The following is a 72,089-nucleotide window of genomic DNA, read 5'->3' as shown; positions in this document are numbered from 1 at the left end:
AGAAACAGACCTAAGAAAAACGATCGCCCGGCACAATTGGATGTTAGGGTTGATGGTACAAAAGTTCCAGAAGTACAAACCTTGTGAATCCTGGGAATGCACATTCAAAACAACGGTACAAACACAACTACATTAAACAAACTAGTCGCATGCGTTGGACAAACCAACAGGGTCATAAGACGAATAGCTACCAAACACCAGGGAATGAAAGAAACAGATTTGAGGAGGCTAGTGCAGGCTTTCGTGCTCAGCCGTATAGTATATTCTCTCCCCTATCTCAAACTTCAGGCAGCGGAAAAGAACAAGGTTGAATGCCTCATAAGACAATCGTACAAGGCAGCCCTTCATATCCCTAAGTATACATCAACAGAAAGGCTGCTAATGTTAGGCATGCACAACACGCTTCCCGAGCTAGTCGACGGACCCAGAATCGCACAGTATGACAGGCTAACAAAAACACCCACGGGAAGACACATTCTAAGGACCTTGGATATCAGGCAAGAATGCATAGGGACGGATGCCGTGCAAATGCCTAGAGACATACACAAGTATCTGAGAATAGATCCAATCCCGAAAAACATGCATCCCAAACACCACGCAGAAAGGAGGAAAGCGAGAGCCAAAGCCCTCCGCAGGCAATATCAATATTCAAACCATAAGGAGGCAGTCTGTACGGACGTTGCAGAGCTCTGTGATCACGATGCCTTTTCGATAGGCGTCGTGAGCATGGACCTAAAACCAATCTCAGCCGCCTCTGTGCGGAGGAAAATGGCGTACGAGGCGGAGGAAGCGGCCATCGCCGTAGCCATTGTAAGCACTGAAGCCAACGCGATTTTTAGCGGCTCGAAGACAGCCGTTCCAAACTTTGCAAAAGGGGGGGGGGGTCCACAAACCCGCCAAACAAATCCTAAAACCGCAAAATTTCAACGCCAGACCCATTAGAATCGTATGGGTTCCGGCCCACGGGTCGCATCCTGGGAAAAAGGCGGCCCACAACTTAGCCCGAGGTTCCGTCAACCGCGCAGTGGGCGAGCCGGTCCCTAGGTCGGCCAGAGAGACCTTGACCACCTAGTACGAGATAGCATTATATTACTGAAACAACAGAAGGACGCTCCCGCCGCTGAACAAAAGCCTTAATAAACACCAAGAAGTGGCCTGGCGGAAGCTACAAACTAACACCTTCCCCAACCCCTATTTATACTCCAAGGCCTACCCAGGAGTCGACACCCCCGAATGTAAGCTCTGCGGGGTCACAAAGGCAGATATAAAACACATTTTATTCGACTGCGACTATCTAAAATTGAAAAGAGAATGGGATCTCTCTTACGAGCAAGAGTGCGTGGTTGCGGTGTACAGCTCGGACTCAGAAGTTCAACTGCAGGCCGTCAGCTGGGCTTTGGAAGTCGCCGACAGACAGGGCCTCACGACCATCTCAGATGGCACTAGAGGAACTGATCGGACGGCCACCTCACGCACACTGGAAACCCACTAAAGTACGAAATCCTTTCTGTTGACGAAATAAAGTTGTTACCACCACCACCTTAGAACGAATAGCTATAAAGCGGGGTACACAAAGGAAGAAAAAGTATGTGCTTGTTGCGTAAAAACTACGGTAAAGGTGGAACTGCTTGAATAGACGGTGAAAATATCTACCCAGCTTTCGGTTCAGGCTCTTCGGGCCTGCTTTAAACCCTTGGGTTGAGGCATAACAGTGCGAAAGTAAACACGGGTGCTTGTGTTTGCGTGTGTGTGCATCTGTTAAATCCTTTAGTCTTAATTTTCTTCCCTTGGGTTTCATAAGTATGAGGCACACCATATTGAAATAATTTTGAATTCCTGATGCTCCTTAACATTGGCAGAATGCACGGTACACAAGAATTTTTTCGATCATGCCCCCATCGAACTGTTACCGCCTCGGCCGCCATTGAACCCGCATACTCGAGCTCAAGATCGGGGTGCCATAGCTGCGGGCTACCGCGGCTGGTATATTTATTTTTATTGAAATCACACTTCGATGTTTTATTTGTACGAATGTACTTTTCGCAGTTGTTCTACTTTTGCATGATGCCGAATGGTGTTTTGTCGTTTGCGGGGTTAAACGAACGAAGTTTAATACACAAGAAAGGGGCTGTCAGCACGTTCTTCATCATTGCTCTGATATTTTAGTATTAACAAAGTCATGAGTTCCTGACGAGTTGTGTGACTTTAAAATTTCCCGACACAGCTATGTTAGTATATGAGGTATAGTTCATATGGAACAGGAGACTAGAACTGAACGTAGCAGTGCACACACGCAAAGCACTATTGTGTGAAGCAACACCTGCAAAATTTTTCCAAGCAACCTATAAATTATGCGTGTGAGAGTAAAGAATGTGAAAAACTGGCACGCTGTCGCTATCTTAAGCAGCTTTCTTGCTGTGCGGCGTGACGCATGCGAAATAAAAAGAAAAGGTTGCCTGTTATTCGCGTATTCTTGCGATTGTGACCTGACGCAACCTGGCGCGGGCGCACGTATTCTCCCTGTTCTTAACAAATTGTTGCTGTGCGACATGACGTCCGCGCCAATCGTCTGCAAGTACTGCACGGCGTTGGCATGACAGAAATATGCTTGCCACTGGGGCAGAACAAAACCTTTTTTTTCGTGAACTTTCATTTTTATATTGTTCGAGCACACCAGAGATCTGGTATTTGCGATCATCGAATACATACACACATACATGTGGCCCGTTATATCATTAAACGTGTTTGACGTAGCTCTTGCAAGGTCGACCCCATCGAAGTAGATTAAGCTGCTTCATTTAATAAATGAGACATATATATATTTTTGAAGCTGCTCTGCCGTTCAAATGTTGGGCATATCCTGTTTAATGAGATGAAGATTTGGTTTAGTGGTGGAGCAGCCGATTAAATCTACACGGTACCCTTCCAGCTGTCATTCGTGTTGTCACGTTGTAATGATGGTGAAAAACATAGTAGCAAAAACTGAATTAGGAAACTAACTTTTTACTGGGTGAACCTGTGCCCAGAAAACAGGTTAAACTCCAAGCACAACGATAGCGGCGAGCACAGTCGGCGATCGTCGAAAATCTCATCTGCGGTTCAAGGGTGTGGTCTTCTATGCTTGAGTCGTCGAAAGTTCCGGCGTAATTGCTGGTGCCCGCGTGCCGTCCACAAAGCACTACAGATGTCGAGTTGCACATATAAACAGGGGTTCATTACGTAAAACAATGCCTAAATTTTGTTATTCCGATCCTGCAATCAGCACTCCTCGATTGGTCAAAAACTTTTTTGGATCACCCCCACCTAACGTGTCTGTCATCGACGTCACGAAAACCACGATAACTCCCCATCTGATATGATATGCCGTGTAGACACTGAATATGCATGATTTGACCAAATAAAAGAAAACTTATTTCTGATTGGACGCCTTTCGCCATTAGCCCTCGGCTATGGATGAAAAGTTTTCTGGCTGCACCCACTTCAGCTGCTTTGACGCGACATCACAAAAGCGCAAAAATCACCACGTCAAAGTGACGTGTACGCGTTAAAGATACATTTATGTGCCGCACAATACTGAATTTTCTTTTGAATACCAGCAGGCTGCCCCGTTTCGCAAGGAATAAAAGATGACTGCAGCCGATCGCTCAGGCACTGGCTACTCGCACCTGCCGGAGCGCATGAGTTTATTTGCCTATAATAAAACTTCTTGCGCGGCAGTGTAACGTTTTCGAGCACTTTTGGCACGTTGATGACCTCGTTCTACCAACTATTCTTTGCTGAGAATCCATTTGAGCGTCATTCTTAAGCTTCCGTTGCACGCCGCCGCGATTTTCGATGAGCCACCGCAAGCTAAGTAAGGGAAAGCAGACCAATCGCAGACGCTGGCACCACCCTCTTCATCCGGTTCTCGATTATCAGTGCAGTTGCTCGGCCCCAGCGAATTCTCTCCACTTGAGCGTACTCCTCGCCTCTTATCAGCCAACTAGATAACACAAGCCGCTTTGTGTAGGCAATGTTATTCGTTGTTCAAGCAAACAAGAGTGACCTCCTATGAACGAGCAGTGTTCAATTTTTCTGTTCAGACAACCGTGCGGGTGCCCGCCCGATGCTTGCGTCGGCGGCTACGCAAATTTGACGTCAGGAGATTCGATTAAAACATATTGGAATAGTTTTACGTTATAGGGGAGCTATAGCGTAAAAATATTCCAAACTTTTCTATTCCAATCCTGCAAGCGGCCCTCCGCGATTGGCCAAATGCTTTTTTTGACCATCCCCACTTCACTTGTCTGCCACGCGAGGTCACGAAAACCGCGATAGCTCCTCATCTGATATGACGTGTACACACGCATTATTCATGATTTCTCCAAGGAAAAGAAAAATATTTACTTCTGATTCGACGCCTTTCCGTCATTAGCCCTCGGCTATTGGTGAAATGTTTTCCGGCTGCACCCCCTTCACCTGCCTGTCACGCGACGTCACAAAACCGCTAAAACTCACAGCGTCAAAGTGACGTGTACGCGTTAAAGATGCATTAATATGCAGCAGAAAACCGAAAGCCCCGTTCCGAAAGGAATAAAAGATGGCTGCCGCCGATTGCTCAGGCACGGTCTACTCGCACCTGCCGGAGACCATAGGTTTATTTCTCTATAATAAAAATTTTGCGTGGCCGTGTAACGTTTTCAAGCACTTTTGGCACGTTTACAACCTCGCTCTGCCAACTCTTGCTGAGGATCCGTTTTAGCGATATTGCCTTTCGCTGCACGCTGCCGCAATTTGCAGAAGCAGCCGCCACCTAAGAAAGGGAAAGCGGACCAATCACAGGTGCCGGCACCACCCTCTTCATCCGGTTATCTATGTTCAGTGCGCTGGCTCGGCCCCGTTGAAACCCTCTCCACTTGAGCGTGCTCCTCGCCTCATGGCAGCCAATTACAAACGAAAAACACTCATTGTAGGCAATGTTATTCGTTTTGAAAGCAAAGGAAAGTGACCTCCCATAAACTAAGAGAGTGTTTAATTGGGCTGTTGGGGCAACGCTGCGGGTCACTGACCCATGCTTTCGTCGGCGGTTGCGCAAGTTTGACGTCAGAAGATTGGAATATATTGGAATAGCTTTAGGTTATAGGGCCCAGGCCGCCAGATTACAGACGGTTCAGTGACAACGGACAATGGATAGTGTGATATTGCATTAGTGACGTCGTGCGGTGACGCACCAGCGAAGCCGTGAAGCTTGTGCCGTTATCGTATCGACCAGCTTGAGCGCAGATAAGGGCGCCACTTCACCTCCTTAAAGAAAGCACGCTCGAAACAATCTGTTCTTTTCTTACTGGCTTATCTGCTGTCCTGGCGTGAGTTAGAACCATCGATAATATTCGAGAAGCTTCCGATACATGTAGGGACGTCGTGCGCCGGGCGATAACGTTTGGTAGCGGGTGAAAGGCGGTGAGAGAGAGACAAAAGGGAAGGAAAGACAGGGAGGTTAGCCAGTGTAAATATCGGCTGGCTACCCTGTGCTGGAGAAAGGGGTTAAGGAAATAAAAGGAGAAGGAAGAGAAAAAAAGCAAGAAAAATGCACACAGTAACGCGATGTTACGCGCAACAATAGTCAAAGGCGTTCGCACAATTCACATGTCCTTAAGAACTTGAGCAAAGCCCTTAAGGCCTTGAGTGCCGAAACCCGTCTGGACCAGTGTCCTAGAACTTTCTCTTCTGTGAAGGGGCGATTGTCCAGTTTTTCGAGCATGGTAACGAGCACTTTTCTTTGCAAATTGTAACGTGGACAGTTACAGAGGAGGTGCGCGATCGTCTCTTCGCAGCCACAGGTGTAGCAAGTAGGGCTGTCGGCCATTCCAATGCGGAAGGAATAGGAGTTCGTGAATGCCTCGCCGAGCCATAGGCGGCACAGAAGTGTTGCTTTCGCTCGTGGCAACCCTGGTGGAAGACGGAGTTGCAAACTTGGATCGAATCTGTGAAGACGTGTGTTCGTGAATTCACTAGCTTGCGTTCGAGGGAGCGAAGACTTTTGGCTGCATCTGTTCTTGACAGTGGTATGGGTACAATCTGGGCACCATCATGGGCCGACCGGGCAGCGTCATCCGCACTGTCATATTCCGAAATTCCGCAGTGACCCGGTATCCACTGGTAGATGATGTTGTGTTCCTTATCGATTGCGTAACGGTGGAGTAGTCAGATGTCTGCGACTAATTGAACATTTGGTCCGTTGTTGAAAGGGGACAGCCGGCACTGGAGAGCTGCCTTTGAATCACAAAAGATGGACCATGAATGTGGTGATTTGGGACCTATAAGCTCATGAGCAGTACGGATAGCTGCAAGTTCTGCAGCCGTCCATGATGTAACGTGAGACGTCTTGAATTTGATAGTGACAGATTGAGCGCGTAGTACCACTGCTCCAGCTAACTTTTACAGGAGACAGAACCGTCCGTGTAAACGTGGGTGCGTTCGTTGTGCTTTTCATGTAAGAATGAAAGGACGGTTTCTTTGAGGGCGAAAGATGACATCTCCGTTTTCTTTTTGATGCCGGGAATAACAAGAAGGGCCTGGAGCTGATGCAAGCACCACAGCGGCAGAGATGGTCGTGCTGCAGGTGTGAAGTTTGACGGTAAACTTCCGTGGTTGGCGGCAATAATTCTGCTAAATGCTGAACGAGGTCGAGCGGCAGGAAGGGAAGCGCGATGATGCGATGGAAGTCGGGCGAAGTGCCTGATGTGCACCCTTAAGGAGTCGACATGAATATAAGTATTGATAGGGTGGTCATGCGCTATGGCTATTGTTGCTGCCATTGATGCACACCTGGGAAGGCCAAGACAAATACGCAGAGCTTGAGCTTTTACAGATTGGAGGGCCCGGAGATTGGTCTTACCGGTCCCACCTAGTGCAGGTAAGCTGTAGCGTAGAAGACCCAAGAACAGTGCGTTATAGAGTTGGAGCATTGCACTCACGGACGCACCCCATGACTTTCCTGCAAGAAATCTGATCACGTCTGTTATGATCACTAGTTTCCTTTTCAGATAAGAGACGTGAGGACTGCAGGAGACGTTTCGATCTATTATTACTCCTAGAAAACGGTGTGTCTTCTCGTAGGCAATAGGCTGTCCATTAATTCTTACAACGTATTGTCTTATTGCTTTGCGCGTGAAAGCGACCATAGAGCACTTCTGGGAGGACACCTCCAAACCTCGTGCTCGAAGATAGCTGGATGTTAGTGTGGCCGCTTTTTGCAGTCTGGCGAGCACCTGTGGACGCGTCGCTCCTGATGACCAAATGCATATATCGTCTGCATAGATGGACACATGGACGGATTGTGGAAGGGTGTGAACCATGTCGATCAGCACGAGGTTAAATAGCGTGGGGCTCAAGACTCCGCCTTGTGGTACTCCGCGGTAGGTGTTGTGTTGTGTTGTGACGATGCGCCATCCTCTGTTTGCACGAAGAATGACCTGTCTGTCAAGTAGCTGAATATCCATCGAAACACAAGTCCCCCTAGGCCGACATCGCCCAAGGCGTCCAGGACGGCTCGATGTGTTACGTTGTCATAGGCGCCTTTAACGTCCAGGAACATCGCCACTGACAGTCTCCTTAGGCTGTTTTATGTTGAACAGACGAGCCAAGATCTATGACGTAATCTACTGAAGAGCGTCCGTGTCGGAAGCCTGCCATAGCGTCAGGGTATATCTTGTAGTGTTCTAGATAGCACTCTAGACGTTTCAGCACCATCATTTCCATCACTTTTCCTAGACAACTGGCCAGAGCAATGGGATGGTAAGACGCCACATCTAGGGATGATTTACCTGGTTTGAGCAGAGGCACAAGGCGGCTGGACTTCCATGCAGCCGGAAGCACTCCTTCCCGCCATGAATTGTTTTACACCTCTAGAAGAGCATGCCGGGCTGTTTGACCGAGCTTGCCAAGAGCTGCGTAAGTCACCCCGTCAGGCCCAGGCGATGAGGAACGTCTACACGCTGCCAACGCCGCTTGTAACTCATCGATGGAAAACAGATTGTCCATACGAGAATCCTGCGAGATCGGAACGTCAAGGGGGTCATGTACGGGAAACGAGGATGGTAGACCCGCTACCCTTAAACAGGAATCTTCCGCTACGTCGATCTCTCGGCGACCTTGACAGAGAGCCAGGCATTTGAAGGGGTGGCGTTGTTGTGGTGATGTTCGAAGACCGCGCACCGTTCTCGATATATGTGATAGGGGTGTATGTCGATCAAGGGAATCACAAAAAGTCTTCCATCTTAGAGACTGCAGGGAGTTGATCCGACGCTGGATCTTCTTCTATATGCGTCTCGCTTCCCTTAGGTCGTAGATGGACTTGGTGCGCCTGTACCTTCGTTCCGCGCGACGGCGAAATGCTCGAAGCCGCTCCAATTCTGCTTGGAATTCAGAAAATTTAGGAATAGGCCTAAACACTCTTGTGGCTTCTCGAGCAGCGTCGTTAATGAGCTCCTCGATGTTGCCAGGTGGACATTGTTGGATCTTTTGGCAATTCTTCTCCATGAGCAACGTGTATTTAGGCCAGCCGATGCGTTGAAGGACTGTGGTAGTGTGTGACTTGCGTATGCCATCGATCTTAACGTACGTTGGAACGTGGTCACTACCATGTGTTTCGTTGTCCGGAAACCATTTCACACTGGCACTGAGGCTTCTTGAAACAAAAGTTAAGTCCAGGCAGCTACTGTATGTCAATCCCCGCAGAAACGTGGCACTGCCATCATTTAGGCAGTAGAGTTCATGGTCCGACGCGAAGCATAGTACATATTTTCCTCGGCAATCCATCTTCAAGCTTCGTCATAGCGGGTGATGCGCATTGAAATTGCCGGTAAGAATCCATGGTCCAGGTGTCGCTGTTAAAATTGTACTTAGTCTTGAGTTGTCAAATCAACTCAAGGGTGAAATGTAGGAACCTGCCAGCTTGAGTGAAACGTTCTTGCATTTTATAGCCAAACATACGTACTGATTGTCGTCATCAAGTGCCACTGGGTGTAAAAGATAAGTGAAATCGCATCTGACGTAGACGATGACTTTGCTGCGGTGGGTGTAGGTGGCAGACATGAAAGCTTCATATCCTGTTAGGCGGAAGGCGCTCTCAATGTTTGGCTCACAAATGAGAATGATTGGAAATTTGTGCTTGATAACAAACGGACGAAAGTCCGAAATGCGGGATTTAGGGCCTCTGGCATTCCACTGGAAGATGAACGCTTCCTTGACTTCTTTAAGGAAGGAGTGCTGAGGAGCAGCCATGGTGCTTCTCAAGACCGGACAGTACCGGATTCAGAGCATTCAGTATTTCAAGTGCACCTCGAGCCGCCGGGGTGTGTATGGCAGTCAGTAGTACTCGTAGCGTGTTCATAAGGGCCTCTGTCATGATGACGACTTGTTTGTCGTCGTCTGGGCTGCTACCAGAAGGTGAAGCATAATTCGGTGTGCATGGTACATCTTGCTGCTCCGCTGGTTCGTCTAGCCTTGGCAATGGTTGCCACTCCTCGCATGAGGCAATGTTATTCGAGACTTTCTGCTTAGGAACCTCGTGCTAGTATTCCCAGTTGTCTGTGGAAGTTTGTGGACTGTCAGTGGACGCGGCGCATCTTCAGCAATAGCAGTGCGTTTCCTAGATCCCCGATGATGTGAACGCCGACGTCGCACTTTAGCGGCAGCCTCCCTGTGTGACGAACCATCTCTGACCATTTGCCTCAAGACTTTAAGCTCATTTTTCACACGTGGGCAATTCTTTGAATATGCATCATGAGAGCCTTGACAATTGGCGCACTTTTGGTTTTCTGCACGACATGCATGGGAGCTGTGCGACCCAGAGGATCGTGAGCACACGGCACCATTTGTGCAAACAGCACTAAGGTGCCCTAACTTTTGACACTTCCGGCACTGAAGCTGTCTTGGAACAAAAGGCCGTACTACCCGTCGGAAGTGCCCGACTATGACATGTGACGGTAGGCTGTGTCCTTTAAGTGTTAGCTTCACACAGTGCGAATTCCCCAGGCGTCGGGCTTGCAATATGGCAATTCCCTCTGTTGCTGGCTTAATGAGTATATGTAGGTCAGCATCGCTGATGGAATTGTCGACGTCGTACACCACACCGGCCGTAGAGTAACGATCGTCTTGTTTGTAGCAGCGTACGTTGACGCTGTCCAGCACCTTCACGTTACTGAGAACGTCTAGTGCGCTGCGGTTTGTGACATATATAGCGAGAATGTTCTTTCGGGCGTTGATCCTTATATCTTTGATCTGAGCCGGAACAAGCGCCTCGAGCGATACAGATCTAGCTTGACGGTTGAGCCGGTTTAGGTTGTCGCTAGCAGCCACAGGCACAAATAAAATTGTGTGGTCCGATGACTTTCGCCTCAGGACCACAGTTGTCTTACTTGTGGAAAGAGATGTCCTGACGAGTCTTCTGTTTGCTTTGCGCATTGCTACGGGCACGAAGTCACTGTCATCCGAGGTTTCATCACTAGTCGTTGAATAGATCACAGTGTCCTCGCTGTCGGTGTCACTCGGGCGACTAGACCACTTTCTCGGAGGGGCCGCTGTTGACGTGGAAGGACTCGGCACCCCTCCAGGTGACTCCACGTCCATCGCCGTAGTTAAGGGAACGGAGTCTCCCACAAAGTAGCTTGAAATTAGCACAGACAGAAAAGCAGCGTTCCACACAGCACACTTCGTCGTCGTCGAATTCCATCTCATAGAAAGGCGGTGACCGTAGAAAGAAAACTAGTAGATGTGTAAATGCCCTCCCCTTACAACGCATAGTCCCGATGCTGACGAAACAAATACGAAAGCGAATAGAAAACCACCAGAAGTAAAGAAAAAACAACCAGGCAACGAGGAAACAAAGTCCCAAAGTTCGTCAGCGGGAGCCGAAAGGCCTAAGGCGCATAACAAGGACTATGTCAGGTTCGGAGTGGCGCCGCTGTAATTTTCAATATGCCATCTGGCACGACCTCGTATGCCAGTGCGCCAATACATCGGATGATCTTGCAAGGTCCGCAATAGCGTCGCAAAAGATTCTCACTAAGCCCTCGTCGGCGTATCGGAGTGCAGCTCCAAACATGGTCGCGGGGCTTGTACTCTGCGTAGCGTCATCGAACATTGTATTGCCGACTTTCAGTCCTGTGCTGGTTATTGATGCGCCGGCGGATGAGCAGTCGAGCTTCTTCGGCGCACCGGAGATAGGCCGCGACGTCGAGGTTGTCTTCCTCGGTGAAGCTCGGTAGCGTGGCATCGAGAGTCAGTTTCTTCCTTAAACCAGCTTCAATGCCGTAATCTGTGTTTTTTCTAGCACCGCCGTGTTACAAGCGAAGCTTATCTAGGGAAGCATCACATCCCAGGTATTTTGTTCGACGTCGACGTACATGAATATCATGTCGACGAGGGTCTTGTTCAGGCGCTCTATAGCGCCATTCGTCTGCGGGTGGTAGGCAGTTGCCCTGCGATTTGTCTGGCTATATTGCACGACAGCTTGCGTAAGCTCCGCCGTAAAAGCAGTTCCTCTGTCGGTAATCGGCACTTCTAAGGCAGCATGTCGTAACATGATGCTTTCCAAAAAGAATTTCGCCACTTTGGCCGCAGGAACTTTGGAGAGGGCTTTCGTTTCTGCGTAGCGGCTAATGTAGTCGGTAGCCTCGACGATCCACTTATTACCATCTGTTTACTTCTTAAATTACCAAAAAAGTCCATTCCTATCTCATAGAATGGTCGGCAAGGCGGCTCGATCTGCTTCAGCAATCCCGCGGGCCTTGTCTGTGGTGTCGTGCGTAATTGGCAGTCTTTACATATCCTGACGAAGTAGGCAACTCGGCGGTGAGGCGCGGCCAGTAATACCTTTACTGCATTCTCGATAGCCTCCGGGACCACCCGACGTGCAGAGTGGCCGGATCGCTATGTAGGCCGTGCAGTACCCCTGTGTGCAGTGCATAGAGAAACACAATGTAGTTGGTGTGGACTTGTGAGAAGTACTTTACGAGTACGCCGTTTTGCAAGGAAAACGAAAGAAATTCTCGCCAAAATGCCCTAGGGAGAACGTCAGTATTACCTTCTAAGTACTCCACGAGGTCCTTTAGTTCCGGGTCTGCTCATTGCTGTTCAGCGGTGTTCTGTGCTTATTGTTCCCAGAAAGGCGTCGTCATCCTCGTCGTTTTGCGGCAGTGGGTCAGTGGGGGCCTGTGATAAGCAGTTGGTATCAGCGTGCTTCAGGCTCGACTTTTAGACGACAGTGATATTAAAGCCCTTAGTTTCTCGACACTCCTTCGTGCGAGGCGTCCTGAAGGGTCCTTTAATTTGCCAGCATACAGATGGCATGATTGTCGCTTACGACTTCGAAGGGCCTGCTCTACAGGTAAGGGCGGAATTTCGTAGTAGCCCAAATGTTATCAAGTGATTTTTCAATCTTTGATTAACTAGCTTCTACTTTCGACAGTAACCGCCTAGCGTAATCAATAACCCTTTCAAATTCATCTTTGGGCAAAGACGGCATTGAGGCCTACGGTACTCGTATAGGTGTGGGTTTCGATGTCGGCGTCTTCATCGAAGTGGACGAGCACCAGTGCAGACTGCAGGCTTCGTAAGCTGTTCGAATGATTCAATTTGCGGCGTTTGTGTGAAAAGTCTGACCAAGCATCTATAATAACCACACCGTAAGTAATCTTCACACACCCTTTTTGTCAGCGGGTGGTGGAAAGTCAGCAATGGCAGATGTCTTCTGCGTATGAGGGTGTACTCCAGATTCGCTGATGACGTTGGCCAAGAATACCAGCTCGTCGTAAGCGAAGCGGCACTTTTCGGGCTTCAGAGTGAGCGTTGACGACTTGACGGAATCTAGTACTGTCCCAAGCCGCCTAAGGTGATCGTCGAAATTTCTGGCGAAGGCAACAACGTCCTCTAGGTATACGAGAGAGGTCTGCCACTTTGACCCTACTTACACCATGTCCATCACACACTGGGACATTGCAGGTGTCGAACACAGTCAGAATGGCATGACGTTGAACATTTAGAGGCCGTCCACCGTCATTAAGGTGGTCTTCCTGCGATGCCAGTCGCCAACATATATTGCCAGAAGCCAGCCATTGCGTCTCCTATCGGTGGGAGCGCGTATAAGTCCTTCTTCGTGGTCTTGTTCAGGCGACGATAATCTGCGCATAAACGCAGGGTTTCATCCTTTTATCTTCGCCAAAACTATGGCTGACTTCCACGGGCTTCTCGATTTCGTCGCGTAGCATATCATCGAGTTGTAAATTTATGACTTCTCGTTCCCGCGTCTAAACTTGGCATGATGTCTGGCGCAGTGGCCGAGCGCATTCGTCGATTACAATGCGATGCCTAGCAGCTAGTGTTTGTCTAATCCTCGATGACATCGAAAAGCAGTCTTTGTATCATTGAAGAAGACTTCTGAGCTGTTGCCGGTTACTCATAGAGAGAATCGGTTTATGTCGAATGCTGGTTCACGAACCAGCATTCGACATAAACCGATTCATCATCTGCTGTCGAGGCATCATCTGCTGTCGAGGCAGATGCGGCATAATCCGAGAAGAGAAACGAATTGCTAGTTTCCACAATTTCCTCTATATATACGATAGCCGTGCCCTTGCTCAGGTGCTTGTACTCCTGGTTGAAGTTTGTCAGCAGTAATTTCGCTTTTCCTCCAAGCAGCCGAGTGATTCCTCTTGGGCCGGAAATTTGGTGGTCTTGGAGTAGGTGTTGGTTGCCTTCGATGATACTTTCTACGTCTTCAGGTGTCTTTGGTGCCGACGAAAATGATGATACAGGTGCGAGACAGGATGTAGACACTCTTCAAGCAAACTGGAAGCATGGTGACTCAGAGAGCTCTCTGACGATAGCACATGTTCTTCGTATAGCCTTGTCGACTTGGGCTTCAGGTGGTTGACTGCACCGTGATGGCTCAGGAAGTCCATGTCGAGAATTATGTTTAGCGAACACTGTTGGAAGACAACGAACATCGCAGTTTAGGTCCGGTCATGAACAGGAGCTCGTGACAAACAGATTCCGTTCAGCATTCTAGTCAATTGAATATTCTAGACGGCTCCTTGTGCTTTGCATGACAACACGAGGCACTGGTTCTGTCATTTCAGCTCTTCGCTTAGCCTTGATCATCATCATCATCATCATGCTTTATTTTCCTCCCGACATACGCATGGTGTCGTGGTGGTCTTCCTGGAAGTCTCCGACAGAAGTCCTTGGTTCGGCGGTAATTCTTGCCGCCTGGGATCAGCTCTATGATCCGTGGCGACGTGGACGATATCCTAACGGCTAGAGCTTGCAGGAGGTTTCACTTACACAACGAAGCATCTCCACCACACGTCACATTGTAGTAACGACGCAAGACAAAGTAGCGAATACTGTGAATGACTAAACTCTTTACTCTTCCAACCTGTACCCATAAAAGCAGGTTACATTGAAAGCAAACGATTGCGGTGAGCACGGTTGCCGAGCGTCGAAAATCTCATCTGTGGGTGAAGCGTGTCGGATTGTATGACTCGTCCGAGGTTCCAGCGTAACCACTGGCGCCCGCGTGCCTTCCAGAAAACACTACACGATTTGAGTCACGAATACAATCAAATTAAACAAGGTTCGGTCTCAATGGACAACGGATAAAACCATAGATAATATTCGAGAAGCTTCCGATACCTGCAGGGGCGTCCTGCGCCGAGCAATAACGTTTAACATTTCTAAGCCGGTGAAATGCCGTCACCGGACGACGAAAACGAGTACACGTGTCAATATTCTCCTCTGTGAAACAGATATCTCCTCTTTCTTTAGCAGTCATACTTCAATGCTTCCTGTGAAGCGAAAGCTACTCTTCGTCCGGAAAAATTCGTCCCGGACCAGGACGAATTTTTCTTCAACTATGAGGCTTTTCTTTCGAGGGACCCGTATTGGTTTCCTTTGTAGCAATTGCTACGAACGGGTGGATGTCTGATTTTCCCTTTATTCACTACTCTTTGTTCTATAAGACACAAATCGCAAATCATCTAAAAACAGCCAGAGACCAAGCATCTTTGTGTATTGATAGTTGGGGCCAAGTTTAAAGTGAACATTTCGTTGCCTACCATCCCATGAAGAAAAAAATGGCAATCGTAACGTTGAGAGACAGGAAGGCAGGGGCGGATTAGAGAGCGAAGGGTAGACGATATTGTAGTTGACAATAAAAATGAAGAAATTGAGCTGAGCCGGCCACATGTGTCACAGATAGCGGCTGTTCTATCATATTTAAAGAATGCGCGGCAAGAGGACGTAAACGCTGTGGGAGATGGCAGAGACTTAGGTGGTGGTATAAAATCAGATAATTTGCACGCATAAATAGGATGACGGTAATTGAAGATCGTTGGGAGATACGTTCGCCCTGCTCTAGGTATAAAAATGGGGTGGTGATGATGGAGAACATAGGTCAAAATATTTCCACACACAATCATTAGGTAAGTACTACACTATTCCAAATACATTTTGAATCCGCTGAGATCACGCCAGGAAAATATGCAACCTCCAAGTTAAAACTGCGGTAAAAAGGGTTAAGGTAGCGGCGCCACAGGTGCTCAGAGCAAACGCGAAGACGTATATATTTTCTGCTCTTATTTGAGCCGAAGTGAAGGCGGCCATTCAATATTTTTCGTATAACGTTCATTATTCCTGAAAAGTATGTTAAAAGGTGATTTTTCAGCATGTTCTGCCCTGCTAAACGTAAATCCTCAAATAATAGTAATGACACTTGCAATGCTCCGTTATGCCTTGGGACAGCATTTTATAGAATCGCTAAATGTTTTTGTGAATGCTGTGAAAATAAACAGGACCACCTGCCTGTGATATTGGCTGAAAGTGCATTTGTCCCGGGAATAAAAGACCAGAACCGCAGTATCATGCACAATTACCATCACCCCAAAATCCTGGTACACTAAATATATGAGAAGCAGATTGAATTTGTGGATAAGCAGAAAAAGATGGAAAACTGGAAAGACGTGTGCCTTCAAATACTTCCTATTTTACCAGTCGTACTCGTAGCAGTGTGCTGGGCTAAATTTTCTGTTCCGCGAGCAGAGCAAAAGTCTACATGTAGACAGCATCTGACGCGCTGACTAAGGTGCACCTTGAAGTGTCTGATAATCTGAAGCATGTGCTCTAATACTGCTCGCAACTTTTTAGTGCAATAATACTGCAGTTGCACATATGCAGATGTGAGTCATCTTTAATATAATGTCGTAAAGACAGACACATCGATTACTATTCTGCGACTCAAGAGTGGGGATCACTATGCTTATTTTATAACAATGTATAGAGGTGAACATTTTATTAGCATACTTCACAATGGGATGTATTTGGGAATATGCTGTGTTCCTATGCTGTATTTGACATCTGAAGCCAGAACTTTGCCTAAAGTCTATTTTTGCAGTCCAGGTAAATTTCCAGGGAGGTGGGATGGTTCAGAAAAAGAACCATAAATTTATAACAAACAATGATATGCGCGCTGGCGAAATAGATTGTTTCCTGCTGCACTGCGTCATACGTAAAAATTTTTCTTGCAGGAGACTGAAACTTTAGGCCAATCCATGTTTCACCAGCGTGAAGACAAATGGTGATACATTTTTTACGTCACTGCAGATGCTGCCATTCATAATTATGCACGCACATAACACTGTATAAAATGAAGGAGATTCTGTGGTCTTCGGCCCACCTGAACTGGCGAATACAGGTAAGAGCTTCCACAGAACTGGTGCTTGCCGCGGCGTAGTAAAGTATCGGCGCTACTTTTAGTAGGCTGACGCTGCTGTGTTGGAAATAGTTATAGATAATACATGCGCTATGATTGTTCACGAGCTTGTAATCAATTATTTTTTTTACTCAGAATAGGTCAAACGCGTGGGATATCCGGGCGCTATATGTAGCTCATCTTTGCGTGCTTAGAAAACACATGGAATTGTGCCGACAGAAGCGCACAATAAATGTAACTACCTTTTTTTTTTAAAAAAAACCCAGTCCTATAAGTACGTCTAATGTGTGTTGCTGCTTAAGTTTTCGCGAGAATTAACTGCCATACAAGGATAAAAAATGCGTGGTGTAGACTCTACAAGCATGAGTTTCAACACATTGAGTTCTGCATGGCTGCGCGGCCACTGCTTAGGTGAAATATCGTTGAATATCAGAATATATGTTGAACTACTTGTCCTGATTCGCTCAGCCGTGTTCGGCCCCCGTCCGTCATGGTCATGGCACCGGCACCCTTCATGGGAGAGCGTTTCTTCGCCGGTTTCTCCTCAAGAACGGAACGCCAGCGACGTTAGCCTATGCTCTTAGCGTCTGTGGCGTCCATATTTCGAAGAAAAGCTTGCGAGAAAATGTTTTGTCCCGAAAGGCACCGGGGTCATGATGGGGACGGGACAATGCGCATCACGGCTTTGCGACACAGATATTGTATTTCGTGTGTGTGCTAACACCACGTCACTGCTTCGCGGCGTCACGTGACTTACTTACATGTCTTGAAATCTATTTGCTAACGAAGTTGTTTGTCCTAGTGATGTTTCTGTTGCTGATGTTGTTTGTGATTGTGCTCTGTTTGTGTTTAAATTGCTGCCTGCGGACAATGAATTTTGCATTGGCTCTGCTCTCTTGAACAAGAACGGCCTGTATTCTTTTCGGAAAACTTATTTCCTATCTGAAATTTTTTGCAGCTATCAAGTCCGATATATTCAGCAGCGTTTATTCGCTTCTCCACATTCCTGCACGTCATGAGTTTAAAGTGTCTAGCCCTGTGTTCTCTCGTGGTCATCATTTTTATCGTGAATACAAGTAAGTATGGTTTAAGCTTCGAGCATGCATACATTACACCTGGTACTTACAATTTGACAGATTCTTATGACGTGGACTGCCTATATTTGCTTGCATATATGAACGTAGATGTACATATGTATGTAATTTTATGTTGATATGTAGGTATGAACCCACTAGCCTTGAAAAGTTTGTCTCCTCACCTGACGTTTTTCTCGATTGGTATTTTAACGCTTTTATTGCGAAGAATGAAGGTACCTGTGGAATCTTTGTAGACAGTTGCTAAGATATTCGAGCATCCTTCCTGTAGACGGATTGCTTCCATGACTGTTCTTATTTATAGTTCATGGAACGCCTTTGCGTAGTCTATGGGAGCCATATAGCCACGTGAAAGCTTTCGAATGCTATTCGCTGCACACATTGAAGTATCTCCGCTATTAGACTGACAAGAATTAGGAGTCAGGATAAATGGCGAACATCTCCGCAAGATAAGATCCCCTTCAGCAGCGCTGGAGTCTTGAAACAAACGGTTGAGGACCTTAACAGACAAACTGCAATTGTAAGCTTAAAGAATATTATTATTATTATTATTATTATTATTATTATTATTATTATTATTATTATAAGACAAAGTTAAAGTTCAATAGTCTGGCAAGGGAACGAAAATTCTCTATTGGCAGGCAGCCTCGAGAATGTATGCAAGAGTACGTTTACCTCGGCCGATCATTTACAGGGAACCATTGTCACGAAAAGAAAAATTAAAAAGAATAAACCAAGGTTGTTGCGCATACGGCAGTCATTCTCTAATGAAGTGCGGGAGCTCACCGCTATCCGTGAAGAGAAAGGTGTGCAATAATTGCTTTGTAATGGCGCTAGCATATTGGGCGGAGTCTTGAAGAATAACAAGGAAAATTGAGAAGTTAAGGACGGCGCAACAAGCGATGTTCCGCAATTACAGGTGAAGTTTAAGCTTCCTCCATTTTTTTGCGAAAGCATCAAATGTCCAATTGGGCGAAAAATCCAGTGTCTACAGCAGCGACATGGCCCCTCAATTCACTTTGGCTGCGACGCTCGTCACGTGCGCGCTTCGACAAAGAAGAGCGGGCGAAACGAAACACCTGCTGCCGCTAGCGAGGGAGTGATTGTGAAGAGGAAGAGGTGCTATTTTTCGCACCCCTTTAGGGAGCATGACTCAGCGCCTCGCGGCGGCGCGCTCAGTGTTGCGCGAGGGGAGAGGGCATCGGCGCGACGCCACGTCATCCTCGCTCTCGGAAGCCTGTGTTATCGGCGCTTTCCTTTCCCGCACAAGTTCTTGCCAGCGTTCTAACTCGCCTCCGTAATCGCTATGAAGAAATTACTGTATAAAAACAGAATGAATATGAAAGGAAAAAGTCTACCGAACCTACGACCCCACGGTCAGAAGCTGAGTGTCTCACCCAGTGGGTTCAGCGAGCGATTGCAAGCTTGTACTCAGTGATATCATGCAACTTGGGAACGTGGAAATGTCCATTGCCAAAGCCTGGCGTGGCGAAAGCGGTGGCGGTGACGTCAAAATCACCGTGGATTACTCGGGAGCATCCCCATTAAATTCGACGGCAGTAGGGCAATATAGCATGATGTCACCGTTCGAAGTGCACCGGCCTTGTGCTATTAGTGTTGAATTCCAATGGCAGATCACGAGCGCTCGGCTACATCACGAACGGAGCGCATGGTTCCGACTGAGATCGCTCTCGTCATATCTGCGAACGGAATCCGTGGGCTCTCGCGGGTGCACTTCGTACACAGAAATCAACCGAGAGGGCGCTAGAGTAGAGCTGGATCGGGTAGGCGTCATCACCATCCATCTGGATCATCCCGCCATTCCGTGCGTTTGTTTTTCTTTTGTGTCAGAATAACCTTCACTGGACTTGGGAACTTATAGTACCTGAGTCGGAGATGTCACTATCCAGGAGCAGGAACGAAAACGCACGGGCCGATGTAGCGTCCATGTTTTCCATGTCGCCCATAGCTGCCTGCGACCGGAAACAGGCGACCGTGACAGGAAGCAGAGGCGGGTGAAGGAAATACGCCACGCGGACTTCCGGTCGAATCTGCGGATGCTGGTGGAGCAAATATTTTTGCTCCGCGCAGAGCGATCCGAATCGGTGTCTGCTCCCAATCAGCCATTGGAACATGCAACCAACGCAGAGGAGGAAAACTTGATCTGGATCTACCATTGGAATTCAATAGAGAAGACGTTGTCTAAGCGCCTCAAAGCGCTCACTGGCCGGTGACCGTATGCATACATGACAGGAGCATGGCAGAGTGGAAAGACGACGCGAGAAACTCGTTTGGACCTTTGCACCACGTCGAATGTCCACAGTGCCCTCTGGAGCTCCCTGCGCGCCACCACCTTACCCTTTTGACAGCTGTAATTGTCCGTGATCACCCGCAAAACATTTCAGAAATTGCAGTTATTATTCTACCTGCGTGCAAATCCAGAGGGAAGCTAGATAGAATAGAAGAACGGAGGGGGGAGAGGAGGCAGATAACGGGCAGTGGTGGTGGTGGAACAAGTGGTGTGGGTAGAAGCGACGCAGGTCTTGCCACTCTTCACTCGCAGTACCACTCAGGGGGGGGGGGGAGAGGCGTGAGCGGAAAAAGACGTGAGAAGGCAAGGAAACGGTTGCGCGCAAACTGAAGGTAAGGTACGGAACGCTTCTGCTATTTCCGAAAAATAAACATGTACATTTGGCAAGTGGACAACTTACGGAGTGCGTGCAGAAGCAGAGCCGCTTTAAAACGCGGCCACACGACCAATCAAGAATTCTGTGCCCGCCGCGGTAGTTTTGCGGTTATGGAATTGGTCGAGGTCGCGGGTTTGATCCCGACCGCGGCAGCCACATTTCGACGGGGCCGAAATAAAAAAAAAAAACGCACGTGCATTTAGCTTTAGGGACAGGTTAAAGAACACAATGGAGTCAAAATTAATCCGGAGTTCGCCGCTACGACGTGCCTTATTATCCGGTTGTGGTTTTTGCACGTACAGCCCCATCGTTTAATTAAAGTTTAATACTTCTACCACGACGGCATGTGCCATGTGAGGCAATGAATCTGGCGAACCCTGATATGGTCATGAACAATGGCGCACAAGAACGCCTCAAGTAAACACGTGTCCCTGTGGGGTGTTCTGTGTGCTACGCAAACAAACAGCAGTGTCACAAGCAAGGTAGCGTTTATCATAAACCCACCACTCTCGTGTTGAACTAAACGTTGAAAAAATTAAACATTCGGTGTCAGCACCCCCGCTAATTATCGTCAATCAAAGCAAACAGCACAGAAAGCTTCGCTTACGTCGATTCCTACAGTGCGTGGGATCCGCATAATGTTCGTTCAATGAGCCATGTGGCGCTTTCGCATCAAAAATGCGTTATTAGGAAATCTGAAACTAAAGACACCTTCGGCTGGTCGTTTCGGATAGACCAGTCTCATGAGCAGCAGCGTTGTATTGGACTGCTTGAAAGAGGGTGTGCGCCTTGCGTTCGGCAGGTTCTTTTCGATCGCTCTGCTCTCGCGTCGATGCCTCTCGGGCGCTCCCACCCCTGTCGCCGGAGCAGTCGTTGAGGTTGAGAACCTTTCCTGCTACGTCATCACAATACAGCGTCGCCGCTATTGGTGATGGTCCGCTGTAAACTAGGCCAGTGCACGTTGGAGTCTCAAGAAACGCTTGTTCACCGGCGCGTGCGCGGTTTTAAAGCGCGTCGAGCCGAGTTTCGCCGTAGCCTGCAATTTGACCTTCATTTGACTACAGCTGCGCCGTAGCCTTAGCAACGCGCTGCACCGCGCTGCGCCGCCACCGGCTTGGCGCGTGCGCTCTCCTCAACTGGGTCGCCGCCTGACCACGTGACTCGCCGCAAGGCTGGCGAAAAGGAGTGCCGCGCTCGCCTAGTCAGTGCGAGCTTGGCCATAAATGAGAGCTAGGCTGGGCCGTCTTTTCTGAGCGTTGCGCGGGAGCGGGATGATTTGAGCCGTCGTCGCCAAGTGGCGTGTGACCACCCGCGGATATCGCCCGGCGAACTGTTCGCTGAAGAGGGTCCGGAATGCAAAAGGCGTCGCAGCGTGGCGACCATTGTAGGAACCGCGTTCGCGCCTTCTCCGTTCGTGCTTCGACGTTGCGCATGTTCGCGGCGTGGTGTTTGCATGTCTCTGTGGCACAACAGGCGTCGCACCGGTGAAGGATGCGTGCCTACCCAAACCTAGGGCTCTATAACGTAAAACTATACCAATATGTTTTATTCCAATCTCCTGACGTCAGATTTGCGGAACCGCCGACGCAAGCACCGGGCGGTCACCCGCAGGGTTGTCTGAACAGACCAATCAAACGCTCTCCTTGTTCACAGGAGGTCACTTTTGTTTGTTTGACAAACGAATAACATTGCCTACACTGAGTGACTTGTTTTGTCTAATTGGCTGACAAGAGGCGAGGAGCACTCTCAAGTGGAGGGGGATTAGATGGGGCCGAGCCACTGCAATGAAAATGGATAAGTGGATGAAGAGGATGGTGCCGGCGTCTGCGATTTGTCCGCTTTCCCTTACTTTGCTTGCGGTGGCTGGTCGAAAATCGCGTAGACATGCAAAGGAAGGTTAAGAAGGCTGCTAAAACGAATCCTCAGCGAAAAAGAGTTGGCAACACGAGGTAGTAAATGTGCCAAAGGTGTTCGAAAACGTTACAATGCCACGTAACAGCTTTATTGTATGTAAATAAACCCATAGTTTCCCGCAGGAAAGAGTACGTAGCCAGTGCCTGAGCGATCAGCGGCATCCATTTTTTATTCCTTATGGAACGGGGCAGCCTGCGGCTAGTCAGAAAAAAAGTTCATATTTGTTCGGCATTTTTATACATTTTTAACGCATACACGTCACTTTGACGAGTGAGTTTTCGCGGTTTTGTGACGTGGCGTGACAAGGAATGAAGTGCGTGCAGACCTAAAACTTTTGACCAATATTGGAGGTCTAATGGCGAAAAGGCGTCGAATTAGAAATAACTATTTTTTTTCTTCAGTCCAATCAGCCATAATAAGTTTGTACACGTCATATCAGATGGGCAGCTATCGCAGTTTTCGTGACGTCGTGTGAGAGACAGACAAAGTGGAGGTTTTCCAAAAAGTTTTTGACAAGTCGCGGAGGGCTGATTTCAGAATTGTAATAGAAACGTTTGGAAGAGCTTTACGTCATATCGCCCCTGCTCCTGTATTTTGTAAGAAGGCGGGTTCCCATACGTGGCTGCTGACGTCAATCAAGAAGGGTGTTTGGATCTTTGCGCTTCTTCATAGTGTCACTGTGTATACTTATTGACGAAGTTCAATAAACAGGCCGTAATAAGCAAGATTGGGCTTTGGAATTTCAATAACAATTACGTACTTCCGGAAGAAACCGGCTGTCCTCTCCTCACGCTCGGCCGCGACCGCCCCCGCAGCAATTAATATTTACCTTCCCTGCTTATTAGTGTCGTAGCTGATGGGGCTCGCTAATTTCGACTAGTTTTGAATGCTTAACTAGCGTCGAACCAGGTGAAACTTAAGGTCAGCCCACATGCACGCTTGCCAGCGCGCGTTCGCTCGTGCCCGCTCCTTGTTAGACGCCATGGCAGACTGATAGCGCTTCAAAAATGAGGAAGCTGGATGTGGCTATTATCCGTCGGCCAAGCTGGTGAAGGACAAAGCCGGTCCGTACCACGTAGCAATGTCATACTTTAGCATATGAGCGCGAGCGCTCACTAAAGCGCCATCGTGTACAAAGCAAACTGTGCGCATACGCACTACATTTGCATGTAGCAGCGGTCCCTTACGTAGAGTCGATACCGTGGCCGCCGCGAGGTACCGCGATGAGTCCACTGTCTAAGCGCGCTGCAGCTCCCCTGAGGACTAAAACCCCTCCATCTACGCGCCGCCGCCGCTTTGGCTAAGTAGCGCCAACCTTTGATGTGCGCTGCCTTTTGCCCTCACACCAGTTCCGGTTACGGCATTTCCGGTTCCGCCATTTCCGCTTTCTGCAGATGCGCTGCTGGAATTTCCGCTGCGAGTGCTTTATTATACGATGGCTGCTGTTGGACGCTCACAGGTGCTTATCAGCTGCAGCAGCGGGCGCCAACCTGAGTAGCTCGCTCTAGGCCCTCCACCTACGTGCAGGCGTAGCCCGTGTTCGTCTACGCGTTTGTTGAGTGGACGCTGCGCCCGCACGGCTTGTCTATCGTCCATTTTTGCTGACAAGGCGCGGAGAGCCATGTGCCGGTGCGTCACTTCCCCTCAGAACATGAAGCTGAAGCCTCGTAAGTTACACTTGACGCCGGAAGCTAAGGCGGGGCTTGCGAGAGGAGCACGGAAAAGGAGGGTAGCTTGGCGGTAGTTAACCTGGTTGGCCAAAACGTGCATGGAGGGGCATTACTGAGGACAACCGCGTTGGGCTTACGTTTGACGCGCCGTAGGCGCCGAACTGGGATGTATTTTCATCTATTAATATCCAAAATTAAATTTGAACTGCGCGGCACGGTTACATTTAGCAGGCGGAGCGCTGTGCGCGCGCCCCGCTTCGTCGTGACCTTCGCAATGCAAGGCATTGAAGAAGGCACCGGAGCACAGCTGATTTCATTGCTAATGACTCCGCTTCTGCTGAACACATTGAAATATTTAATGCGCCAAAGCATTTCTGAAACAGCCTATATTACCCTTAAAATTCATTTCTCTTCTTCGATAAAGAGTGGTCTGGCGCCCCTTTAAATAAAAGGGGTAGCTAAAAAGACAGTTCTCAGTTCATTTTATGATTAATCTCTGTTCAGCTTTCTGGGGGGGGGGGGAATTGGAGGACGCTTAAGCTTTGACTTTTTCGCGTTCAATGAACCCTGACTGCATCTCGCGCTTTCCGGCAACTGTGGCTTATGTAACTGTAATGTTTACCCAGAAACGCTGGCGGCGTGCGCTATGCACGAAGGCGAGCTTTCTAGTAGAAACGCGGCCTCTTGCGTAGGTCATTCGCGTAGGTGGTGCCCAGAGCCACGCAAAAAAAAAAAATCATAATTTTTAGGTTACTGCTATTGCTTCCCACTTTTAATAATAAGTGTGAGAAGACTTATCATAAAAGGCCTGCGCTGTCGGTGTTTTGTTTCATGACATTTGTCTGTGGGCTGTCATTCTTAAAGTTCCAAGCAATCACTTTGCCAAGGATGTAAGAAAAAGTATGAGCAACCTTAGCAATAGGATGGTGTGGCCATATAACTCGCATATACCACGTGACATATAGGAAGGCGTGGTGTAAGCATATACTTAAATACATACGACAACCTCGCCGGCGCCGACGCCGACACCAGATTTTATGCAACACGGGACCTTTAACACTATCGCATTAATAATGAAGTTTCTGTATTCGGATGGGAGATAAACGCATTTAAACAAATCGGGTAGCAGAATTTTACCACTAAATTACAGACCCTTTGCCTTAACTAGCACGGCCCGCAAAATAATGGAGCATATATTATACCCAAAGGTTTCTCACTTCTTTGAATCTGATGTTCTTTTCACTTCATCACAACATGGCGTCCGACGTTCGTTTTCCTGCGAAACGCAACTTCTTATTTTCGCACATTCACTACATGCTACATACTAGACAGAGGTTCTCGTGCTGATTGCTTTTTCTTTGTGTTTTGCAGGCGTTTGACAAACCCTAAATCGTTGCTGTATAAACTATCCTTGGTTACCTTGATCCATCATCATCATGCTACATTGGCTCTAGTGTTTTCTTACTAATCGCTTGCAGTGTGTTACTATTCAACCCGAATATTCCAAGTGGTCTAAGTTTTCTACCAGCTTGGACCACTAGGTATTCGCTCTTGGTGGCGATGCCGTCGTGCTCGTAACATGTTCGTCATTCGAGCTTCGTCATGTCACTCGCCATGCCGCCGTCGTCGCCCCTTCCACGCCGACCCAGCGGCTCAAGTTGTCTTCTAGGACTGCCACTTGGTATGTGCTCGTAGTCGTGATGCCGTCGAGGTCGTCGCATCTTAGTCATTCGAGTTTCGTCACCAGAATTTCGCCATGCCGTGGTCGTCACACAGTCGGCATGCGTTCTTTGTGTTGTCCGGCTCTAGTTCTGATGCCGCGGTTTTCGTTGTAATGTCGTCCCTCTAACTTGGCCATCCGACTCTAGTCATTCTGTCGTCGTCACGCCGCCGTAGTCATACAGTCTTCGTGATACAGTTGTCACGCCAACGTCTTCATGCATTCATCTTCAAGTAATTGTCATCATACCCTTGCCTCCCTATCCTCGTCACGGCGCCGTCGTCATACAGTCTTTATGAAGCAACTGTCGTCAAGCAAGCGTCGGCATACAAACGTCTTCATTAAATTGCCTTCATAGCCTTGTGGTTCCATTGTCGTCATTGCGCCATCGTCATAAAGTTGTTGTGATGCCATCGTGGTCGTTCTATGATCGTCATTGTAACTTCCTCATCCGACTCTCGTCATGCCATCGTGGTCACGCCATCGTCCTCACACAGTCGTCGTCATGCTGTTGTCAGGCCGTCCTCGTCACCCTATAGTTTTACCGTTGTTATCACTCCAATAACGTCATCTTATTGTCCTCATGCCGTCGTCGTCATACCGAATTCGTTCCATCAACGTCAATAGTTCGTTATTCTGTCGTAATCATGCGTTCGTCATTCCAGCATGATTATGCCGCCGTTGTCTGGTCATCCTCGTATCGCGTCTTCGGCAGTGACTGTCTTGCATTCGTTGTCACACCGTCGTCATAGGTTCGTCGTGATCGGGCCATAATCGTCATTTTCGCGTTGTCATACCGTCGTCGTCATACACTTGTCGTCATCCCATTATCATAATGTGATCATCGCCATGCTGCCATCGTTACACCATCGTCATCATTTCAGAATCGTGATCTTATTGTATCGTGCGACCGTTGTCGTTGAGTCAACGTCATTTTTTATCCGTCATTGCATCGTCATTATTGCGTCGTCGTCGTGCAGTCATCGTGATGCCGTCATGCTCATGGGCGACCTTGGCAAGCATGTGCCACAGTAAAACTCACTGATGCAAGAGACAACGCATGCCGCATAAATCCGAAGTAACGTAACTCTCAGAACAACCGCCTAACATGTTATAGTATCAACATGAATTCAGCAATATCTGATGTCACTACCTTGCTGGAATGCTAATCGCATTACTTTCGACAGTCATGGTGAGATGGTTTTCACCGCATCGTTTTTCTAATTGAAGGTAATGACTTGCCCAACTCTCTTGAATAATGTACTTATATCGATACGACTGCGTTATTTACCGCGAAGTCCGTGACTTCAGTGATAAGCCGGCCTTACAAAGCGATTTTAATTCTGTCGTAATAAAGCGCAAAACTTGTAAAATGGAACTTAACCATATGATATTTAAGCTAACGCGCATTTCACGTCAGAATGTTTATCTTTCCTCTGCATCGTAACATAAGTACTTGGGAGATCTCATAATTGCTAGTTTGACTTGGGAATCTCCAATTGATTTGATAATCAGTAATACTAACGGTATATTAGGTTGAACATCTGTAAAGGAAGTCTCTAAAACTACTCATTTAGGTCTATAGAGCACTTTCTGAATCATATTTTGAATATGCAGCTTCAGTATGAGACCACAACCAAGCTAACTTATCTCAAGCCCTTGAACTTGTCCAGAATAAAGAAAGTGACTTTATCCCTTCCTATTCCAACTGCACAGCCAGTGTAACATAAATGAAAAAAAGCTTATCATTGCCTTCATTGTCACTACGCCGAAAGCCGTCCCATCGTTCTCTTTTCCATAAATTTAAGCTAGTTGCCATTGCTCAGGTCTTCAAATTTTTCTGCGGGAAAAACTGGGGTACACCAGTTCATCCTATGTTGCAGCTGTACAGGGTTTTGTTTCTCGGACTCCTACGTTACAGCCTACCAGTGTTGTGAAATGCATGCAAGACGAACTTTCGCGCCTTCGAGAGCATACAAAGTCAAGCCCTACGCACGTGTTTAGGGCTGCCTCGGTGCACCTCAACAGAAGCAACAATCGCCATCGCGGGAGACCATATGATCGAGACACATGTAGCTGTCGACTCTCTCAGAGCGCACATTCGCCATCTGTCAAGGATCCCCAACCATCATTTGGCCTCCCTACCAGCCGAGAGACATCAAGCGACCTTTTCACGAGTGATTAGCGCTCATCAAGAGTGCATACCGGCATCTTTTACACCGGCGGCGAAGCCTTCCTCTCCCCTGTGGTGCCTGCGACAGCCTCAAGTGAATTTTACTATTCCTGGAATTACAAAAAAGTCCGATCATGCAGCTCCGGCTCTGAAGCAGCTTACGCTGCTATTACTGCACCAGAGGTATCATGACCACATTCATATATATACCGATGGTTTGACTTCACCTACCAGCTCAAGTGCCGCATTCGTCGATCCAGCCAAGAACGTTACAGTTAAATTCAAATTGTCGCACACGACTACATCTACATCGGCAGAATTTGCAGCTCTCCATGCCACTATGATGTACATCACGGAAGAGCCAACAGAGAAATGGGTCGTATTTTGTGACTCTGAGGCATCCCTTCACAACATCAGGTCTGCATTACGTCACAGAACTTACGAGCAGATGACATCTGACACCAGGGAACTGCGCCACCATGCTCTAGAAAGAGGACACCACATTATATTTCAGTGGATTCCTGCTCACTGTGGCATCGTCGGCAACAACCTGGCTGACAAGGCTGCCCGGTGTGCCCGCGAAGATACCAAGACGCGCCCAACACCTTTGGCGAGGTCGGACGCTGCCAGAGAACTTCGCCTACTTGCTCGCAAGAAGTCACAAGATCTCTGGATTTCAAGTGCCTTCAATTGCAGATTACGCAAACTGGACCCCACGCTACAGCTACAACTGCCATCTAGCCTTTTCCGCTGCGAAACAACCTTGTTGTGTCGCTTGTGGCTGAGAGTGGCGTTCACGAACGCATACTCCTACCGTATGGGAATGGCCGAGAGCCCGATGTGCGACTCCTGTGGGTGCGTGGAGACCATCGAGCACCTATTGCATACCTGCCCTCGCTACGATGTCCAACTCCTCTCTCTGCGGGCAACTTTACGCCGACTGGACTCGAGACCGTTCACCGAGTCGAAGGTACTCGCTCGGACCGTGGCCACACGCGTCACTGGCTCAGAAAGCGATTCGTGCACTAGTGCAGTACTTGAAGTGGACGGGCTTAAGAGATCGTTTATAGTGTCCTTGTGTATGGTGTCCCTCCCACACGTACTAAGTGCTTACTCTCTCCCTTTCTTCCTCTATATCTACCCCTTTCCCCACCCCCAGTGTAGGGTAGCAAACCGGATGCTCTTCTGGTTGACCTCCCTGCCTTTCCTACCCTTGTTTTCTCTCCCTCTCTTACAATCACACGTAATTTCACAACCACCCACCTATTGCGCGTATCGGGTTGACGACAAAACAAAGTCGGTTGCATCCGCCTGGAACTACATACCGGCTTTTACTGCATCTATCGCCGAGAGGGCGCTCATTTGGAGATGTTCATTTCATTTCGTTCTTTATTTGATTGGAAAAGACGAAGAATTAGCTCTTGTGCGGAAGCTCCTTTTTCACTGCTCTCATTTTAAGAGTATTCTTGCGTGTTTTTCGGAGGCGCGGCTACAAAGACCTTCGACGATAGAAGCGGAGTCAGCTAGACGTCCGAAGGAGACATACGTCACAGCGTCAAGCGCTCCGAGCAAGCGCAATCACCTCATGAGCGACACGGGCAACGAGGACACGCTGACGTACTACTATGCTTCAGAAGAAGATCTGTCGGATAACGGTGATTACTTGACAGTTGTGGGACAAAAACGAAAGAGCAGAATCGTCACTGCTTCCTCGTCTTCAACAAGGACGAAGGCGATGGCAAAGAACAATGACACGGCTCATATTACCCTCTTCTTGGCGGAGACGCCGACCGATGACCTGAATCGGCTAAACAGGCAAGCCATATCTGTCACACTGGAGGCTCCTGTTCCGAATGAGATTACGGATGTGAGAATTAACACCTGTAAGAACATTGTCGCGGTCGACGTCAAGACCAGAGCAGCGCTGGATATCGTCAGTGCAGTTAACTTGTTGGGCAAGATAAATGTTCGCAACATAATACCATGGGATAGTAATACTTGATCAGGTGTGATTTATGATGTCGATGAGTCAAACAATGACAACAATCTGCCTATTTCGGTTAAACGCGCCACAGCAGATGTAACTATGATTGAGATCCGTCGCCTAGGAGATTCAGGCTGTGTGAAGCTAACCTTCAAGAGAGGAACTTGGCGTCACACGTGAAAGTTGGATTTTTTCGTCATCCAGTGCGCCGTTCGTTCCAAGACTACTTCAGTGCCGTAATTGTTTGAAGGTCGGGCATGTCAGCGGCGTATGCAAAAATTTGACCGTGTGCCCAAAATGTTCTGAGCAGCACAGCACTGATGCTTGCCGTGCGACTGCTTTCAAGTGTGCCACTTGCTCTGGTCCTTATGGAGCATTGTTGAAAGAGTGCTCGAGCCACAAAACAGAGCTGAAAGTTCTGAAACAAATGGTGAGAGAAAACTCAATGCACAGAGAGGTCATCGCTAAAATGCGACGACGTCGTGCCCACCTCAGACGATCTTCTTCTGCTAGAAATACTGATATCGTCGCAAGAAAGATGCTACTTGTTGCAGTTGGCGCTCCCAAGGCAATCAAGCACACTAACAATATGGTGTCTGGTGACGCAGTGAATACGTCCACTGCAAACATCTGGCTTGCACTTCCGACACTAAATCTGTCAGCAGTACAAAGATTGACGGTGGACGACCAACGTACCAATGACGGCACATATCGCGTGCGAGGTCAACACAAGCAGGTAATCGCTATAAGCAAGTCTCTAATGAAAGTCATTCACGTGTTGATAAATGACATGCCGACGCCATCTGCTCGGGGTGCACTGACAGTTCTGGACGGTCTGGATCCGGATCTTGCGAGCCTCAAATAGCAAGCACAATGGCTCTACCGCATCAGCCGTTCTTTAGAAAAGTCAAGGAAGTGCCTATTAAGCAATGGAATACCCGTGAACTGAAATACCGTATTGCTGATTTTGGCTATTACGTTTTCATCAATAGATTCCCCATTATTGTCGTCTGTGAACCGAACCTTCAGAAACCTGTCCGAATCTCAGTGTATGAACCTTATGTGTCATCGACTTGTAATAACATTAGCAAGGTGATGATCTACATACAGTGTGAACTGACTTGCGTTGTTCATCCTGTGCGGCCATATGAAAGTAATGAGTATGTCTGTTTGACCGTGAAAAAACACACTCTTGAGTTTACTCTATTGGGCGCTTACCATTCTCCATCAAGGCGTTTCGACAGACAGAGACTGAGAGACATTATAGATGTGACTCCTGGTTCATGGATTGTTGTTGGGGACTTTAACGCAGATTATTCACTTCGGGTAAGCATCAAGGTAAATTTCAAAGGAAGACACCTGGTTTCATTTGCCTGAGACAACGAACTTTGTTGTCTTAAACGATGACAGTCCCACGTTTCTGCGCTGCAGAATGTACAGTAGTTGTATAGACTTAGCTTTTGTCTCGCTATGCCACACTCGCTGCGTCCATTGGTTCGCAGACATAAAAACTCATGGAAGCGACCACATTCCTAAAGCCTAAACCTAAAGATAAATGGCCTAGCGAAATCCGTTCCATCAAATTTTACACAAAGAATAGATTGGCCTATGTTTAAATCACTTAGGGAAGATGTATGCCACGAAGGCTTTTCGTCCACACTGGGAATTCAGGTTGCCAAAGCTTTGCAGGATGCTATGCGTTCATTGCGGCCATTGGAGAAATACACAAATTTTGATTCGGAAATACAGAGCCTCAGTGCAATCCTCCGGCGTGCGGAACAATGGTACAGACGGACTAAATCGGTTTACGGCCGTAGAGAGGCTTGACGCACACACAAAAAAAATTCAGCATCGCCTCGCTGTACTGCAAAATGAATGCTGGAAATATTTTTGTCAGTCTCTAAATCCGCGTAGACCTCTTTCTGCTGTCTGGAGAACAGTCCGCGGACTTCGAACAGCTCCTCAACACAGCCATCCATTTAAATCTGTAGCCCTACATGAATGACGCCGAGAAGTCGATGTAACCGAAGATTACTGCACCAGGATTGCGGGTCCGACATTCCAGCCTTGCACACCTATTGCTATTGTCTCCCCTTGCTCCCAAGATTATTGTACGGACACTCTTTCCTGCATCGAAGAACTGAAGGCCACACTTGTTGGATGCAGTGGATCTTCGTCACCAGGACCCGATGGCATCACATGCTGTGCGCTTGCAAACCTTGGTCAAGAGGCCAGAGATGCACTTCTTGGCCTATACAACACATCACGGCGTGACGGCCCGGCCCCTATCACGTGGAAATCCGGTCGCCTTGTTCCAATCCTCAAGCTTGGCAAATTTTCCTGGGAATTGTCATCATACCGTCCAATCGCACTGGCCAGCTGTGCCGGCAACGTAATGGAGAGAATGATCCCTACATGGTTAGAATAGTACTTGGAATTTTACAGCGGCTATCCAGAGGTAATTGCTGGCTTTCGATGCGAACGCTCATCAATAGATAGCGTTATTGACCTTGTAACATATGTACAGCACCAGAAACATCTGAAGCAAATCACTGCGGCCTTATTCCTTGATATCAAAAGTGCGTACGACAATGTAGATAATCATGCAATTCTGGAGGCTTTAGAAGCTGTAGGGATTGGTGGACACGCCTTTCTCTGGATATGCAGCCATTTGAATAGAACATTTTCACTGAAGACGGACCAACGCCGTCTAGCTATACCAGTCGTGATGTACCGCAAGATGGAGTACTCAGCCCTACTCAGTTCAACCTGGTGCTCGTTGGTCTCGCCGATTCGTTACCGCAAGCGGTACAGCTCTCCGTATATGCAGACGGCATTCGCATATGGGCTTGAGAAGTGACATGTGTACATGTCCGCGCACGACTTCAGTACTTCAGAAGGCTTCAACGGCCGTGTCAGCATAGCTAAGAAGGCAATGCCTGGAGCTTTCACCCGAGCAATGTGCACTCGTTGCTTTTACTGGGAAAGCGATGGCCCTGTGTGGTTTGCGTATTATTGATCGAACTGTATAATACACACGAGCACACACATCTCCTGGCGTCATCAATCATAGAGACGTGTGTTGGAGCCCTCACGTCTCGTACATGACAAAGCATTTGGTCACCATTAGGCAGCTTCTTGCGTTTCGCGGCCGGCAGTCTTGGGGTGCAGCAATACCATCAATGTTGCAACTATATAAAGCGCTGCTTTCGGGCTCCCTGTGGAACAGCTTACCTGTACTAGGAAATAGTTGCACTAGAAATATCCGAAAGCTCCATAGTGTGCAAGCACAAGCACACGCACTCAGAACTTGTCTCGGTCTCCCAAAAACTATGTGATCGATTGCGGCAGTGGCCATTGCTAGGGACGCTCCTTTGAGAGTCTACAATGATACCCGAGATGCCCGGAGAGCACACATCGGACACCGGACTCGGATTCTCTAACACCATCTTGTTCGCCTGCCAGCAAAGAGGCTACATTAAACTTTTGCCAAAAGTATTGCGAGACGTGATATTACCATCACAATTTACGCCTGCTACACAATTATCAGACCTACTGTGGTATCTGCGCCGCCCGCAAGTGCAATTAACAATTCCAGGCATCAGGAAGAAAGCTGGAGCGCCGTTGCAAGCTTTGAAGCAAGCAACTATGGAACACATTCACAACGTGCACAGGTTCCGGCAACATGTCTACACAGATGGTTCGGTAAAAATCAACAGCTTTGCTGTTGCAGGCATCATCCCGGCAAAATCTGAAGAAATCAAAATGAAAAAATTCAAGTGTGACTACATCGACGTGTACCGAACTTGCGGCACTTCGTGCTGCATTTGATTTCATTATTCAGGAACCACCACAACAATGGACAGCCTTTAGCGACTCCAAGGTAGCCCCTCAGTGCATACAAAGCCCTATGCACGGCGGACTCAATGAACAACTGGCCTCAGAAATTCGACAGATATATCATCGCAGCCACGACAAAGGACACAACATAATCTTTCAGTGGCTTCCAGGACAATACAGCGTCAGCGGGAATGACCACGTCGACAAAGCCGCCCGATCTGCACATGAAAGTGGTCAACGTGCCTTGATTCCGCTTTAGGGAAAAGACGCTGCGGCTGGGCTGTGATTGATGTCCCGTGAATGTACTTTGCCCCTGTCGGACTGGAACGTTTTCACCATGTGTGGCTTGCATTTGTTGTTTCAGGGCATACGGATGCATCCACCGACTGGGTTACCACGACGTCAACAGACCATGCTGTACCGTCTGTGGCTAGGCGTTGCATTTACGAACTCATATGCTTTCGTTATTGGAATGGCCAACAGCCCCAGTTGCGACACAGGTGACACAGGCAACAGCGATGAGACGTTCGCATACATTATCTGTGTGTGCCCGCGATATAGTGCCAAGAGACAAGTGGTGTGCAGGGTACTGGACCAGTTGGAAAATCGTCCACTATCATAAGAACATCCGCGCTGAAGGCTTTACTCGCGTTACTAAGGTTCCTGCGGTCTACGGGCCTTCACGACAGACTTCAAGAACGCCGCCTCCTACCGCTCTAGTATACACCGTTTGTTCGTGCTCGTCTCTCTCTCTCTCTGTCTCTCTCTCTCTACATATATATATATATATATATATATATATATATATATATATATATATATATATATATATATATATATATATATATATATCCCCCTTCCGCGCTCTGTCTCTACTTGCACCCAAACAGAACTACCTCTGGTCAACCTCCCTACATTTCTATGGATCCTCTTCCCTCTCTCTTTATTTCATTGTTTCCTTTGTGACGATGACGCGTCATTTTTTTTTTCGTTCTATATGTATCGTTTACATATGTTCACGCGGCGCACGTTCACTGCGCATTCAAAAGCGCGCGTCTTTGACATCGTTAACTGTCCTCATTTTCTTTCTTTTTTAAAGACTGACTGCACTACTCTTCCTTTTTGTCGTGCCATCTTTACCGTTTGCTGTGGTAGGTGCTTGCAGCATTTTCTTTTATTTTTCATTTTTTGGCCCTTGTAGACGGACGCCTCGGTTTTAATTTTGAATTGCTTTTTCAATTGTAACCACACTGCCCTCATTAGAGCTACGCCGATTGAGGGTATTTGTAATAAATAAATAAATAAATAAATAAATAAATAAATAAATAAATAAATAAATAAATAAATAAATCTGTTGGCCTACAACGGCTATCTCGTTCTAGCGCGTGAAAGTTCTAGAAGCTGCAAGATAGTATGCGCCATCCGTGAATATCAAATTATTGTGTTGCAGTTTCGAAACCTATTTGAGTCAACATGAGTCAGTTTTTACCTTTATTGAGTTGGAATGCTTGTGCTAAAGTTAAAAATCCGCACATTTGAGTGTACTACTAGGTTTGCCGGTGGTAGGTGAGAATTTTCTAAGCGATATTTACGTATCTCATGGCATTGTCTCTCGATGTGCAGTGGTGTCATCGACTTCCATAGCATGCAAGCCTGGCCAGAAGCCTTTCTGTATTGGAAATCCTGGCATGCCGGACAATTGCACCTGTGGTGAGAACTTCATTGCATTCCCCGTGTTATCGCGGAATGTAGTGCCATCGAATTTCGAGCGATAACTGCATTGGTCATGCACAATCATGCTTTACACAGGGCGGTATTTATTCATAGTGCGAGACAGCTGTTAAGCCTTAATGGTTTTATTATCCACGTCGCGCGCTGAAGACGATGACGCTGGTCATGATGATGAATATATACGGATGAAGAAGTTAAAGGGGTAAAATAATGCTCACACAATTTCCACCGCGCGTGGAAGCAGCCAACCTGGCCGCTGGTTATGGCTGGAAACGCCGTATGAAAGGCTTTAAACGTGGAACATGCACAGTCTCTGTGGCACGGCGGCGGCCGTCCAAAGGCGGAACAACTGCAGTGACACGATAGTTAACTGGCGAAGTCTGTTCGCGAACAATTTAGGGCCCGATAAAACGGGACTGAAATTTCTCGCACAATCCAGGAGCGCGAACTAGGGTCCCCAGTAACACTTCGTCCCCAGGGTGGAAGGAAACGACACGGTGAAATGCGTCATAGCGAATTTTGCAGTCTTGTTGACTGGTGTCGGTGTTGAGGCGGGCACGTTGGCAACACCGGGCAATGCGCGAAACGAACTGCTCACACACTGATGTGGACGAAGGCAGGGGACACCGAAGAAAGAAATGTCGAAGGTAGCGATAGGTTGGCGACCATACACAAGGAAAAAGGGCGAGTACCCCGTAGTGCGTTGGACGGCCGTGTTGGATGCTAAAGTGATGAATGGTAGAATGGCATCCCAATTGGTGTGGTCAGGGTTGATGTACATAGATATGTCGGACAGCGTGCGATGAAAGCGCTCTGTTAGACCATTAGTTTGAGGGTGGTAGCTGGAAGTCGTTTTATGGATGGTATTGGACGCACGGAGAACATCGTCGAGAAGTTTAGAGAGAAAGGTCCTGCCGCGGTCACTCAGAAGGACACGTGGAGCTCCGTGCCGTAAAAAGAGGGCTTCCAAGAAAAAGGCCGCAACCTCCTCTGCGGATCCCGAAGATAGTGCGGCTGTTTCAGCGTACCGTGTCAAGTGGTGTACAGCTGTGAAGATCCATCGTTTATCGCCAGTGGTTAAGGGTAGTGGTCCATAGAGGTCGATACCAACGACTGCGAAAGGAGTTTCAGGACATGGGACAGGTTAGAGCAGTCCAGCCGGAGGTGAGGCCAGTCGTTTGCGGTGTTGGCAGAGCGAACAGGAAGCCACGTATTTCGCTACGCTGGTTGCAAGTCCAGGCCAAGAGAAGCGGCTGCGAATTCGCTCGTAGGTTTTATGGAAACCAAAGTGGCCGGCAGTGGGATCGTCATGAAACGTCTCCAATATCTGGCCTCGAAATTATCGGGGAACGACAGGAACCCAACGGTGTCCTTCGGGATGAAACACTTATCGGTATAATATCGAATTTTCGATCTTGAAGTTCTTCGACTGCCGACGGAGCCGAGCGTTACGTTGGCGAGATGATCTGCGAATGCGCTCCATAACGGAGTGGCAGTAGGAGTCATTACGTTGGCTAGAGGCAAACGTATGAGAATGGCTGGAAGGGAGCCGGTTGAGAGCTGCGAGCGAAAGGAATGCAGGCGACGCGTCCTGCGGTTTCCTCGCGGAAGGTGGTGCAGCGTTTGAAGACGGTGGTAAGGGACAACGAGAGAGAGCATCGGCATCGTGGTGTTTCTTTCCAGACTTGTAGGTGACGTCGAAGTCGTATTCTTGTAAACGAAGTATCCAAGACGTCCCGTTAAGTTCTTTAGCGTCGCCAACCAGCACAAGGCGTGGTGATCAGTAACGACCGTAAAGTGGCGGCCGCGCAGGTAAGGCCGAAATTTTTGGACGGACCAAACAACGGCGAGACACTCTTGCTCGGTAATCGTATAATTTTTCTCTGCAGCTGTTAGCGTGAGACTTGCGTATGCAACCACACGTTCTTCAGAATTTTGCTGACGTTGCAGAAGGACAGCGCCGATACCGTGTCCGCTGGCGTCAGTATGTAGAAGAGTGGGTGCGGTGTTGTCGAAATGACAAAGTACAGGTTCGGACGTGAGGGCACCCTTGAGGGCGTCAAAAGCAGTTTGGCATTCGTCCGACCATACGTAGGGAGCTCCAGAAGGAAGGAGTTGATGGAGCGGTGCCGCAATGGTGGCAAAGTTACGTATGAAGCGCCGGAAATACGAAGCTAGGCCAAGGAAGCTACGCAAGTCTTTGGCGCGTTGAGGCCTGGGAAAGCGGAGGACAGCGGTAATCTTGTCGGGGTCGGGTGGAAGGCCCTCCTTGCTGACGGTGTGTCCGAGCACTTTAATGTTTTTGCTGGCGAAGTGGCACTTTTTTGTATAGCTGAAGGCCGCTAGCTGAGAGGCATGTCAGGATTCATCGAGACGCTGCAAGTGCTGATGGAAGGTCGACGAAAATATGATGTCGTCAAGGTAGCATAAGCAAGTCTTCCACTTTAGGCCCCGTAGTACGGTGTCAATCATCCGCTAAAATGTGGCGGGAGCATTACACAGGCCGAAAGGCATTACGTCAAATTCGTAAAGTCCATCGGGTGTGGCAAAGGCGGTTTTCTCTTTATTTGCTTCGTGCATGGGTATCTGCCAGTATCCGGAGCGTAGATCAAGGCTGGAGAAATACTCCGCGCCTTGCAATGAATCTAACGCATCATCGATTCGGGGCACTGGATATATATCTTTGCGGGTTATTCGTTCAAGGCACGGTAGTCTACGCACAATCGCACTGATCGCACTGATCCACCTTTCTTACGCACCAAAACGACAGGTGACGACTAAGGGCTTGAGGATGGGCGGATTATGCTACGTTTCAGCATGTCGGCAATGTGGGTATCGATGATCTGGCGTTCAGCGGAAGAAACACGATATGGTCTCCGCCGCACAATGGAAGTTCCAACTGTGTGTATGCGATGAGCCGTCGAAGAAGTCTGTCCCAGAAGAGGAGAGTGGGCGTCGAAGGAGTCTTTATGCTTGGATAACAATGCCAGTAACTCCCCCGTCTGCTGTGGCGTTAGATTGGAGCTGATGGTACTAGCGAGAACCGAAGCAGGGACCGGATTCGTAGCTGTGGGTGGCTGTGAAAGCGCAGTAGTCGAGGTAAGCACTGAGACAGGTTGAGTGTCCAAGACGCACATGAGAAGGGCGCCTTGAGAAAGCCGGACTGGCTCATTGGTTGCGTTGAGTACAGCCAAAGTGGCCGTGCCGTTGGTGAAGCGAACAAGCCTAGGTGCCAGAGCAATCCCTTTGGATAAGCAACGGGCGGACGGTACAACTAAAACGTCACCATCGGTGACGTCAGAGTTAACTACAAGGAGTTGTTCGCGGCCAGGGGGCCTCATACAATCGTCAGCAGTTCGTAAGCGAAGGCGCGGTTCGTGCACGTCATCGGAATTGTTGGTCTCTGTCAAGTTAACGCGGCGTTGACGGCACGAGATGAAAGCAGATGCCGAAGAGAGAAAGTCCCACCCTAGTATAAGCATGTGACCACAGGAAGTGAGTACTGCGAATTGGATATGGTTGCGTATCTCGTCGATCGAAACTCTAACGGTGCATTGCGCCGATGGCCGAATGACATTATTTGCACCGTGAAGAAGAGCTCCACTGTAAGGTGTAGTAACTTTGCGTAGACGAGAGCACAAGCCAGCGTGAATAATAGAAATAGCTGCTCCCGTATCAATCAACGCTAGGACTGGTACACCTTCTACGCAAAAGAATAAAGTATTGGCCGGGCACGCTGGAGGAATTGCAGTCTGTGCGAGCCATGCAGCTTTCCTGCATGGCTCGCACCATCTGAACCATCTAGTGTTCCGATCGGTAGTCAGGAGTGTGGGTGGCCGGTTGCAGGGGTGATGTCGAGCGTCGGAGAGGGGAGGGCGAGCGGTGGCGCCCTGGACGGTAGTTGCGAGGCGCTTCGGGAGGTGGAGAAAGGGAACGTGGGGAGAGCCGGCGCTGGTAAGGACTCGCAGGAAGTAACGGGTCTCTCTCATAAATATCGTAGCCACGGCGTTCGTCCTGTTGTCGTCTTCAGCAAAAACGCGATATGTGCCCGCGAATACCACAATAATAACAAATGGGGCGGGGCGTAGGTCGGGTAGTGTAAAATGCTCTGGCAGGCGGACGGTGTGGTAGAGTCGCCAGATGGCTGGGGGCAGTAGCAGGAGCAGGAGGCGCTGTCCGAACGAACGCTGGTTGCATAGCCGCAACCTGGGCATACGAGGTGGATGGCGAAGGAAGGCCACAGCTCGCAGCGCATGTCATGGAGGACAGCTCCTCTTTGATGATGTCGCGCAAGCCAGGAACCGAAGGTTGAGGCTGGAGAACAGGAGGACTGAGCAGGCCACACGCTTGGAGCTCTTCGCGCATGAGAGTGCGAATCAGTATACGTAGGTCGGTATCCGCCGAAGGAGGCGCGTCACCGGCGGCAGGTTGTAAACGGATGGCCTGAAGTGCGTCCAGGTGTTGGCAAGTCGCGATCACATCGTTAACTGTATTTGGAGTTTTGATCGCCAGTGCGTTGAACGCGACTTGGGCAATGCCCTTTAGGATATGACGAACACGATCAGATTCCGTCATCGTGGCGTTAACACGGCCACAAAGACCGAGGAAGTCCTCGATATAAGAGGTGTATGTTTCTCCGGGAAGTTGCGTGCGTCCATCAATCTTGTTCTTGGTGACCTCAGAGCGGACGTTGGGAGCACCAAAATCTGCCGAAGCTCGTGTTTGAATGCCGCCCAGTCAAGCAACGTGCTCTCGTGGTTGAGAAACCAAGTCCTGAAAACGTCAGTGAGGTAGAATGCGACGTTGCGAAGCTTGTGCATATCATCCCACCGGTTAGACTCACTCACGCGGTCATAATTGTCCAGCCAGTCATCAACGTCGTCACTACGAAGGCCAGCGAACACGGTGGGGTCGCGCTGCTGCGTGCTGACGCTCCATGAAGGAACGGCCGGTGGGGCAGTGACGGTGACGCCGGAGGCTCCTGGAGGATGTTCTTGGAGCATCCTGGCGGAAAGGCGGAGCAAACGGCGGCCTGAACGAAGCTCCAGGGAAAGTCTAAGGCGTAGAGGACCAAGGGATCGAAAGCAGCCTCCACCATTTGCGAGACAGCTGTTAAGCCTCAACGGTTTTATTATGCAGGTCGCGCGCTGCAGACGATGACGCTGGCCATGATGATGAACTTACGCATGAACAGCGCATGGAACTTACGTAGGTGGACGGCAGATGGCGCTGCTCAACCAGGAAGTGGTGTTTGAGCGAGGGAAGCTCGCAGTAAAATTGAGTATGAAGAACGACTGAGGAACATGGAAGAAAGTAAATGGGCTGGGAGAGTGTTGAGGTATCTGTACAGGAAAAACAGATTCACAGTAGAGGAAAAGAACTAGGAAGCTTACCAGCAAGTATGCGGCCTGTACGCTGGGCAACAAAGAACGTCAAGCGGAAAGTCAGAGGCCGAAATAATCTTTTGGGTGGCGGCAATGGAAAATAAACCTGCCATGAGTAACTACTTAAGAGGAAAAAACGAAATCAGGAAAGAAACAATTTATGATAACTCAAAGGGAAGCTTAATACTTTTCGAAGCGAGATGGGATGCCTTAGAACACGCACCTATAAGGCGAGATATATAAGAAGGAAGAAGAGGCATGTACTTGCTGCGGTAAAGCTAGCGAAACTATGGAGCATCTTTTATTATAATGTGAAGACGTCTACCCAGCGGTCGATTTAGGCACCACTGGCCTCCTTGAAGCCTTTGGGTTCAGCGAGAGCAGTGGAAAACTAAACATGTCCGCAATAGGGATTAGTAAGAGGCGATTGGAGGATTGGTGGAATAAAAATAGGGAAACGACAAAACACGGAGACCTACGAAAGAACAGTCCGCAATAGGGGATCGGAACATTTGGTTGTGGGAGTTGATAGTGTTTGTTTTTCTTTTTTTATGGTTTAGCCCACCGCCCCGTTCCAAAGGGGACGCTCATAACATCCATCCATCCATCCATCCATCCATCCATCCATCCATCCATCCATCCATCCATCCATCCATCCATCCATCCATCCAGAGAAAGTGCAGTTTTTTAGAGCAAAATGCAACATGGCTGTTTTTCACCGGTAGCGTACGCTGGTACGCACCGTGCTCGCCCTGCCGGCTATGCGGCGTGCCCCAATGCCTTGGCTGCCTCGTAGCTGGTGCGTTATAATTGCCAGGAGAACAAAGAGCCTCTACTGACGCCCATACAAACAAGCCACAAGTGAGTGAACAGATCTTACGCCTTTATTGGCAGAAGAGAAGCAGTGTACATTCTCGTGCAATAGCAGGAATAAAATTTGCATGTCGAGATACGCTGAAATAATTGACGCGAGCTCGTAAAAGGCTCACCGTCGTCGTCGCACATGGCTGTCTGGTAACGAGCGACAACCAGCAGCGCGATCAGGTTTGACAGTGTCCTACCTGTTCACAGCGACAGTCGCCGTTAAAGATGAGAAATTTGCATTGCGAAGCAATCGGGTGACGCTGACATCTGCTGCCGCAGCCAGCACAAAGATATTGACTACCCGGGATTTGAGCGTTAACTCCGTTCCAACCTGCACTTTTCTTTCGGGAGCCGCTAATGTGTGGCTCACACTTGTTGTCCCACTTTGTCTCAATATGGACAAGTCGGCTTCTCAGGCATCATCTTCGGTAGCCACTTTTGCGGGCCTTTCCACGCGTGTGGCTATTTTCTTCATACACTTTGAACGATGTAAGCACGTATGCTGGTCTCCGTTCTCAGCAAATCACGGCAGAGGAAGGCCACAAGCAAAATTTGCCCATGGCTGCAGCAAGAAAGAACTAACGGAGAGCGCCAGTTACGGTGCCTGTATACTTGGAGTCTATGTCGCTGCGCGGACTGCACGAGCAAATGCTTACCTCGAGAGACTGCTTCTCAATGCAACTGACCAGGCCACACATCCCAGAAACGTAACACGGCGACCACAACCAAGTGGGGCAGCATAAGCAGATTCTGCAATCAATCACACCAGTGTAGCTTGCGCAAAGACACAGGCTATTGATGAAGAAGAGTCATCAACGAGACTAAGAATATGGGAATGAGAAAGCTTGCATTCAAGAAAGAAGCCACTCTGCTCTGCAAGCACTGAAGCAATGGAGAGATACACTAGAAAATACTGCTAAAGATATGTTATGCTACTACACAATGACTGTATTAAGTATGAACGAGGAATTGACTGACCTTTATGTTTGAATGAGGAAGATTGATTTCTAACGAGAATGGGCAATGAAGAAACTTGCATCTATAGAAAAAAATTACACTTGGTACAAATGGAATTGACATGGCCAGGAAGCTGATTAAGGGCAAACTGACGGAACTATATTGACCAGCGTCGTCCATGCTTGGTGAGAAGTTGCAAATGCACCTGAAAAGGAAGAATTTATAGAAAGCCCTTTTTGAGTTACCTGGATGACTCGGCCATTGTGCGTGCTAGTGGAGTGGTGGCTGAAGCTCTTTTTAGTCTTGACACATCCCTCCGTAGACTTGATATCTCATCCAAATTCTTCTGCATACGCTTCTTTGTTCGTGGTGTAAAAGCCTTGCAAATTCGGCTCTAGCTCCTTCCTGTTGGTGTAGATAGGAGCTCCTGTGATGACCAAGATGTGCTTCGCACTGATTCTGTTCGGGCAGAACAGTGACACATGACATACAGCACAGATTAGTCAAACTAATGTAGTGTTTTCTTTTATGTTCGAACCAATTATGCTGAAACATAAATGTGAAAAATCATTCATATCGTCTGCTGCAGTCAAATAACGTGTATCTCAAGACTACCAAGCCAATATCAAGCACATTTATTTCTGAACCAGCTGTTGTTTACCTTGTAGTAGCAGCTAAAGTCTATACAATGACCTTGTTGTAGCGAACAACAGCTTCTCAATAGTGCCTGGAGTGTGTAACTTTATACTGGTGCTGTCCTCATTAGTGCATGTCTGCAAGAGAAATTTTGACTGCATCAGAAATTGAAAAAAAGCACAATTTTGTAACATGAAAGGCAAAAAGGTGTGACATATATATTGTAATGGTTTGCCACTACAGAACACATGCAAATGTGCACTGTTTGCTCTAGGGTGCTTAAGCAACATGTTAAATAAATATTGCTACTGTCCATAAAATTGATGTGTGCCTAACTACAATGCATGTCAACAGCTTAAGTATTATTACGATCACAAATGAGAACATTTTTGTCTGCTCTAGTATGCACTAGAAGAGATCACACTACTGGTTTCTCTAATAACTCCATGAGAGACATGAAGCTATTAGAACTGATCCATTATTTTTCTACATCAACGTGATGCGCCGCTTCACTACGCCAAAAATAAATGCCCTGTGGTAAGCCAAACAACAGCACGAGCATTTAGAACTAACAAGCACGAAATATGGTTGAATTATCATGCTTGCAACTGTTTATTACATTAAATTCTGTACTTTCACTTCATTTTACCAAAAGGTTCTTCGGTTTTGTGGACGCGGACTCGAAAAAAAAAAATCACACACACACACACACACACACACACACACACACACACACACACAAACACACCTAAAATGTCATTACCAGAGTTCTCTATAGGAAACAGCAACGGAGGGTCCTGACTCCCCATATGTAATGCAGGATCTAGTTCGTTAACCTGTCTCCGCCTGTAAGTTAATGTGACCAATATTATATAATGATTCAAGCAGCGGTGTTAAACGACTCACCGTTATTGTCGATGTTACGCTTGCGCGTAACAGGTAGCTTTGTCGCGCAAATATTGGTTTTGTCATGCTTGCCAGTCATTTTCAATACGTAATTCACAAATAAGGGCCTAAGCAAAAGCTTTTCTTGCTGCCCTGGTAGCGCACCCACGAGAACTTTACTTTCTAGGACCATCTCAGTGGCCTTAGCCACGGCTTCTGTGAGAAGCTCATAAATTATTCTTACGCCGAGAACAATGTCAATAAACCAGTCACGGCCAAATTCGTTCTTTCGATCAAAAATTCAGTGTGACCACATTTCTGGCATCATTCGAATCATATTATCATGTAAGAATTTTCAATTCTTCAGTGAGTTTTCTTAAGTTTACAGAACGTGGACTCTGCGAGAACTCTCTACACGGGTATCACATGTGAAAACCAGCTGGCTCATGTCTAGCTTATTCGGAAAGCATTTATCCAGCGAATTCAGAAAAAGATGCACCATGTAAAACATTATGAGAACAATGAAAGAAATGCAGCCAACTATCACGGCGTACTGACGTCGAGAATAAATATCCAGCCGTCCACATTGTAAGTCGTTTTACTCAAATCGTTGGGACATATCATTCAATGTTCCAGCGTAGTTTCATTCACAAGTGCTCAAACATATTGCATAGTGTTTACTTGGCTTACATCTGGCGGGAAGCGCACTACAGCAAAAGTAGTCAAACAACGCTCAATGCACGCAAGGCTGCGAGCAAGCTTACTGGCCCACATTCTCCACGAATTACAATAAAAAAAGTGTGGGAGGCGGCGAAAAGTGGTAGCCGCCGCAGCCACGGTTTATTTAGGCGAGGCAGCCATGATACCGCTAGATATCGGAAGCAGCCGACACCGCAGCCGCTCAGGTAGAGCGCGCTAGAGTGTGCTACCAGCGTGTAAGCCCTCTTCTTCGCTCGCTTCGGGGGTGATAGTCGCGACCCTACAAAATAACAGTAAAAAAAGAAAACAACTCAATGGCCTTTCACTTTGTGAAGAAAGATGACCAGCGAAGCTTTGTATGTGGGCCTCTTAACGGCGAACTGCACCTCAACCGCTGGTCGGCCCGGTATTGCACTATCTTCGGGATCAGCCTTATCTTCGGGATGTCCTGTGCCTGCACACGCACACGATCCTGGGCGAACTGGCTTTTATCGCTGTGAAGTTCCTTACCTATTTCTGTTTCTTAATTTCTTAGTTAATTGTATCTCCATATTGATTCAATGCTAATGCATTACCGCCGACAGTCATCCTGAGGCGGGTTCTTCCGCAGTTATTGTGTTGTAATTTGGAAGCCAATAGCAGGCTCAGCATGATCAAGACGGATAAATCGGAATAATGCGGCATTTCTTCGACAGGAGATTCTGCGCCGCGCCAGACATCGAGCGCTCCACTGTCAACGAACCATAAATTGAGCTATATTCGGTGGACATCAGGAGCGCTTGGCATCGCAAATAACTAGATTTGCCAAAGGCAGTACGCTGGAGCATCACCCGTAGGTTCTGCCACGTCACACCTGACAGTCACATGCATTTGTCACCGGTGTATATCGACACTGAGACGGAGTGCAGAAATTCATTAATCACACCTATCATTGCGAGATGAGATAGCGTTCGACGAAAAAGTTTGCCTTGTGGAATACAGCGTGCCGCACAGTAGTCTGCTGTACATTCAATGGGCATTTAGAGTTTAAAAGCTTAGCGACTCTGTGGATGCGGCACCGTTTCTCATATCCCCCTGTGTAAAGATCAATGACGCTAACTCTCCATGGACACCTCTAGGGAATATATGTAATTGTCGCCAGGCTTTCTGCAACAATTTGTGCAAGAATTACTCCAGGTGGAATAAACGAGAAATGAGGGGCTTGGTTAAGCAAGGGGCCCAATTTTTAATAATTATATCATATGAAGCTAACAAACAAAGACACTAAGGACAGCATCGGGGAAATTACTTGTACTTAATAACTGAACTAAAGAAATCATACAATAATGGCAATGAAAGTGGACGAAAAAAGAACTTGCCGCAGTATCAAGTGTCACATTGTCTATACTTGTACGTATTTCGCTAACGCGATTGGCTTAAGAGGCAGAACGTCATAACGTCACTTTCTAGGATTTAGCAAAACTACAATGTGACTCCGCTTCCAATGTGTACGAACAGTGGCATACTCTCACAATCAATTGAACAATGAAGGAGTGCTACCTTTGTTCTTGGTGCAGAATAGGCAAAGAGCCGAGTAAGTGATGCCGTCGGGTCCAGTTGAACTTGAGCCTGTAAAAGAAGAAATCACGCCATTAAGTTAACGGTGATCGTCATGTGAAGGCGATCATCTGCAGTCTTGTGACGGGCATAATTGCTTTGGTGCTGTGGCCGCCGTCGCGCGTCCTGCGAGAATTCGGCGAAAATCTTGAGATACCTCCACTTCTTTGCGACTTCTATGCCCAGCTAGGCCGTGAGAGAGGCACTGCTGCTATTGTGGCGATGGCAGGGCACGAACCAAAGAAAGTGGCGAACTTGGATTTCTTCGAAATGTCAGCAGCTTGCACGGGGAGTGGGAGCCAGTTTCTGACAAAGTTTTCCTATCAATATCAGCGCGACGTCATACGGCTTACACTATCTTGCATAACACAAACCCGGAATGTTTTGCTATATTTGTTGGAGTACTTTGCGTTATTTCAAAGCGAATGTTTCTTCCCTGCTGTCCCAACTTTTCGGGTGTTAGCTGCTGCTTTTTCCCCATTAATTCAACAATTATTTCGGCCACCTGGTATGTGACAGTGGGTATTGTTGTGCCATTACCACAAGCCCGGATTCCGAATCTGCAAGATGGAGAATTTTCCTGCGAGCGCCCTTTGGACAAACCCGGGGCTGCGCCGAAAGGCACAGCGCCCTAATTCTCCCTTGACAAGTCAAGATGCTGAGCCGTCAGGCAGTCGTGTCCTCCGGAGAAGCATCGGCGGGCAACATGTTCAAACGTGTCGCCAAGTGCCAGACAGCCCGGCGCCGTACCTCCCCTTCCCTGGAGGTCACCGCGCCCGCCAGTTTTGAACGGGGTGGCCAGCGTGGTCGCTGGTTGGACCCCTCCGTCGACCGTCGAGTGCTCACTTTGTATTGGGCCGTTTGAGTGACAATGGTTTCTGGGGGCTTATAAGCCGCGGCGCGCCGCCTGGAAAACCGGATCCGCCGACCCACCGGGAGCAGAGTGCCGCTCTCGACTGGAGTGAGATGTGTCACGCGTTTTCGCAGGACGTCGCCGTGCGGGAACAGTCGCGTTTGCTGTGAGCTCTCGGCCCCAGTGCCGATCCCTTCATGTCCGGTATAATGACCTGTATATAGTGTATAAAGTCCCTTTTGTTATTCTCACCGACGCCTGACTCGGAGTCTTCGCTACCAACGCTCTGTCACGAAACGGGTGACGAGCGCTACGGGACCACCTCAAAGTCGTAACAGTGGATGGCAGCTACGGGATTGACCGGCATCAGCTACCTCGGCGCGGTGAGTGCATGAAGTTTACCTCAAACACCAGACTTTCTCTGACACAGGTTACAGTAGCTTAGGGAAGGATTTGGTGTTGCATTGTGATAACCTTGTGTGTTTCAAGCCTAGTAAGAGTGTTTTGAAAACCAGGGGATGCTGAGGGGGTAAACAGGACAGTGTGTGAAATACTTGCATATGTCTTACTAGTAGCATTATAGTAGCGTACGGCAGGTATATTCAAAAAGGGTAAACAGCAGGAGGACAGTGTGAACGATGGAGAAGTACAAGGTGAAGGAACTTCTCGAAATTTGTGAGGAGTTGGGCATTGAGTTGGGCTCAACCAAAAGAAAGAATGCGATCCTTGAGGTCATGAGGACTGGGGACGTAACGGCTGAGGAAGCCGCAGAGGCCTTGGCGGGTATCAATGAACGTCGGGAAAGGGAGGAGAAGGAACGTTGCGAAGAGGAAAGGAAAGAAAAGGAACGTCGGGAGTGGCAGGCAGAAAAGGAACGTCGGGAGTTGCAGGCAGAAAAGGAACGTCGGGAGTTGCAGGCAGAAAAGGAACGTCGGGAGTTGCAGGCAGAAAGGGAACGTCGCGAGCACGAGCTTAAAATGAAAGAGTTGGAGACTCGAAACAGCTCGCCGGCGCCTAGTCTCACTTCTAATGTTCCGAGAATACGCGATCAACTTCCACCCTTTGTCGTCGGAGAGGATATGGCCAAATACCTCGTGAAATTTGAGCACGTGTGCGAACGGAATAGCATTGAGCGATCCCTCTGGGCACAGAATCTGTTAGCCTTGCTTCCTGGGGAGGCATCAGACGTAATAACTTGCTTATCGAAAGAGGCGTTTGAGAGCTACAGTGATGTGAAGGAAGCGCTACTGCGGAAGTACAAATTGTCGCCCGAAGCTTTCCGGCAGAGGTTCCGGTATGCAAAAAAGGGCAAGGAGTCGAATGTTGACTTCGCGTTTCGTCTAAAAGCCGACTTGGTGGAATGGCTGAAGGGCGAAGAGGTTTACGACGACCGCGACAAAATTGTCGAATGCATCGCGTTGGAGCAGTTCTACCGTTGCATTGATGAGGATGTCCGGCTCTGGCTGCAAGATAGGCTAAAGGAGGTTAAGCTAAACAAGGCAGCAGAATTAGCGGAAGAGTATTACACCCGCCGCAGCTTGCACAGCAAGGCAGTGCGCGTAGAAAAAGCAGATAGGAGAGATGGGTTTTCCGGAAAGCCCGAAAAACGGAAATGTTACAATTGCAAAAAGCAAGGGCACATCGCTGCGAACTGCCCAGAGAAAGTTGCTTTTGCAACAAAACAGCGAAACGATACGACGCGTTCTTTTGAAAAACGGAAACCGTTAACCTGCTACAATTGCAAAAAGCAAGGGCACATCGCTGCAAGCTGCCCAGAGAGAATTGCTTTTGCAACAATACAGGAAACTCACAAAAACATACGTCTATTGGAGCCCTATGTGCAGGAAATTAAGATAAACGGTAAGAAGTGCCGTGCACTTCGGGACTCTGCAGCAACTATGGACGTTGTTCACCCGTCTTTCGTCTCCTCGAGTGATTTTACGGGAGAGTGTACTAGGATACGGCAAGTGGCCGAGGAGGAGAGTGTCTGTTTACCGATCGCAACGGTTATCATTGAAGGAAAGTTTGGGAAACTTAACACCGAAGCCGCTGTGTCAGCCGCCCTCCCGGAGCACTTTTCCTACCTCTTCTCAAATAACTCGGAGCAGCTGCTGAAGGATCAGGGCAAATCATTCTTTGCCGACGTGGCGTACTTGGCGCTCACGCGATCCAAAGCGCTCCCGCTGTCGAGGGAACTTGACTTTGCGTCGGTGAGCGAAAGGCGGTGCGGCACACGGACTGATCAAGGTAACTTGAGTGGCGAGCAGTCACGGGAGAGGCAGAGCTCGGAGGCTGGCCTAGGCGAGCGGGTCCTGGAAGTGAGTGGGAGTGACGCGTGCAGTGCTAGCCGCGATGTAGACGCGACGCCGCAATTAGGCGACGCGGGCTCCACATTCGCTCCGGTTTCCGCCAGCTGGCAGGAGCAGGCGGCAGTTGAAAGAGAAACTCTGATTCGCGAGCAACAGGAAGACTGTTCACTAGCCGATCTGAGGAAGAGCGTCAAACGGGGAGTGAAAAAAAAGTGGGTTTCATTTGGCAAGGAATCTGGCTTATTGTACCGCCGCTACACGGATAAGCAGGGTCGCAAATATAAGCAGCTTCGGATTCCGCGAAAATATCGCCGGGAAAAATGAATGACCTCATTTGCTTCCTCAGTAGTATGTTTTCGGTCCAAGTGATTTCAAGGGGACCATTCTATTTGTCATTGTTATTGCTGATTATTAATTGTTCCTGATCTTTTGGTGTGTTGTTCATTTGAAAAAGGGTTGTTTGAGCCTTGTATACTAGATCGTACACCTGCCTCTTGTTGCGGCGGAAGCAAAAAGGGGGATAGCAATTCAGTTAGGCTGATTTGGATTATAGCCTTGTCTGGTGTTTGACGGGACACAGAGGGCACTTGTTCGTGTTGGGTGTTGCCTTTTGCCGGTCGGTTTTGCAAGCTGCAGAACGACCAATCGGGACCAGTGGCGAGAAGCAAGGGCTTAGGAACGACCCGAGCGGAGCTGGTTGAGGTGCCTTGGCGACAACGCGGTGAGCCGAGCTCCTGTCCTGGCGAGTGGGACCTGGGCACGTGAAGTGACCTGGCGTCCCGACACTGGACGTAAACTTGGACGAGCCTGACGAACGTGCGCGCCTGGCATCCGAGCCACGTGGAGGCAGCTCGTCTTCCCGGCGCCTTATCTGAGGGCGGCGATGCTGTTGTGCCATTACCACAAGCCCGGATTCCGAATCTGCAAGATGGAGAATTTTCCTGCGAGCGCCCTCTGGACAAACCCGGGGCTGCGCCGAAAGGCACAGCGCCCTAATTCTCCCTTGACAAGTCAAGATGCTGAGCCGTCAGGCAGTGGTGTCCTCCGGAGAAGCATCGGCGGGCAACATGTTCAAACGTGTCGCCAAGTGCCAGACAGCCCGGCGCCGTACCTCCCCTTCCCTGGAGGTCACCGCGCCCGCCAGTTTTGAACGGGGTGGCCAGCGTGGTCGCTGGTTGGACCCCTCCGTCGACCGTCGAGTGCTCACTTTGTATTGGGCCGTTTGAGTGACAATGGTTTCTGGGGGCTTATAAGCCGCGGCGCGCCGCCTGGAAAACCGGATCCGCCGACCCACCGGGAGCAGAGTGCCGCTCTCGACTGGAGTGAGATGTGTCACGCGTTTTCGCCGGACGTCGCCGTGCGAGAACAGTCGCGTTTGCTGTGAGCTCTCGGCCCCAGTGCCGATCCCTTCATGTCCTGTATAATGACCTGTATATAGTGTATAAAGTCCCTTTTGTTATTCTCACCGACGCCTGACTCGGAGTCTTCGCTACCAACGCTCTGTCACGAAACGGGTGACGAGCGCTACGGGACCACCTCAAAGTCGTAACAGTATGCGTTGGGCACTTGTTGCTGGCTGCTGCTAAGAATGATTTCCATCCAGGATATAGCGCATACTCGTACCGCATTAGTAGCTCATCCGAAGGATGCGAGTCTTGTACATCTGATTTCCTGGGAATAGTGCAGACCAGTACTGTAACAACGGCAAGGCTAGATGGTGCAGGCTGGCAGATGATCTACGCAGCTGCAGGCGTGAGCTCGAATACACACTTTCTTCGTCCCGTCGTTGAACTCATCCTTTCGGCTTCAGTTCGACGCCTTCATTTCCACCGTCCCTGTATTGGTCTTGCCATGCCATGACGTCAAGATGTTGTCGTCATGGCGTCATCGCCATGCATTTGCTATTGCAGCGTCGTCATACATTTGCCGTCATGCGGTCCTTGTCACACTGTTCTCTTCACACTATTGTAACCATTTTAGCATCGTTATCCCATCGTCATCAAGCCGTGGTCATAATACCATTGCCGCCATCTCTCTGTCTTCATGCTATCGTCGTTATATCACTGTCACCATTTCATCACCGTCAACGCATTTTCATCATGCCAGCGTCACTATACCGTCGTGGTCGTTTCATCGTCGTGATTTTATCATAGTGATGCGAGTGTCGTCATGTCGTCGTAGTTCCATCGTCGGCGTACTTTCATTGTGATGCCGTTGTTATCGCTCCATCATCGCCACTTTGCCGTAATGGTTCTAGCGTTCCAGTTAAGATGGCTGGCCACCAACAACACGCCGCAGCCAGCGTCTCCGATCCCTTCTTCGTCCTTTCTCTTTTTTCATCCTTCCGTAACAATATGTCACATCTCCAAGAAAAGTTCCTGAACCATCATTGAGGTTGTTGTCGCCTTGGAAGATAATGGTAGTTTGTTCGAAGAACCAACCTGACATTTCTAACGCTATATACGGGAAATTTAGCAGTAAATAAGGTACAGAAATTCTGAGATTTGTCAACTAATGCGTGAGCATTGTTTGGCTCCGCTGTGACTTCGCTTTTTCTTAGTATTGCCTGCTAGATTTTTCTAGCTGATGCGCGTCTGCCGATGGCCATTCCGAGGGCAAAAATGGGCTTAAGCTATAGTCGGCAATTGTCAGATTTTCTCGCCGTATCCGGCCGCTTAATGAAACCATATCACTTTAGCCAGCCCTACTGGCACGAGAGCGCTTGACGAAGCATAGCAGTCGCAAGGGAACGCCAGCGGCCGCAATAGCGCGTAAGGCATTGCGTGAAGGGAGAGTGCATCGCCGTGTTAACATGTCACCCTCGCTGTCACTCCCGCAAGCCTGTGCTATGCGCGCCTTCCTTGTCTACGCCAGCTCTTGCCTGCGATGTGACTGCACCCACTGAAAACCCGCCAAGCGTCTCGACACACTCGCTTGCCCTAAAGGTGTTCATAACTCGAAGGACGCTCTGCAGCGTTTAATCAGACATTGAACCACCCCAAAATCTCACGTTAGCCCACCTCCAAATTGTAAGTTGGTCCATCCTCTAAATTTTAGTAGGTTCACCCCCAAATTTTATTCGGGCTACCCGCCACACCAAAACTTAAATTTGACCTGCCTCTAAATTTCTGTTGGCTCGCATGCAGACTTGAAGCTGGCTCACTCCCAAAGTTGAGGTTTCCCAGCCCCAAATTTCAAATTGGGCTGTCCCCAAAGTTATGTTTTCCCACCCCCAAACTTAAGTTGGTCCACCACCACGTTTCAAGTTGACGCACCCCAAATTTAAAGTGGGCCCAAATTTAAGGTGGGTTCGCTCAGGTCCAAATTTCAAGTTGGGCCATCCCTAAATTTAAGTTCACCACATGCAAATTTAAGTTGGGCTACCCTCAAACTTCAAGTTAGCACATCCCCAAATTTCATGTCGACCCACACCCGAATTTCAGTTGGTTCACCCCTATTTTAAGCTTCTCCATTTATTTTCTAAGGAACCCTAGTTATCCGTATGGGTATTCTTTTATTTTCTTTCATTAAATGCTACCAAACATCTAGATTTACACTATCATAACCATTAAATGTCTGGAAATCACGAATTTTTTGCAAGATATTACACTATTCGGAGCCAGGGCAGGGGGGACCACTAAAGTATGCTTAGGCACTAATATTAGAAGACACATGACAAAATAGCCTAGATAAGCTCGAAGGCGTGGGAAATAAAATATGACGACTAAGTAGAAATGTAACCGTCCAGAAAATTATTGTCAAGTGACATATTGTTCAAGTGTTCTACATATTCCTACACGTAATGCGACGGTAATTCATTCAGCACAGGGAGTTCGTAAAGCTTACGTGCATCAATGTCTTGCCGACAAAATGTAGTTTAATGCGATAGGAATTAAATGGACACTCCAAGTGCATTTCTGCCGTCGGCGTCGCCTTGAGGCTCCGTATAAGTAAAGGCGATAACAGCGTCGCGGCACGCCCTACGCTGTAAGTGCGTGTGCAAGCGTGCGAGGGGAGCCAACCATCGCGGCTCAATCTCGCCCGCGCGAAAAGGACGAATGGGAAGAGGAAGCGCGCCATCTTCTCGCGCGCGTGCGAGGTACCCAACGTTGTGAGGCGCCTGGGGGAGGAGAGGCAGGGTTGCGGCGTTCTCTCCGGCTGCAACTGCGCATGTGCATGGCGGCTGAGAGCGATCGCGCGGCCGTATCTAAAGAGCGATCTGCTTTGGGGGCAAAGTGTATGTACTACGTCGGCGGCTCGTAGCATTGTGCGTGCAGGCTGTCCTCGGCGCTTGCTTTGCGTTGAAGCGATAGACAGCACGAATGTCGCTTCGCCCGCCATTGCTGGTGCGTCTCCTCACGCCAGCGTTTGGGCAACGAGTGTCTGCAGTCACTGAGCGTGATGAGTTCATGTTTGCAGTGCGCGGACACCATGCTTATTAATTTATTTAACGTACGAATGTTTATAGGTTCATACGCCCGATAAATAATTATCTTTAGTTCATATGGCTGTCTGCTAACTTTCTATTGGGGGCGAGCTCCAGCCCTAGAAGAGCTCGCGCCACCGTCGGCGTGACGTGGCATGAGGGATCACGTGGACACAGCGGCCGTGTAGGCTGCTTCGGAAGTGCCGCAGCGAGATGAAAACGAAAGTTTACATTCCCACCTGCGCTGCGGTTCTAATTAAGTGGTGAGGCTTCACCGCCTTGGGTGTCTGCTTGGCAACATTTGAAAGTAGTATGATTCGTTGGTGGCTTTGGAGGCGTGCAGCATGGTAGGCTTGGTGCCGCAGTGCCGGACGTACGCAACGGAGCCCGGTCTCAGCCTTATTCACAGGTAGCCGCATGACAAGGAGCTGCGTGAAGCTTAACTCGCGAAACTTAAGATTCGGCAGACAGCCATCGGCTACAACTCGTATATGCAGTAAGCACAGACGCAAGGGAGATTTCTGCTACGGCGCCGGCACTGCGATGTTCGGTGAGTAGCAGAAAACGCGCACTGAGACGCTCGCGTGCGCCCGCTGCCCGGCTAATGTCATGACGGTTTGGTCTAGGAACTTGTTGATGCTTGACACTGGCAAGTTCACTCTAACGGAAAGGGATTTGTAAGACACACATTAAACAAAGGGATGGCATATGGTCAGGCTTGCGTTATGAATTAGTGCACTGGATTACGAAAAAAGAAGCAGAGAGAAATCGCATGCTGAGAAGACCAATAAGCATACAGTGTGACGCAACTTTAGAAATAATATTGAAATGTCCAAGAATTTAGAAGACAAAAAAAGGTTGAATCGTCGTGACGGCACATCACAGTCGCCGTGGGCGTCGAAGTCTCTATAACGAAATTATTTTTGAACAGTTCTCATAGCGTCCATGCATCAGTGGTTGCTATTGTACTGTCAAATGCTCATATGCTGCGCCCTAATGCTCACGGCACGGTGCGAAAACGCGCTCACAGCGAGAGCAAAACATTATGCGCGGACATGCATGCAGACGCGCAGTCGGTCACTGCGAACCCGTGCTATCGCTGCATTCAGGCTTCATTCTGTTATGCTCCATTTGGTTATACAGAGAGCCCACCATAAGAACATATTTCACATAGTTTACTCTCAGCGTTTGCCTACCTTTCACGGAAGAAGCCGGTTAGGGAGACTCCATCGCGGCGACCGCGCGCAGTGGCGTTCACTGTACGTATTCTGTAAAGAGATGGCGTCTGTAAACAATACTGTGCTTTCAGTTTGCCCAAGAATATTGTATCGACAGTCAGAAACTTCCCTCAATTTCAGAGTACTTACATAAATGTCCAGGAGGGCTGCCGCGTGGTGTTGTTACTGAGCGCCATAAGCGAAACCTATGAGGAGCGCGCCGCGTGATCGCTCATACAACGCAAGGGAGGCGCTTCCGACAGATGGCGACTCCGTAATCCTCGCCCCCAATACCAATCAATGTTTCGCCTTTCAGGCGAAACTGCGCTTTTTTTAATTGTTGGCTCAATATCGCGCATTTCGAATGATTATTTGGCTGTCCTATTTATATCGTTTCAAAACACCTCTGACCGCCTTACATGAATATGAAGCTGCAAAAACATTATGTTGGAAGATTTGACATAAACATAGGCCACCCGAGCAAGCATGGTGAAATTTTGATAGTGGGCTTAACTTAGCACTGACGGCCTCAATGTCCAGTGAGATCAGAATACATACGCTGTTTTCAAAAAATATTATTTATTATAATGCCTGCATATTCCGAACTAACCGTGTTAATTATTTTTCAGTTGCCAATGGCACTCCATGCCCCCCACCGGGTACATCATGTCCTAATGGCAAGCCCCCGAGTTGCACCGACGGTCAATATGCGTGCTTATGCCAATGCTGTGAGTACATCAACTACGTGTTAAGGTGAAGAAAATCTTGAGATTCACAAGAAGGAGAATCGTGCGCAATACTTTTTCAGTAGATATGAAAGCTGGTTTGCGAGTGTTAAGCAAACGCTGCAAAAAGTTGCAGCAATGTGGTCTATGTTAATTAAAGCAGCGCCGCAACATTTTTCGAGCACGGTAAGACACAAGACATCCATGTACACCCGAGCCAGATATTACCCACTTCCATGCAGCGGAGAACGTATAATGTCACTGTGAAGATCAGTCATGCTTTCCTACAGCTTTGTCAAACCCCCGCCATCTAAATTGCACATTATAACAGTATGGTGCCCTCACGCGACTATTGGGTAGATCTGTGAAAACGTCACGATTAATAAGAGCTTTATGAGTGGCCACAAAGGTGTCTACAACGTTAACAATGTTCATGCTACTTTACGTAATCAAAATTGAAGAGATACCACTGCTTTCAACGCACCGATATAAAAATTCAATTTTAAAGTTCCGGTATTCAGCGGACGTCCTCTGTTCTAGCTAGTTGTGCCGGCTCCTCCGCAGCGAGAGATCGTGTCGTCGCTGAAATTTTCATACCTGCTCCAGCGATGACGCTGCTGTTCCAGTGAGTTTTGCGTCTGTGTAGAATTTTTGTACTCAGAGACTCACTTGAACGCAAACTTACGTGCACTGCAAACGCGACATTGGTCACGTTCACACTGGCACATGGCACTACGCGTGGGCCGCAGAGGAAACCCTACGCAGGCCCTTTGAACAAATTCTATAATATTTCATGCCACAACAAGCGCCATAATGCTCGCCGATGAGGCACACAAAATATAGTGCGGAAACCATAAGGGCAGGGACAGCCTTTGAGGTCAGCTTCTTATAAGTGCGAAAACGGCAAGTAGTTGCGTCTACGTGAACATCCAAATCCGAATTTAAACTTAGTGCTGCAGTGACGTTCAGTGTTCGGAGCATTGGGGACACAGCCCCACTCCGCCGCAGCCTCCACAGTGCGAGACGCGGAAGGAGGAGCGGGAGCACCGCGGAACGGTCGAAGGGCAATAAAGGATGTACGGAAGGCATTGAAATAAGTTTTGCTGTAAAAGATTTGTGAAATAGTATTTTTATGCACAATATTTAAAGGGGTGCAGGGGCCATTACTGGCGTGAAGCGTATAATTTAGACAGTATTCAATTTGTCGTGTGAACAATGTAAACCAATTTACACGTATAGCAGTGTTTTGTATGCCTACACATAAGACCTTTACATTCCTCGAAATAGTTGGTTGAATTGTCAACATTAAGCCCTTAGCAAGATCAGATTTTTAACATTGTAATTACGAAATTGAAATTACAGGCGGCAACAAAAATAGCATTTAATAGCGTTATGAGCTATTTTTCTTGATGAACAGACTACGTTCAGTCTAAATGCTCGAAGCCCGATGAAACGGTACTTATTTATAGCAGGCAAGGCAGGAGAGATCAGATGCGCTGCTACAGTTCAACCCTTTTTGCAGCGTGAATCAGCCACGTACCAAGGACTGCCGATTCTCCTGGTTGACTGGCGCTTCGGTCGGAGTGTTGTCATAGAAGAGCTTGAGCCACTCTACATGAACAGCCTCACGACCACGGCGGCGTTGATAAAGAGGCGGAGAGACATACTGTACAACATATTTCATGGGAGAGGTTTGCCCGACCGCACGGTATCTGGAGTCAAATTCACATCCAGAACAGAGGGTCAGAAAGCAAAATTGAGCAGTCAGTGGGAGAAGGATGGGGCTTCTGGTGGTACTGAGCTGCGGTCGAAAGGGAAAGGGCGAGAAGCCAGCATCGCACAGTATGCTGCGCAACGCTCCGTTAAGCCGTTCGTCTTCAAGTGGTATGGGCTATTAGTGTTGTGTACGGTTTTGCACTCTTTCGGAAACAACGGTCACAAGATCACACTGAAGAGCACGCCTTCTATCACCAAGAAGTTCTCGAACTTCTCCGTGACGAAGAGTGAAGTGGCGCAGTGCGAATGATGGAATGATGAGTGGCGCGGTTTCATTGTGCGGTGAGAGGTGATAAACTGCAGCGATAATCCAGTGGTTGCCGGAACTGGTACACGTAAGTGGACCTTAACAGTCTGTCCCGACCCAATCAAAGGGACGGGCTCAAGGAGGTTTAATGCAAAGCTGTTTCGATGGCCAGATTAAGAAAGCGGCTGCGATGGCAACGCACCGAATTGATGAACTCACTTGCGGCTCTGACAGTTGAGACAGGAGCGGACGTACTTGCCAGAGAACGTGTGCCTTCGACGCAGTTGCCAGGCCACTGATATCAGAGCAGAAGGCAGGTGTAGATGACGTGGCATAATAGGAGACATCGCGTCTTTCACAAAGATAGTTACCATTGCAGAGGAAGTGGTTGTGAATAGCAGTAAGATGTGCCTGCCGCGGTATATAGTCCCAGTTGCCGGAAAAGCTGTAGATCGTGCGAGGAAGTGTGAAAGGGAAGCGACCTATGGGTCTTCGCTCTCCTCAGATCACATTCTCTTTAAGGTAATGTATTGGCAGAACAAAGTTGAAGGGGTAAGAACTGCTGCCGCGAGATGAAATCGCTGAAGGAGGATATCGCTGAGCGCGGTGTACATGGTAGGTGCCAGCTATTTGCGACATGCGAGAGAGTCTAGAAATTATCTGTGACGACATCCACTGAAACGAAGCAAAACTTCTCTCTCATAATATATAACATCGACTAAAACAAAGCCATTTGTTGAGTTTAACTATAAATGGCGACAGGCGCCTCACAGTGTGAAGAAAAATTTGGAACCGGCACTATTCCTGCTGCTCTGGAGTGCTCATTCTTAATCGGGACTCCGGACTTGTTTTCCGTATTGCTGAATCTCTAGCTGCAGTGTTAGCCTTACGCAAGGTAAATTCATCAATATCGACGGTAGTCAATAAAAGACCCTTTATTATTGTGTTCATATCATAAAAGAAAGCCAAACCAAACTAAACCAATCGTTCTCATTACATATCGAAGAAAAGTTAATTTAGACCACCCCCGCAACTGAGAAAGCGGTGTGCCAAAACGCAAAGAAGGCGCGGACGTCAACTGTATGCAGTACAGAAATGTGGAGCGGGCGTTCATTAATTATTTTAGCTACTGTTGCAGCTGCTAGTGATGCAAATCCTGCCTTTTTGGGTCTCTGAAAATCTTTCCTGCATTGCCTTTTTCCTGTGTAGTGCTCGCATACGATATTATTTTCGCTGCAATGAACACTAGGTATAAAAAGGTGTCTGAGAGGTAGAATTCAGGAGTACCGGCAGTCTTACAGACCAAAGCTGTAATCATCGCGGCTTAATGAGAATGCTTTTCTTTGTAAATTCTGGCAACAGTTCTTAGGATTCCATAGATCAGACTGGCTGCCATGAAACATACTCTAGAAGTGAGCCGATAACAACTGTTGCTGTAAAAGTCAGCAAGTACGCACAGTGATCATCAGCTACTTTTTAAGTTGTTGCAACTCGTCAGAACCGTGACCTCACCCCACTGACCCATGCATTTTTTTGTTGCTGCAGCTGCATAAGGATCCACAATACGATACAGGGGATTACCACTCTCAGCTGGCTACTTTGGACAATGAAATAAGTCTTGCTGTGCTAATAAAAGTTTGTTTTCGAAATGCCCTTTTGTCGTTAGCTGAACTTCTGCATTCAATTTTAATCTAATAAAATGTTACACTTTAACGCTCAAAATGCCCTGGTCAATGGTATCAATGTTAAAAAAACGCAACAAATAAGCCAACCTGTACACTATATGTTACGATGGAATCCTTCAAGAATTTTGCACATTCAAAGCACTTATTGAAATGCATGTGAAGTGAAGCTATCGTTAAGCGGATGAATTATTGCTTTATAAAGTAAATAGGGTAGGTGCAATTGTCTTTACTTTTGTTCTTTACAACGTATCCTCTCAAGCAATGTTTACGGATCGCGAAGTCACAACTGGCGCCTGCGAACTGGTTTGGAGTCCCGAAATTGGCTGGTTGGCAACAACTTTATTTGTAGTCCTGCAGAGCTTTCGCCGACTTGGCCTTAGGTTTCCCACGTAGGGACGTCGACGTGTTGCCTCGCCGCCGCCTCGCGGGCCTGCTGGACGGCCCAGAGTTGGTCGCTGAGGCTGGGGCTGCACAAGGCAGCGGCCCACCGCGGTGGAAGGGTTCCGGAGTTAGCACCGTGCGGATTTTCGTTACGCTCATGTGAGTTAAAGTGACTATGTCCCGACATTGGCATCAGGATTATTACAAGGTTCTATTAACACTCATGGCGCAATTAACTGCATAATGCGTTTAGCTTTCCTTTCCTTAACATCATTCTATCCATCCATCCATCCATCCATCCATCCATCCATCCCATTACGCCGACCAAGTTGCCTTCCATAGTTCTATCCTGACCCAGCGGCCCTAGTTATCTAACAGATTCGACCACAAGGTAAGCGCTCGTTGTCGTGATGCCTTCCTAGTCGTTACATAACGATTATTCCAGCTTTTTGACCCGAAACTGTTCATGTCGTCGTAACAGCATCGTCATCACACAGTCGTCATGTGTTCGTTGTCAGACCACTATTTTGAAGTCTCTCGTTATGATGCCGATCCAGTTGTAACAGTTGTCTTATGGCTTGGGTCACTAGGTTGGTGTTCGGGGTCATGATACTGTCGTGGTCACTGCGTCGTCGTCATTCTAGCTTTGTCACGCGAGATTCATCCTGCCGTCGTCATCACGCCATCACCATCACACCGTCGCGATCGTCACGCTGTAACATTATAATTGTTACGACTTCAATAACATCATTCCATTATCGTCACGCAGTCGTCGTTACACCGCCTTCCTAGTTGCATCGACATAAGTGTTCCTTCATCATCTTGTTGTAATCATGCTGCCGTCATTCATTCGTAAATATGTCGCCCTTGTCATGCAGTCATCGTGAGACAATTGTAATGCTGTCGTATCGCGCCATCACCTATACTCCAGCTTCGTCATCCGACTCTCATCCCGCCGTCGTCTTCACACAATTGTCGTCATGGAGGTTACGCCATACAATTACGGTAACGCCATTGTCATCATACAGTCATAATGATTCGATTGCCCTCATGCCGTTGTCATGCCATCGTCGTCCGTGCATCGTCACCATGTATCGTTGTCATACTGTCGCCGCGAAGCCATCATGGTCGTTTCATCATCATCACTGCCGATATCCGACTTTCGTCATGGTGTCGTCGTCACACTGTTGTCGTCCGTTCAGTATCGTTATCGCATTGTTCTAAGACTGTCGTCTTCATTGCACCTTCGTCGATCCATCAACGTCATTCCTTTGTCGTCATTTTTTGTTATCATGTGGTTGTCATTAAATTGTGATTATGCCAGCGTCATCATCTCATCGTCGTCAATGAGTCGTCGTCAAACAGACTCGTTCATGCATTGGTTTCACATCGTCGTCGTCATACCGTCTTGGTCGTGCCATCGTCGTCATTAACGCTTCTTCATTCGGCTGTAATCATACCCTCATCGTCACACAATCGGCATTATCTCATTGTCGTCATGTCGCGGTCAATGTTGTCATTATACCATCTAGGCAATTTAAATAATTATATTTCATTGTCGTCATGCCGTCGACGTTACAAACCTTTGTCGTTTACTCATATCATTCTTTCTTCGTTATTCCATCGTGACTGCGTCGGCGTCATGCAGTCGTCGTCATTCCTCAATGCTTGTAGGATACCTGTGCAAGCGAGGGCCATAGCAAAGTGGGGCAATATTGGAGTTCGTCGCATATAGCGGAAGCAACGAAAGTCATAATTAGCACTACACGAGCTAAATAAACTTCAATTTACGTATGTAATCCGTCGCTACATTGCACGATTGCTATTCGCATCAACCCCGACAGGCATCATGCTACAAGTTCAGTCAATTTTCCATCCATCCATCCATCCATCCATCCTCTTAGTCGACCCAGGGGCCCAAGTTGTCTACAGCGTGTCTACAGTTGTGTACAGCATTGTCATGCCATCTTCTGTTGTCATACCGTCGTCTTCTCCCATAATGCTCACGGGAGAGCTCGGCAAGCGAGTGCATAGAAATGTCGACTTATACCACATACAGGGTATGTCGCATGTAGCCGAAGCAACGGAAGTCTCAGAATGACCGCTACAAACTTGAAATAAAAAGATGACTTCGGTTATGGGGTGTGCCTAAGCTTGAATGCAAATCCTATTACCGGCGCAGACACCTTTAGATAGATTCTGTAGTAATTTTATCCTTTATAAATGTTCGCTTCAGTTTCAATTTAAGATGCAGGCGCCTGAGTCAGGGTCAATGAGGTCGCGGATATCGACAGGGTGGCATGAAAAGCAACCTGCGTCTTGGTGCAATGGTCCATATTTGTAGTGCACAACAAACGAGTATTCTTGAAGCCATATAGTGCCCAGTAGCCGAGAAGTCCAGACAGATCCTTGAGCGATGAGAGCCAGCAGAGGGCATGAAGGCCTGTAATCACATAAAAGATCGGCCATACAAGTAAGGTGTAAATTTGCTGACAGCCCACGCTAAAACCAGGCACTCACGTTCAGCGATGGAAAGTTCCATTCGGACCATGAAGCAAGGCGACTAGCGTATGCGATGACGCGTTTCTTGCCGTGCTGTTTTTTTTTTTTTTTTGCCATGGACACCCTCAATTCCATGACCACTCGCATCGGTGCGAAGTTCTCTAGGAGATGAGGGGCCGAAATGGGCTAATATTGGTGGTGTAGTGAGTAGACGGATGACGGCAGTAAATGAAGCTGCTTGTGCGGGCCCCCACGTGAAAGGAACTTCCTTCTTCATCAGTTCAGTGAGAGTGCGGGCGATGTCCGCGAAGTTCCAGACAAAGCGACGAAATAGGAACGTAATCCCATGAGTCTCCGGATGTCTTTGGCTGTGCACGGCACGGGAAATTGGTGCACTGCTCGCAGCTAGTTGAACAACTGCAGCACGGACGAGGTGGCCGAACATAATTATTTGACGTCGCCCGAAACGGCACTTGGCGAAGTTCAGCTGAACATTCGCTAGTCAAAGAGGGCAAGAACGGCTGATAAACGGGTGATGTGTTGCCAAACGTAGGCGAGTAGACAGGACATAGTCCAAATAGCAAGGAGAGATAGACCACTTATATCCTCGCAACAGAGAGGCCACCATATATACGTTCGAAAGTTGCTGGAGCAATACACATTCCTAAAAGCATGACCTTGAATTGGCACAGAACATGTGGCGTAATAAATGCACTTTCTGCGCCGTTCACAGGGTCGACTAAAATCTGTCAATATGCGGACCGAAGGTCGGTGGTATGGTATGAAAAAACTTTATTGATGTCCTGTGGATCGTGAGTCTTCACGAAGCGGGCGCTCCCACGTGGGAACCGGGAAGCCGAGCCTCTCGGCCGCGTCGTGGGCCTGCTGGACAGCCCAGAGTTGGTCAGCCAGAGGAGGGCTGTGGAGAACCGGCTCCCATTTGGCCGAGCTGTTATAGATGATAGAGCGTGACCGGACATACCGCCAGAGCATGTGTTCTAACGTGGCTATTTCTCAACAATCGCGGCAAGCACCATTGGTATTGCAACGGAGGTGTTCACCTAGCAGCACTAGTTATAGGTTGTAGCGCTAGGCCTAAACAGGTCGTCGCTATATCGTAACGGGAAGCAAGCACACGTCGTCGTCTTCTTTTCTTGCACCAGCACACCAGCACCAGCACACTGCCCAGTGCCTTCAGTACAATCACTCCCCACCGAAAGAGTAGCCATCCTGGCGACCTAAGGACAGGAGAACACAGGGGGATCATGGCACTGCTTGAGCCTGGAGACGTGGACAATTTCCTGGCCCCAACGACGCTGGTCGGAAGGCGTTTCGATTGGCTCGATGAGGTAGTTGACCGCGGATGTTTGTTTCAGTACCCGATAAGGACCGTGGTACTTGGAGAGCAGCTTGGAGGAAAGGCCTGGAGGAGTAGAGGGCACCCACAACCAGACCAGCGAGCCAGGCGCAAAGCACGTAGCCGTAGTGGATGAATTGTGACGAAGCTTTTGGCGACACTGGTCCTGGGATGTGAACGAACGAGCGAGCTGGCGACATTCTTCGGCGTAAGCAGCCGCTCTAGGAACAGTCGTCCATTCCGAAGCATCTGGCTGGTAAGTTAGAATCGTGTCGTTAGTGGATGAAGGTTCGTGCCCGTAAAGGAGAAAGAAAGGGGAGAACCCAGTGGTGCTTTGCGTGGCGGTATTGTAAGCGTAGGTGACGAAAGGTAGAATGCGATCCAAATGCGAGTGGTCACATGAAGCATCCATGGCGAACATGTCACCAAGGGTGCGGTTGAGACGTTCTGTCATCCCATTAGTTTGAGGATGATATGCTGTGGTAGTGCGGTGAATGATTAGACACTCCTTTAGCAATGCTGAAAGTACGTCAGAGAGGAAAGCGCGATCGCGGTCGCTCAGTAATTCTCGAGGTGCTCCTTGGCGTAAAATCAGGTTTTGTAGCATAAAACTTTTGCTGTGGCAGATGCTAGGGCTGAAGTTTCAGCGTACCGCTTGATGTGGTCAATAGCAACAATAAACCAGTGGTTGCCGCTTGGTGTGTTGGAAAGCGGACCGTATAGGTCAGTACCGACGCGGTCGAAAGCGCGCGCGGGGCATGGTAAAGGTTGCAAGGGACCGGGGGAAAGTTGAGGTGGCGTCTTGCGTCGTTGGCATATGTGGCATGACCGGACATACTGGCGAACGAAACGGTACATACGGCGCCAGTAGTACCGAAGCTGGAGGCGAGAGTATGTCTTTAATACAGCAGCGTGGCCGCATCGTGGGTCATCGTGAAACGTGGCGCAGATGTCGGAGCGGAGGTGTCGGGGTATAACAAGCAGTCACTTACGGCCGCTCGAATTGTAGTTGCGGCGGTACAGCAGGTCATCCCGAATGATGAAGTGCGCGGCTTGGCGGCGAAGCGTCCGAGAGATCGGTGCTGGCGACTGGCTAGGCAGGAAGTCAATAAGCGAAGAGATCCATGGGTCTTTGCGCTGCTCTGATGGCATGACGGAAATGTTGAGGGCGAAGGCACCGCAGGTGGAAATAGACGAGTGGAGGGGACCGGGATAGAGCGTCTTCGTCTCAATGCTTTCGTCCTGAGCGATAAACAACGGAGATGTCCTACTCTTGTAGGCGGAATGCCTAACGGGCAAGCCGACCAGTTGGATCTTTTAGTGAAGATAACCAGCATAAGGCACGATGGTCGGTCACGATGTCATATGGACGCCCATACACATAAGGACGAAATTTGCCGATAGCCCAAATGATGGCCAGACATTCTTTCTCAGTAACCGAGTAGTTCGCCTCGGCTTTGGTAAGGGTGCGGCTGGCATACGCGACGACGTACTCTTCGAAGCTATCCTTGCGTTGTGAAAGAACAGCGCCGAGCCCGACACCACTAGCGTACGTATGGATCTCAGTTGGAGCAGAGGGATCGAAGCGTCGCAGTACTGGAGGCGAGGTCAGAACGCGTCGCAGTTCTTGGAATGCGTCATCGCACGGCGGGGACCAGGCTGAGAGGTCAGAACCGCCGGCGAGAAGCTGCGTCAAGGGGGCGATGATAGAGGCAAAGTTACGGACGAAGCGTCGGAAATATGAGCACAGGCCAATCAAGCTGCGAAGCTCTTTCATGGTGGTTGGTTTAGGGAACTCGTATACGGCGCAAAGTTTTGTGGGGTCCGGGAGGATACCGTCCTTTGAACCTACATGGCCGAGAATAGTAAGCGTGCGAGCGCCGAAGTGGTATTTCTTCAATCTTAGTTGCAGTCCTGCAGTGGAGAGGCACGCAAGTACTTGCTCGAGGCGGCTGAGGTGCGACGCAAAATCGGTGGAAAAAACCACAATGTCATCTAAATAACAGAGGCACGTTTTCCACTTCAGCCCTCGAAAAATGGTGTCCATCATTCGCTCGAAAGTGGCAGGCGCGTTGCAGAGACCGAACGGCATGACAGTAAATTCATATAGCCCATCAGGCGTTACGAAGGCTGTCTTTTGGCGATCGGCCTCTGCCATTGGCACTTGCCAGTACCCGGAGTGCAAATCCAGTGAGGAAAAGAATTCAGCTCCCTGCAGACAGTCTAAGGTATCGTCGATGCGCAGCAGAGGATAGACATCTTTGCGCGTTATTCGGTTAAGGCGGCAATAGTCGACGCAGAACCGAATGGAGCCATCTTTTTTTTAACGAGGACAACCGGAGATGCCCAGGGGCTGTTAGAGGGCTGGATGATGCCTCGCTCCAGCATGTCGTCAACGTGCTGGTCGATGATACGGCGTTCAGCAGCCGACACACGATACGGACGCTGGCGCAATGGTGTTTTTGACCGGTGTCGATACGGTGAACGTCTGCGGACGCTTGGCCCAAGAATGGTTGGTCAATCTCAAATGAGGAACGAAAACGTTGGAGGAGCTTGATGATTTCGGTGTGCTGCGCAGTTGTGAGTTCTTTGTCGACGGCACGAGCGAAGACGTCTACAGGGGCATCAGTCGCGGCGGGAGGAGTGACGGAACAAATCGGAAGTGATGGCGTATCACCAAACATGGTGGCCGGGAGAACGCTATCGAAACCTTCGGCGGTACCCAGGCACTCGCCGCGGAGTAGGGATGATGGGCAGGCGGACAGATTGCACATGTAAAGGGCAGCAGAACCGTCGCAAAAAGTGACGACAGCAAACGAAAGCAGAAAGTTCCGACGGCGCGCACAAGTGGCCGTCGGTGTAAACAGAACAGATAAGTTCGCTGCAGAGTTACATGACACAGGAACGAGAGCGGCGAAGAAAGATCTGATATCGATGTCAGAGGCGGCAACAACTTTAGGAGAAGAATGGTTGTCAGGGTCGAAGGACGGCACTGAGTTCGGCACGAGCGCAGTCGATAAGAGCTTGAGTGACAGATAGGAAATTCCATCCAAGAATAACTTCGTGTGAGGAACGAGATAGGACGACAAATTCTATAACATACATAACGCTTTGAATGACAACCCGGGCTCTGCCCGACGCTGAAGGCTGAATGCGATGCGAGGTTGCCGTACGCAGAGAAAGAGAGGTAAGGGGAATGGTCACTTTGCTCCAATTGCGGCAAAGCTTCTCACTAATAATAGAAACGGCGGCTCCGGTGTCGATAAGTGCGTGTACGGTGACGCCGTCTACGGACAGTTCAATTTCGTTCGCCGGGGCAGAATGAGGCCTTGAAATGTTCGACGTAAACGCAGTTCTTGCCTCTGGAACTGCGACTGTTAGTTTTCCTCTCGGGCTGGGCTGGGTCGGTGAACCATCGGGGAAATGGATCGGCGACGTGGCTTCGGAAGGTAACCGGCGTGCATCGAAAGGGAGGCGACTGTAAGATGAGTCCAGAGGAAGGTTAGATGGGTCCTGACGCGGAAGTCGAGCAGGCCTGTAGCTTAAGGCGCCCCCACTGTCAGGTAAACGGGGGCTGCGACGGCGGCAGAATCGTGCTACGTGGTCCGGAAAATGGCAGAAATAGCATATTGGTCGGTTGTCAGGTGTACGCCACGGGTTGACGACAGGGGCTCCAGCGGCCGAGTAAGGGACGACAATTGGGCGTGAAGGCGGCGGCGGCACATGGAAGGTGCCAGACGCCCGGTAGGCATCAGGAGCCGGAGGAGCGTAAGGCCGGGCGACAACGTCAGCGTACGTTAGCGGTCCAGCTGCAGGCTGCGGAGGAGAGGCACATGGCAGCGCCGCGGCAACTTGCGTCTGAATGACGGGGCGAAGCGAAGGAGCCAAGGTTGGCGACGGCTCGGGTGTGCTGTTCGCCAGAGAGAGTTGGCGTGCGACTTCCTGATGGATGAACTGCTTTATCTCCGGCATTAAAGCAGAGATGTCGGCAGCGTCGCGGCCGAAATCCAACGGAGATAGATCCGCGGTGTCCTGCTGAGCAGCGCGTGTTGATGCACGCTGCTTCCGCAGCTCCTCGTACTGCTGACAAAGCTGTATGACCTCGGCAATCGTTCGCGGACTCTTCGCGACGAGCATCTGGAAGGCATGGTCATCGATGCCTTTCATGACGTGCTTGATCTTGTCAGCTTCGTCCATAGATGAGTTGACGCGCTTGCATAGCGAGAGCATGTCTTCAATGTAACTGGTGAAGGTCTCCTCCTGGCGTTGAGCGCGACCACGCAAGCGTTGCTCAGCGCGAAGCCGGCGAACGGCGGGACGGTCGAAGACCTCTGCCAAAGTTGTCGTGAAAGCCGACCAGGTGGTAAAATCGGCTTCATGATTGCGGAACCATTGGTTTGCCACGTCGGTCAAGTAAAAGATGACATTTGTTAGCTTGGCCCATCGTCCCACTTGTTATAGGCGCTTACGGGGTCATATTCGGCGAGCCAGTTTTCTACGTCGTGGTCGTCTGTGCCGCTAAATATAGCGGGGTCGCGCTGCCGGATGACGCTAGAACAGACGATGGTGGGGGGCACGGGAGCAGCAGCCTGGGGCGGTCCCGGTTCATCCATTGCAACAGCTGGTGGTAGCGTTCGACTGCGGAGTTCCAGGATGTGGAAGAGAAACTCAGCAGCTCCACCAAATGCAACGGGGGTGTTCGCCTAGCAGCATTAGTTATAGGTTGTAGCGCTAGGCCTAAACAGCTTGTCGCTATATCGTAGCGGGAAGCAAGCACACCTCGTCGTCTTCTTCTCTTGCACCAGCACACCAGCATCATGCCCACTGCCCAGTGCCTTCAGTACAGTATAAGTATCCGGATAAATTTTATGTGAGAGACACGGATTGGGATACGTATTCGTTTGTAGTAGACACGTTAATGCTTGAGCTCAATTAAGCCGCGGATGAGGAATGAAGTAGGTTCTACGGCTGAGATGGTAGTGTTTAGTAATCTCGTAGTAAGTGGAGCGCGTGTTCCTGTTCTCTGGGGAGTCTGCTTCCGATTGGTCGAGGGTAGTATGGTGGGCAAGTTCACGCACAGCCCCGTGATCGGACTCGTTGAGGTCGGGAGGAGCACCCTTTATCTGACCCTGATGGGGGGAAACCAATAAATGAAGTGGTACGTAATTGCCTTGCCCCCAAGAAGTCTGAGGGCCTGTTTTGAAACAGTGCCCTTTTCAAATGACTGCAGACCTTGAATCACTATAGATGACAACCCGTGAGCTATCCAGCAGGGCTAGTGCAATAGCCATTTGTTCAGCGATTTCCAAGTCCGTCGTGCGAACCGAGGCAGCATTGGTGATTCCTTGCCGACCATCGACTGTGACGATGTGAACGCCCGACGTCCCTTACGTGAAGCGGCATCCAGAAAGCTGACCTGTCACTTATCACTGTGCATTTGCCTAAGGAGGTTGGGCACCCTTGCCCTTGCACTATGAAGCCAGTTGAGTGCATCGTTGATGCGAGGCAAAGGGTAGACGTATTTAAGCGTTACTTTGTTTAAACTATGATAATCAACGCAGAGGCGCCAGCTGTCGTCCTTCTTTTTCACGAAAACTACAAGGGAGGCCAACGGGCTAGATGAAGGTTCGATGATGTCTTTTGTAATCATTTTGACGACCTGGTTCTGGATGACTTGACATTCGGGTTGGGATACGGGGTATGTATGCCGGCGTATATGGTTGGGCGTCACCAGTGTTGACTCGATGAGTCACGACAGATATTTGGCCCAGAGGGCGACCATCAAAATCAGATATCTCACGATAGGACATCAGGACGCAGCAGAGATGCTGAGCTTGCGCCTGGGACAGGCCGGGAGCGATGATTATGTTTATGCAGTCGAGAGACGAAAGAAAGAAGTTGGCAGAGCGAGAAGGTAGCGAAACATCTCAATCCAAGAGGCATTCTTGCAGGGATCAAGCGCGGAATGGTGGCCAACGACATGCCTTGCGAGACAATCTTAGTCATTCATAACCTGGGATAACCTTAGCGATTCATTAATAAGAGACATTGTCTTCTGAATGCTCATAGAAAGCAGCGTAACCCTTCTGTATTTGTAATGCTAGGGTCCTTTGGAAAAGATATGAAAGTAAAAAAACAAGGTTGCTAAGGAAATATACTTGTTAGCATTGGGCCCTAAGTTACAACATAACCCGAAAGAAATGTGGAAGTGTTTAAAAACAATTCGAAAAGAATGAGTTGGCATCCCGAGCTTAAAAAAACGGTAGTGCATTTCTTACTGATGACTTCAATAAAGCTTCTTGCTTCAATCTTTATTTCCAGTCTTCTTTCACAACTCCCTGTCATAATGAATTACTGCGTATTTCCCACAATGTGTTCGAACCTATGCTGGAACTGGTCGTGACACACGGTGGTATACTTAAGTTACTTGACAATATAAATGCTTCTTCTGCAAGTGGTCCTGCGAGTATACCTTCTTATGTGTTAAAGGCTTGTTCTGACATAATCGCCCACTATCTGGTTATTATTTTTGAGAAATCGTTGAGTACCTCTCGTTACCTAAGGAGCGGAAAGTTACAAATGTGGTTTCAATCCATAAATGTGGCCCAAAAATATTGTCTCCAACCACAGGCCAATTTCGCTAACGAGTATGTGTAGTAAAACAATGGAGCACATAGTATACAGTGCCATAATAAAACATCTAGAAAAGAATAAATTTTTTACCGAATAATAGCCTGGTTTTAAATCTGGTCGTTCTTGTTCGACACAGCACCTAGAATTCATCCACGATCTTTTTCATTCATTTGATCTCGGTGTACAGACCTAATGTGTATTTCTAGATTTTAGAAAGGCATTTGATCCTGTTCCCCATGTTTTGTTGTTACATAAGCTATCTTCCCTTTGGATCTCTCCTTCATTGCTTGATTGGATTAGGTGTTATCTACAAGAACGCATGCAACGTGTTGTAATTAATGGCTCACAATCTGATTATATTGGTGTTACTTTGGGAGTTACCCAGGGATCTGTTTTGGGGCCATTGCTGTTTTTGGTCTACATCAATGACATTGTTCAGGTTGTGTCATGCGAAGTGCGTCTGTATGCCGATGATTGTGTGATTTATCACTGCATTATGTCTGCCACTGAATACGAGTACTTGCAACGCAATTGGGACTGTATAACACGCTGATGTGTTAGGTGGCAAATGACTTTGAACCCCAGTAAGTGTCAATACGTCTCCTTTACTCGTAAAGAAGATCCATATCTGTTTATTTATACATTATACAACGTCCAGCTATCGCGAGTAACTGAGTATAATATGTTGGTGTTTATTTCTGGTCCAATTTAACTTGCACTAAGCACGTTGAATATGTTACAGCGAAAGCCTGTGAAAAACTAAATTTTATTAAAAGCAACTTCCGGTTAGCTCCTCCCAAAATTAACGAACTACTTTAATTTTCGGACGTAAGACCCATATTAGAGTATGCCTGTACGGCCTGGGAACCGCAAATCAAAACTGTCTAATATGCTCGAGAATGTACAAAACCGCGCAGCCCGTCTTGTCTGTAATAATTATGACTTTACTTGTAGCATTACTGCACTTAAGGATAACTTGGGGTGGGAATCATTAAGCAGACGCAGAGAAAACATGAGATTAGAAATGCCTTTTAAAATTTATTTCGGCATGATTAAAATAGATAAAGAAACTTATCTTTTAGTTCCTCGTTTCTTATCTCACAGAAGTGACCACTCTTCAAAAATAAGAGAAATTATTTGTACAACAAACGTCTTCAAGCATTCGTTTTTTCCACACAGAATATCACAGTTCAATCAGCTACCGCAGGAAATTGCTGATTGTCGCACTGAAGCATCGTTCGCAGCATTTCTGTTGAATCTATAGCACCTTGAACGTTTCTATCGCTGTGTTATTTTTGGTTGATCAGTGTAGTATTTTATCGAGCTTATGTAACACTGTGTATTCCCCCCTTAAATAATGCCTTCAGGCGCTGAAGGTTCTTGAAATAAATAAA

The 72,089-nt window shown here is 48.5% G+C and overlaps 1 protein-coding gene across 1 annotated transcript; it reads left to right on the top strand.

Moving 5' to 3' along the window:
- Positions 1 to 16,669: 16,669 nt before the first annotated feature.
- On the top strand, positions 16,670 to 59,844 carry LOC142578132 (uncharacterized). Its single transcript, XM_075687537.1, has 5 exons — positions 16,670 to 16,732; positions 17,709 to 17,826; positions 35,456 to 35,542; positions 56,019 to 56,117; positions 59,683 to 59,844. Exons 1-5 carry the CDS (start codon positions 16,685 to 16,687, stop codon positions 59,688 to 59,690), a joined length of 360 nt encoding a protein of 119 aa, XP_075543652.1. The 5' UTR covers positions 16,670 to 16,684; the 3' UTR covers positions 59,691 to 59,844.
- The last annotated feature ends 12,245 nt before the right edge of the window (positions 59,845 to 72,089 follow it).

The sequence above is a fragment of the Dermacentor variabilis genome, chromosome 4, assembly GCF_050947875.1.
Source record: "Dermacentor variabilis isolate Ectoservices chromosome 4, ASM5094787v1, whole genome shotgun sequence".
NCBI lineage: Eukaryota > Metazoa > Arthropoda > Arachnida > Ixodida > Ixodidae > Dermacentor > Dermacentor variabilis.
This window is presented reverse-complemented; position numbering and strand designations above follow the sequence as displayed.

Bases quoted from the DNA above. Each gene is read 5' to 3' on its own strand.
- LOC142578132 (XM_075687537.1), top strand. From the start codon at position 16,685: ATGAAGGAGATTCTGTGGTCTTCGGCCCACCTGAACTGGCGAATACAG. The intron at 16,733-17,708 runs GTAAGAGCTTCC...AATTTTTTGCAG, and splicing joins ACCTGAACTGGCGAATACAG to CTATCAAGTCCGATATATTC. The intron at 35,543-56,018 runs GTGAGAACTTCA...ATTATTTTTCAG, and splicing joins GCCGGACAATTGCACCTGTG to TTGCCAATGGCACTCCATGC.